Consider the following 58,179-nt stretch of genomic DNA (forward strand, 5'->3'; position numbering starts at 1 on the left):
GTATGTCTAATTATCCAGCTATATAGCTAGTTGGTTAACTGCAAGATTTTATAACAAATTTTTATCATCTCCTCAGATGAAAGTGTTAACTAATAAGAGGATTTAAGCTAGTGACCCAGGGAGGGCTTTGGGGGAAGAAACCCCCCGATCCTTTTGTCTTAGCATAATTATATTGTTAATTTCTCTTCGACATGTTGGAAATTATCCTTTTTACAGCTTGACATCCAGACTTAGTTTTCAGTAGATTTTCATAATTTCTGGATTGATTCAGACAGAGCCTACAGTGTTAAATTTCATGAAAATCCAAAGCTTTACATTACCATATTGTGCCAATCTTTACTTTCAGCGTAGTATTCTCATGATCAGCACGTTGGGTGACCTGCAGTTCGAATCCTGGGGTTGGAGGGATTTTTTTCCTTACTTTGGCCCCTTTTCTGTTACACCTTATTCAGTCAGCAAGTCAAGTCACTAAGTCAAGTCACTAGGTCTAAGTCCTTGTAGGTTAGGTAATCCTAAGGCCTTAAGGCTGCAGCACATGTTGCTGTTAGACCTTCAGTGCTGGTCACTGTAAAGCACTAATAATAATAATAATAATAATGTTGTGAACAACTGGATACTGATATTATTATTTTTAAGTTCTTAGATGATAATTGTAAAATGCCACGTTCCAGATTCCAGATATTATTGAAACCTATTGAAGCTAAATGAGCAAGTTAATATAATCATTTCCAATGTGTCAGAGAGGAACTAAACTTATAGTGGTAATGTAAATCTTGGCTTGTGGGTTGAAATTTAGCACTTTACTTCCTTTCCGACATGTTATACATATTCCAGATATAATAGAAGCCTATTAGAATGTAATCTAGGAATCAACCAGTGGAAAGGACCCAGCATCATATCTGGTATTGACTTTTCCACATAGAACCATCATGCAAGATTCTGCAAGATTATTCCAGATAAGGCCCTTTTTTTTATTTCAAGAAATTTCTTGCAGGAAAAAGGCCCAATTCCTGCAGGATCCTGCAGAATTCTTGCAGGATTGTGCAGGAAAAGGTCCTTTTCTATTGCAAGATCTTGCATTTTTCTTGCAAAATGGTTTCTTCTGGGTGCATGGACCAATACTTCTAGGGGTCACACAGCAGCTTAAGATCTATGACTACCAGCCAGCTGGTCTCCATACATTATCCTTTGTAAAACTTGGCCTGTGCTGGCAAGATCAGTTCTATCTCCTTCAATTACTACATCAAGTCACAAGTGACATCATGTGAGTATGATGGAGCAAGTGATAATATCGCACGGGCACATAGGGACACACACGAAGCAGTGGAAGGAACACGAGAAAAGATGCTGGTCAGTGCACTTCAACCATTGTGATCCAAAGATAGTCTTCACAATCAAGATCTGGGTGACCAACATGGCATCCTCTGTTGAAGTGGTGAATGCTCAGGCTAATGTGTGTGCGGTGAGATTTCACCCTAAGTCACGATACTATCCTGCTTATGGATGTGCAGATCATAAGGTACATTATTATGATCTTCGTCATCTTCAGTCTCCTCTGTGTGTGCTGGAGGGGAACAAGAAAGCTGTCTCTTATTGTAAGTTTGTGGACCATCCAGAACTAGTGTCTTTGTCTACGGATGGTGAGATGAAACTATGATATGTGAATACCAGTCGATGTTTAAAGACGTATCACGATCACAAGAATGATAAGAATTTTGTAGGATTAACAGTAAATGGAAACTATATTGTGTGTGGTTCAGAGAACAATTCATTTTACTGTTACTACAAGGATGTCTCAAAACATATACTGCAATGTTTAATGTTCCTCAGAGTATATTACCTTGGACAGTAGAACCACCAGATAATCCTGAGAAACAGTTTGTTAGTGCATGCAGTTTGTTGGAAACCACATTCTAATGTCTTGCTAGCAGCAAATAGTCAAGGTTACATAAAGATGCTGGAGGTAGTGTAGGAGGACAGTCAATGGATTTATATATCGATACAATATTCATTTTGTATATTAGTTTGCACTTGTACTTGTACTGACTAACTGAACACCTAACAAACTATCCAGAAGTTCTGGGATTTCCATGAAATTTAACACTTTAGGTCCTCTCCTACATGTTGGAATCAGTCCAGAAATTATGAAAACCTACTGAATACTAAATCTAGATGTCAAGCATGCAGTGAAAAGGCAACATGTCAGTGAGAAAGTAAATATTACTATGGTAATGTAAATCTTTGAAATTTAACACTTGACCAATCAGTCCAGAAAGTCTGTCAAGTAGTAAAAAGGATAACTTCCAACATGTCGGATACATTAATATGGTAAGGCCATTCGAATTGGTAATTATGTTTCTGGTCCTTTGAAATCAGTTGTTAGGTGCGGGCGGGCGGGCAGAATTCAGCAACAAAGCAACAATGAAGTGACTGCTCAATTAGAGTTTTTTTTTTGTGATTTACTGACTGTTCTATTAGAGTATATCAATCCGTACTATGCACTCTGCCCATTTCTTGCAGGTTTTCACTGATAAAATAAATAGTTAACTTGTTGCAGCCCAATATTTGTTTGTGAAATCCAGGTTTTTCAAAAAGTTGATGAGGGCATTTTACCCATAGCTATATTTCTGAAATTTCACATTCTCCAAAAAAGGATGCGGGCGGTGGACCAGAAAAATAATTACCAATTAGAGTGGCCTAATGGATTTCCATCACTTTAGGTCCTTTCCTACATGTTGTAATCAGTCTAGAATCTAGCTACTGAAGCTAAATCTAGATGTCACGCAGTATAAAAAGCCGGACATGTCCGAACTCTCTCGACTTTTCCCACTGTGCTATTTATAGAGCACGAGACTAATGCATAAGTACTTGTTCACATGATAAAACTGCTTTCGGTATTATGCAATTTTGCGGTTAAGCAGGTCCGTATATAAAGGACTGATTCAACCAAAACATTAGAAGTGGACCAGCCAGCGTGTTGGGAGATTAGTTTGTGTTTTTGTGTGAGGCACCCACACCATAGGAAGTATCCTGCCGGGCGTTTGTTTGCCGCGGTTGCGTGGTGCCCGGGTGCCTTGCAACCCCAACACCGGCTAGGTCCGCTTGCTCAGTGCAGGATGATAAGTGTAAGTTTTGTTTGCTGGCGTGTGTGAGGTGTTTAAAAATATATTTCAGGGTAATGACGGAGTGTAAAGAAGATGAAAGAATAGGAGGTAAATATTGTATGTGAAGTTATATTGACCCTTTGCAGGTGAGCTGCTGCCATAGCAGCATCCGCCATTTTGAAGTACAACCCCTTCGGTAGCGTAGGAGAGAGCGTAGGTCAACCTTTGCCGTAGAGTGCAGAAGAAAGCAGCTCTACTTCCTGATACTATTTTACTGTTATAGAAACCGACGTAGTCTCGCGTAGCCAGACCCACTTTTTGCGCGGCGCTTATCGATTGATAATCATAAGCGCCTAGCTGCGAGAGGGTCTGGTATAGTTCGAATAGTGAAGTTGTTCTGACACCCTGAGCTTTTTCAGGGTGATAATGAAACAGCTGGTTAACTTTCATCATGCCACGTCATATTGCGGGTTGTTAGCAAATTCCTTTCTCTATTGACAGTAAGCCATTAGTCTGCAATATGATGTGGCGTGATGAAAGTTAACCAGGTGTTTCATTATCACCCTGAAAAAAACTCAGGGTGTCAGAACAACTTTACTATTTGAACTATACCAGACCCTCTCGCAGCTAGGCGCTTTTAATTATCAATCGATAAATGCCGCGCAAAGAGTTGGTCTGGCTACGCGAGATTAGAAACCGACGCTATCAGGGTTGCGAGAACGGTTTGTACTCCAAGATGGTGGATTTTGCTATGGCAGCAGCTCACCTCTAAAGAGTCTATACCGTACGCAATGAAATAAGAAAAAAAATTGACGAATCACACTTCAACTAGTATGTATGTATTCTAGTATCTATATGTCGAGAGGCTAATACAGCACGAGGCAAAGCCTAGTGATGTATTTGCCTCAAGACACCCCTCCTCCCGAGTACTTTATTTTTCATACACACAAGTGTAGGCAGTACTTTAAGTGTTATATTGTACTTCCTGGTTGTCTGGCCCAGAGCGATTTTCTCTAGTACTCAAACTGCTGCGATTTTTGGTGATCAGGATATCAATCAGTGTTTACATAATCTATTTTTAGTCATAGAATGAACTAATAGGATTAGTTTGGCTAGTTTTAGCGATTTACAATGTCACACACGTGATCAATCATGCTGTCTTAGTGGAGTCGTGTTTAAAAAGCTTCATGATCAGGTGTTGTGTGGTATATGTAATAGTTGTAACATGAGAATGAGGGCTTTGCCTGATATGCTACCCGAGGGCAGAGTGCATACATATCAGGCAAAGTCCGAATGCCCCTTGTTACAGCTAATATGTAACACCAGGAGCTTGGCGCGAAGGAGCGTGATACTAGTGGTTCCAACATTTGACTAATTACTTAAACCTCAGTCCATGTAGGGCATTCATCCTATATTCACTGCTACTCAGTGGTTTATTGCATCATGACTTTTAAGCTGTTAATTTTCAAAGGAAGCCATGATGAGTCTAAGTACTTGTGTGCTATTTGTAAACTAAAAGAGACTGAACAACTCTTAACAATGAACTAAGTAGCCATATGTTTTGTAAGCTCTCTGTGCTGTACTAAGGACCAGAAACAGAGCTGTGTTGAAACAATTCTTTTAATTACCCTACCAGTATTACTGACACTCTATGGCTGCATATTAACTGCTAGCACCTGTTAACATAACCAAGCACAGCCCAGGAAATTACTGCTCTCTTTATAAGGACATGTTTCATTAACAAAAGATAGAACACAGCTATATCCTGAGTGTTACGCTCCTTCGCGCCTTCGGCGCTTATAAGCTCCTGGTAACACTTATCAGGCTAATAGCCTGTACAGGGCGATCAATCACCCAATCCAATAGGAGTGCAGCCACTGGATATATTATATATGCGTACCTAAAATTTTCGATTATGGGTTAATGGCTAGTACATTCTGGTTACGTTTAGTGGCAATGAATTGGCGTTCCTAGAGATATCATAGAGAATTTTGGTTACACGAGTTTAATGTTTTAATCAGTACTATTGAATCGTTTATGGAAAAGTACGGAGTTCACTAAAGACCTAGATAGGTAAGCTTGCTTGTAGAGTAGATACTCCAAGCAGAGTGCGAGCTTCATGATGGAGTGTGTCCGTATTCGAAAATGTGGAAACAATTGGTGAATAAGCTATAGCACTAATTCTCACTTTAGCCCAACATTTTTCAACTCATAGGATGGCAAGGATAACAAAACGCTCTCCGTCTGAGTGGTTTTCATGGTAAAATCCAACCTTAATCACTTGCTCCAACGATATCTTGAAGGATATTGTCTACCAGCAAGTTGATCGCTAGTTAACTATTGCTATATTTCCTGCACTGCCTGCAGCATTACTACACACCAGGGTAAGGAGTAAGTAAAAAAAAAGTCAGCCCAGTAGTCCAGTCCAGTATTCCATCCAGTAATCCAGTCCACTGTATAATAACGCCCTAAGACAGACACCATTGGGGAAATGAAAAGTGTCCTTTATATTGAGGTATCCTTATTTAATGGGTTTTAAAATAATCAGTTTTAATGCATACAGGAGACCAAATGGTGGAGCAAGATAGGTTATGTATGGTACCGTGTGAACCAGATATGATAAGTTTAATAGCAACAAAAGTGATGTTATTGAGCATGGGTTACCTATGGTGTGTAGCCTCTACCATCCAGAAAATCAGGCACCACAAAAGTTTTATGCATGCTCCCATAAAGTCTTGTCTGGATTACTCCATATTTGATTAGTTGTCAAGATGGTTGGCTATGCAGATTATGTAGTTTATCCTGTAGTGTAGTTTATTCGTTTAACCAAAGGTTAAAAGTATTGATTAACTTAGAGAAGTATATCATACCTCTCAACTGTCACACCTCCAGTGTGATTCTCACGATTTGAGGTGCAATCTCATGCTCACATGCCCAAGGTATTGAATCTGACGCCTACAAGCAATGTAGCATAAGTTTCACAAGAAACGTTCAGTATTAGAATCAAAAATGTCTGTAAAACTTTGGATAGTTATGTAGTTGTAAATAGTTTGTGTCACGTGATCATTCTTACGTGATTCCTGGTATTCAAACGAGGAAATGGTGCTGGATCAGATGTGTATGGGATAATAATATATGGATCAGAGCACTGGATTAAGACATGGCTGGGGACAGCAGAGTGAGATGTAAAATAAAAGAGTAAAAGAAGATTTCAACTGCTTGGTACCTACAAGTGTTATTTAGTTGTGCTGTGCCATGTGTCACAAAATGATCTCGTGGTGCCATGGATACATCGCAAGGCGATAATAGAGAACAAGCCACTAAGTGTGGCGAACAATAAAAAAGATAGTGACATTCCAGTGCCTTCAAAGGATAAAAGTGCACTACCAGAATACCAGAATTCAATGGATACGTCAGTGTGCTCAACTAATTCTAGTGTTTGGCATAGCAGATGGTGGTAGAATGTATTACAATTAATAGCAACTAAGCTTGCATAGACAGGTGGATAGATAGAAAGCATAGGTGTACATTATACATTTTCAGCCTAAGGGCACATTTTATGTATGTTGTGCTTGTTCTCTCCATCAGGTTGCACAGGATGGATGGCAGTTTGTTGATTACTCCTGGCAAAGGCTACAGGTTGAGAACTCTGCTCTATGGTAATTGTGGTTTATCGGCAAGTCGCTAACTCGTGAACAGTAACCATAATTTCAAGTAAGGAATTACAGCTAGCTAATAAGATTAGTTTTACACTATATAGGCTGCACTGACGTACGGGTAGTTGCGAGTGTAGCTGCATATTCACAGACTGAGTGGCAGCCGCCATATGTCCAATACCAGAGCGTAGCTTTCGGAGACCAAGCATGCAAGTTGGCATTGGCTTAGTGGAGCTGTTGGGCACCTGCCGTAGAGTTTGTGGGAACTAAAAGGCTCGCTCTTAGAATGGGAAACATTCTGGCACGAAGCCAAATCACTTGCCAGCAGCACTGATTTTCTATTGAAAAAAAATTCACCCATTATTTCAAGTTCCTTTACACAGTGCACCGAGTGCAGTATCTTGGGTGGTATACAGTCCTTTAGAAGTGAGCTTTGTGATAGCAGTGGCTACCCTCTATTAACTACAAGCACCCTGTCTAAAAGGGGAAAAAAACTGATTCAAGGGGTAGGTAACAACCTGAACATTGTGTAGGTTAACCCCTGAAATTGCTGTTTTGGAAAAATGAATAGTCTATGGCCCAAAGTTTTGTATATGTTGAAATACAAAAGTTGACTGAAAGATGCAACAGAAATACATGAATTTTTATAGATTGACATGTTTTGAAATTGAGGAGTTTTATGGAGATAGCTATAGCTGTACAATCCTGAAGGTCGAGATATGGGCAGTCATTTTTCTATGTGATACTTAATAGAAGAGTTACCTACTTCATTGGGATTAATTGAATAAACTATATAGTGGTTACTATAGAATAAAAGTGGTTACTAATTGTACTTTTATCTACTATTGCATTGGAGAGAAGGTATTGAAAACTGTCATTTAGAATGTGCTTGTGCTTTAGTTGGATGCAACTCCTGGTGCTGGTAAATCAATCTTAGCACACCAGGAAGAGATCTCCCTGTGGTATTGCAGGAGTTGATGTGAAAGTAGGCTACATAGTGGTACAGCTCTCATACAGACAGGTTGATCTGTTGTCAATCCCTAGTGGTGCAAGGAGGTGCTCTCTTCGTCAAATACAGAGTGCATCTGCAGCGCAGAAGGTTATTCTCTTGGTACAAGCACCTTGTGGTATGGTAGGTGTGTTTCCTACCTGGCACAATGGTAAATGTGTAGTGATGTGCGATACACATCGATATGTCAGAACATTGCAATACTCTGGCTGTTTTGTGACATCTATATCATGCTTGTGTATCGATATTTTATTACACAATCACAGAAATGTGAAGGTCTGGTTTTGTGCAAGTTAACAGTGTAGCTTGGTTGTTTACCAGTTCCTAGACTGTTTAAGCTAGTTATATAACAGTGCAGAGGGCTAATAGCTGGTATTAAAGCATGAAAAATTATTGGCCGCCCACGAATTTAAATATGAACTGGCTGCTTACCACTTTCCTGAACTCTTTTAAAGCTTGTCATGTAACAGTGCAGTGGGGAGTAGTTGGTACTTAGTAGGGATGCCACGATATCGATAGTAGTGACATACTACATGTCGTGACATAAAGCTCCATGATATGATATGACATAGGCTTCTTTATGTCATGACACAAATGTCTCCTTATTATGCACGCTTTTCCATTCATTTTGATCAAATTTGATGCAATAAATATGAGCAAAATTGAGAAATAAGTATGAGCAATGTTGGTTGTTGATATCGTAGTTAATATTGCTGATGAATAAGTTGATGACTTAGCAATGAAAATTTATTAGCAGCCCATGCATTTAATCGCATTTTTAGAAAAAATGTACCATATCACATATCGTATCATTGAGTACACAGCTGTTAGATACAGATACGCTCTGTCAGGCATACCGCACATCACTGTAAATGTGCCCCATAAAATAATAAAGCTAGTTCAGTAATTAAAGAGTGAAGTATTGTAGGGGTGTATCCTACATGGTGCAGTTCTCATACAGACAGGTTTATCTGTAATCCCTAGTGGTGCAGGGAGGTGCTTTCTTCATAAAATGCAAAGTGTGTCTGCAGCGCAGCACAGAAGGTTATTTTCTTGGCACAGGTGCCTTATGGTATGGTAGGTGTATTTCCTAACTGGCACAATGGCAAATGTGCCCCAAGTGATTGGATTTATTGTAGGGTGTATTCTACTGTACATAGTGGTGCAGCTCTCATACAGACAAGTTTATCTTTTGTTAATCCCTAGTGGTGCAGGGAGATGTTTTCTTCGTCAAATACAAAGTGTGTCTGCAGCGCAGACAGTTATACGTGTGTGCGTGCGTGGTTGGGTGGGTGCGTGCGTGCGTGCGTGGTTGGGTGGGTGCGTGCGTGGTTGGGTGGGTGGGTGCGTGCGTGCGTGAGTGAGTGAGCGTGCGTGAGTGGAGTGAGCTTGCATGTATGCAGTGCTCTGGATAATGGTCGACAATGGACAATTTCCAGACAAATTAGCCAATGTCTGACCATAATTGTATTTGGCAGGACATAATGTCCTATCAAAGGAGCCCAAAAAGCCCAGGGTGTGCATATTTGGTTTACTGTTTGCTTTACTACTAATAGCTGTCTCTTGGTTGCTAGGAGATTAAACATTCAAGCCACCCAAGAAACTGACCACTAATGTACCAATGCCAACCTCTCTGCTGTGCAGAAACCTCACATAATCACTTGTAATAGTGTCTCAGACATAAAAGAATGTCTATACTCAGCACAACAAAGGGAATGCCTACAGCCAGAGTGCCTTACATCAGGGAATGCTTACTAGAGGTAGTGTTATAGGTCACTTGTGTCCTTACAAAGTATACATTTGTCTGGACAAGTTTGTATTTGTCAGGACATTTTGTCCTGGCGCTTAAGAATTCTTATCGGGAGCACTGGTATGTGACCAAGTCTGACAAAATGGAGCTTATAGCCGGAACTTGCTTAATAAGTGTATCTCCATTTCTGTGCAAACTATAACAATTCTGTAAGTATCAGTAAAATCTCCATAAATTTCTACATAAGTGATGAAAATTTTAAATAGTTATCATGTCCACAGAAAAAGTTACAAAATTTCAAACTTTGAAAAATTATGGTCAAAATTTGACTGGCTACAAGCGCTATTTTTTTCAGACTGGATCACATATATATGTATTTTATTTTTTTGGCACAGGCACCTTATGGTATGGTAGCTATTTTTCCTACCAGGCACAAAAAACTGTGAAACTTAACTGGTTAACTGATCATTCAAAAACCTGTAATTTTTATAAATTCAGTTATCAGCTATTATATATTTTTATCATAATCCAATAAATGATCTCTAATATTTTCACTCAAAAAGGTTTGGTTTGGGTACTCTTTTTCATTCTTCAACATAGATATCTCACTTGTTGTAGGATTCATCTTAATGTATAATGACTTATTGCCTCTTTTTTTGTCTCGTTTCACAGCTCTTGAAGTAAAAGGCTCATAAGAGAGAGAGAGAGAGAGCTATAGCCAAAATAGGAGTTAAGTAGTAGTGTGAAAATGTAGGGGGAGCTGTCTACATGTGGGGTAGACAGGTTTATCTGTCGTCAATCCATAGTGGTGTAGGGAGCTGCTTTCTTCACAAAATATGAAGTGTATCTGCAGGGGATAATCATCCTCCTGCGCAGGCATGGTATGGTATGGCAGTAGTGTTTCCTACATGGCACAAAGGTAAATGTGCCTCATTATTGGAGTCACAGGCTTGATGGCATTTGAACAGTGGAAGGTCAGAGTTATGCATTTCAACGGATATGGTCAAAGTTTGAGCATACCATAACTCTGCTAAACCTGAGCAGTGTGTTACGAGTTAGTTCTGTTACAAATAAATAGGGGGCTATTGTACAAAACCACCAATCTGAGACAAGGTCATCCCTCTTTGGTTTCATGTTCCTCTTTGGTCTGTTCCAACTTTATTATTTTACCTATTCATGTGATTTGAAGACATTGGGGAGAAGTTAAAGTGCACCAGCTGCTATTTTCAGAAGATCTGGGTAACAGCAGTACTTGCATATGCATTTGTATGGCTTCCCGTACTTTGTAGAATAGGCAATAGCTACAGAGACATTGTTTTCTACATTAAATGTTGTAGTTTGATTGATTGTTGTAACTGGCAAGGAACCTTTGTTACTTGTGTCTGTGATTAGCGAGGTGTTATAATGTAGTGCTTGCCATGTCTGGGAATTGTACAGTGTCCGGTTTACGGAATAGAGAGGTGTCCACCTATTGAGGGGACATTAATGCACACGAGTATTGGAAGTTGCATTTGGGACTTTATTAATTGTCCGTTATAAAGAGGCTGTCCGCCATTCAGGAGTGTCTGTTAAGAAGGGTTCCACTGTATGTCTACCAGTGAGTATCAAGTGAAAAGGAAACAGTATGTATATTTCAGAAAGATAAAACTCTGAAATCTGTTATTTTACAAGTAGAAGGAAAAATTAGGAATTTTTAAGTTTGATTAAGGATCAAAGAAAAAAAGCAGGGAAACAAGGGAGATCACCTACACCTGCAGATTTACTAGCAGACATTTAATCTCTACTTTAGTCATAGGTATAGACTGAATTAGGGGTTAAAGGTCCACTTGTTTATTTGCAGGTATAGGTGACCTTCCTTGTTTCCTATGATCCCTAATCGGACTTAAACTTCCTAATTTTTCCTTATACTTGTTATTTTACTTATTTTATAACATAATTATGACTGGAGAACCTACGCGTACCACATCATGAGTCCTTCCGCATGCCCATGACCCATTAGTATATAACAATAAACTTACAGGATATAGGGAAAGATTGCAGGTTTGTCACTTTTCATTTGGTAAGAAGTGACCGTCTCAGTAAAACCCGACTTGTTTACACAACTTCTGACAACATTATCTGCAGTGTCCAAGAAATGGATCACCAAAGTTTCAGCCTTCTGTTGTGAGTTTTGGAATTGTAGCACTAGACAGCAAGAAGAGCAAGATAATCGATTTGTACAGCATATATACTGAAAATAAGCTACATTCACACCCATATCATCTAAACACATTAGTCCACAACATTGCAATTTGGCTTAAGATGTTCACCATGGATTAGCAAATCAGCCAAGATATAGTGTCAACCCTGTAGTCACTTACACATATGGTTATGAAGGCGTTTTAGAAATGACAACGAACTCACATTTACCGCAACATAAACAATTGCACATTACACTCATACCATTTGGGCTACAGAAAATTTCAATTTTCTCAATACGGATTGATTATTTTGGTTTTGTTTTGGTAAACAAGGGTATAGTGTTAGTAGTTCAGTTGATGTACAAATCACATTTAAAGGGACAATGTGTTGTTTATGAAGCCGTTCAAGCATCCATAACAATTACGCCATCCGGTAAGCAAACCTATTAAGTAATTACGTGCAGAGTATCACGTGCACATATCATGAGAATGGACGCTCTCGACCAGATTGCTCACGAAATGAACACCATTACTATAACTAAACTAACTGTGCAGATGATGCTGAAGCAGAGGTACGCAATTATCAATACTTACATTGTTGTTTTATATACGGGCGTACTTACAGACAACTCTGCATGTGTATTCTATGTGTGTGGCAGTGAGATGCAACTGCAAGAGCACCTGTCAAAGACACCCTTGTCCCTGTAAAGTGGCAAACTTACACTGTGGCAGAAGTTGTAATTGTGGAAGGATTCGAAAGCCATGTAGAAACAGGGTATCCGGTAACTTGGTATTGTATTAATTACGCAATGGACTATGCAGCCATCAATGGATACCCCAAATGTGGCAGAATCGTCTAAAAATTCAGATTTGGCAGAAATGTAGTTGCTGTGAGTTCTAGACAAGCAGTGTATTAAGTGTGGAGTATCATACCGTTTTCATAAACGTTTATTAGACATTTGCATCCTTACTAACTAAGGAGAAGTGTTGTCAGCTGATTGTTGTGGCATACAGTAGCCAGGGTGGTATCTAACTGATGAAAGGTGTAGTGAGAGGTGATCCCAATTCACCACAATCACTGCCACCACCACCAAGCAATAATCTGCCCCGGTGCAAATGTGGAGAACGCCAACCCATCTTCCTGTAGAAAATGTATGCTGTAGGCACAGGCCATGCATCAGTAGGAATAAAAGTTTCGAATTTATTGTATCTGCCCTGGTGCAAATATGGAGAATGCCAACCTGTGCCTCTTCCTGTAGAAAATGTATGCTGTAGGCAAAGGCCATGCATCAGTAGGAGTGAAAGTTTGAATTTATTGTGCTTAACAACAATGTCTTGTCCATAGCCATTGTTAGCCGAGCAGATACATTCGCAGATGATCCTGATTATAGTCCAGCGAGCTATCGAAAGGCTGCATATAGTCAGTGGGTGATGTGGTAGTATGGGTATTGAGGAAGGTATAACAGGAAAGTTATTTTTGTGGGTCATCAGCAGGAGGTACCCAGCTACAGATGGATTTACTTAGGCTTCAAGGAGTATTGACCTTTGACATTTACTTGACATACTAGTTGTAGTACATTATGATTAAAATTAATATTAATGGATTCTTGAACGTTTACTCTGGACTAGTTTACCAATGGGAGTGTGAGCAATTGTAGCTTGTCGCCTTGCTGGATGATCCTCTGGCAGAAATCTCTCATGGCGTAAAGATACAGTTGACTGAATTCACATTACACAAACACATTCCATTAGTTGTTGTACGTACTCATACTTCTCTATGGGAGGGGTAACATCCCACTTCTTGATTTGTTTTCTATATTTGCAGTGGTAGATTTTAGTGCCATCTGGTTTCATCATATGTCTTTGCTCAAAGTGTACATTATGATCTAGTACTGCTAGCCTCGTAATCTTGGTTTCTATTAAACAAGTAAACGAAAGTACAGTATGTGACTTTAAAAGTTAACGTTTCGTTTATAAAGAACAATGGTAAAACGATAAGAATTACAGTGCGTAATTACGCACCGTTGCCGATATTGCATCATTCGTAATAACGATATTGCATCATTCATAATAACGATTGGATAGTTTGCGTGCCACTTAATAGCCTTAGATACCACGCAACGAAAGTGAAGATGAATAGCGAAAGGCCTGTTGGTATGGGATGCGCTATGGCACTCATTAATGAAGCCACAGGTGAGCTTAAACAATTAGCGGTTTACAAAGAAACCCTATAAGCTTAAACAGTTTGTTAAGTTAACCACATCATACTTGCCCATATGATTCAATTTGTACCAAACCACAAAACCGCTAGTTGTTTTTTAGCCGTTTTAATCAGCCAGCATGGCACTGTAATGAATTAACAGAGAACTACAGCCACTATTTAATATTCTGGCCTGAAGAGGGGAGTGTCACAACTGTTGAGTCAGCTGATATTAGCTCTGGCAAAGCTGTGGGTGCGGAATGCAAGGTTGGGACATATGAAGGAATGTGTGTTGCAGGAGGTAAGTACACTTATCATTTATACACAACTATTGTTCAAACAGCATTAAAATTTAATAGGGACTAAAGCTGAAATGGAGGTTCTTTAGGATGAGTTTGTGTGTGGTAACTGGACTCCACCAATGCTACAAATCACTCCTGCAAAGAAAAAGAGAAAAGCTAAAGCACAGAATAAAACACAAGCAATAAAAGCTAAACAGAAGAAAGCACAACAACAAGCAACAAAATCTAAAACACAGAAGAAAAAAGGCAGACAAAACAGTCAAAAAAAGAGAAACAGAGTGGTATGTATGACATTAATATAACACGGTCACATACTGTATTTTATTAGGCCACATCTTATTTGTAACGGAAGGAGAACCACCGGCCCTGGTTGTCACCTCTCAGTCACCATCCTCAGCTGTCACGAACCAATTACTATCCCCAGCTATCACCACTCAGACACCATCAGCTGCTGTTAATTCTCTGCCATCAGTACTGACTGCCATGAGCCAGTTGCCAGTTGTGACCCCAAATACCAGCCAGCCACAAGCCGTCACCTCTCAGTCATCCATCCTGGTCAGCACTCAGTCATCATCCCCAACTGTCACCACCCAGTCATCAATACTAACCACCATGAGCCATCCTAGCAGCCAATTGCAAGCTACCCCTAGCCAGTCGTTACTCTTGGATGTTAATACATTCCCTTTTGTACCACCCTGTAGTACACCAGACCCTAGAAGTCATCAGATTACATCCACTGAAGCTGAAAGGGTGCTGGATGAATTACAAAACTTTGATGATTTGTATGGATGGGATCAATATGATGACCAGCAAGGGGATGATGGTTGGGATCGATACGATGACCTGCAAGAATATGAGGAAATGATGTCACTAGATGCCAGTATGTACCCACTGAAATATATAGGAATATAATTGTCATCGCACATTGTAATTATAGGTAATGAGAACCACCTAAGCAATAACATATCTACCAGCAATGAAACACCTTTGACAATGGTGTCACTAGATTCCGGTATGTATCCACATAAAAATATAGGAGTGTACTTCCATTGTACATTATGATTATAGGTAATGAGGACCACCATAACAATAACATATCTATCAGTGATGAAATATCTTTGACAGAGATTATGAAGAAATTTCTTAGCACACAAAATTTGATTCTTACCCGTCTGGATAAACTAGAAAGCCAATTAGAAAGCCAACAAGATACGGGCAGTATGTTACCAATATTATTTACAATTGTAATAATGTGTTGTCAAACACAGGAACACCACTCACGTATAACATACCAACATCTAGTGCTCATCAACATCAGTCACAGTCAGGTCAAAATCAGTCATCCTCAGACCTAGGTCAACATCAGGCAATCTCATACCAGTTACCCTCTCGACATCAGTCATCCCCTGGTCAACATCATTCACCTCCTGGTCAATATCAGTCATCCTCTCACCATCATCAGGTCTACAGAGATGTATACCAATTAGGCCACTATCAAAATCAGTAATCCTACGTTCATCTGAAATAGACCATATCCCACTAGTTCACCCAGATAGAATCATAAACAAATACAGAACATATTGTACTGAAAGTAGAGTGTCCACTCTTGCACAGAGGTTAGCAGCAAAATCATATTTAGGTGATCGGATTTTGGCAAGGTGTACAGTCATGGGTTGTCGAAGTCATCCTGTACTTCCCATTGTCGAGCTGAATAGGCTGAAGGAGAAGATTTTCCAGCCATTCCCTCAGCACTGGGCAGACCCCACAACATTTGAAGACACGTAGACATCATGCTGCACTGCCATTGGACAGCGCTGCAAGCGGCTGAAAAAGACAGGCATACACAGTTAGAATGATAGCAATTACATGAGATATTGTGTATGTATGTATATACTGTACTTGCTGGACTAGCAACTATTTAATTACTGCAATTGTCTATTATATCCATAAGGTAAATGGAGGTAACCTGTGCTGTAAATACTTTGCATACCACATTGCAAGTAATTCGGCATTACCAATACGATGATGCCACAAAATATTTGGTAGTGTGAAAAAATGTTTCTACTGGGAAATTTCAACTAAGAAAACTAAGCGATCAAATAAGCGATAAGCTTTAATGTGTTGTAAAAAAAAAAAAAAAAAAAAAATAGCAACTAAAAGCTTCCACTTCAGTGTAGGTAGAGTTCTAGCTTATTAAAGGAAATCCATGAAGCAAGCTACGAAGTTACCTCCTTTGCCTTACACTTTTTTATGTGTAAAATCATTGTAAGCATGCTCATATAACACATGCACATATAACACATACCTTTTGTTTATAGCGTATTTCTAATGGTGTTGCTCTAGTCACCAACTGCCTGGTCACCATCCTGACTGCGGTGAGACTATCGCCGATTTCTTCTATCACCTTGCGTATGGAATATTCCCAGCTTGTTTCAGTTTGCTTCATTCTCTGCTACTATCTTGGGACAACGTGATAATAAAAAACTTTCATTCTATTTAATAGATTTCACTTGACTTCTCGAATATTCTTTAAAAAAATTTCGTCCCATTAAAAAGATAGTTATTGTGTGAGTTGTTCCCTCAGTTGCTCTGGATTAATGTCATCTCGTTACACAAGGCACAGCGACAACTGTTTTATAAGATCGAGAATTACTAAAGAAGTCGGTGATGAAGCAAATCAGTAAGCGTTTGTGCTTAATAGATACTTGTACTATGATAGTCTCCGTGTGATGAACGGACAGGCTTGCTGCCCAGTAGCACATCACTTTGCACAACTACAGTGAACGATTATGATTATTAAACCACCCCGCCCATTTACCCTGAAATAAAAAACCCTGGTCTCTCTATAGTACAGTAATTGTAAAATATATTTACAAATACATTATATACGAAAATATGTTTTTGAAAGGCAATAAATAAATAAACTATAGTTTTCAAATTAAATAAATGTACAATGCTGTATCATCAGTACAATACAATTAATATCCAGAAGCTGCTCCTTGCATTTCTACAACCTTGGGTAATACTTTCCTTAAATACTTATTACATTTAGTCACAGTCAACTTTCCCCAGAATTCTTTGATGCCATCTATTAATTGTTGTTTCGTTGTAGGTTTGGTGACACGTCTGATGTATTATTTCAACTCGTGCCACAGATTCTCTATTGGATTACAACCAGGGGACTCTGCAGGGGTGCGCCACCAAGTGATCTTTTTGTTGGAAAGAAAATCTTTGGCTGCATTGGATATATGTTTTGGATCGTTGTCAGCCATGAGACGATGACTATCAGGATAGACAGATTCAACAAATGGTATCAGCGTTTTCTCCAGGATCTCAATGTACAATGTTGCATCCATGGTCCCCTCAAAGATGCATACTCCAGTTTTTCCACGTCTACTGATGCCTGCCCAGACATGGACCTTCACTGGGTGTTTAGCTCTACAAATAAAAATATTGTTATCACAAATGAATCCTGATATAAAAATTTAATTATTTCTGTACGTACCTTGGTTTTAGCTTGGGTGGTTCTCCTCGTTTGCGGCAGCAAAAGCGTTTGTGTGTTTCAAGTTGGACGGAGCACTCATCCGACCAAATCACGTTGTTGAAGTTGTCATTCTAATATTGCTGTGCCCAATCTAGACGCTTCGCCTTGTTTGGCTCTTGGATTAATTGGCAATATGCGCTGCCACGGAAGGTCCAACCCAGCTCTGCTCGGCAACAAAGAATCGTCTTGGTGGAGATTTGATAGCCCTTAGAGTTTAGCAAAGCATGTAGTTGTAGAGCTGTTGTTTCGTCGTCTTCTCTCATTCTTTCTTCGACAATAGCCTTCATCTCTTCTGTCATTTTTGTTGGTCTTCCAGATCCAGGGGTGCGTGCGATCGATCCAGTCCGTTCAAACTTATCTATGAACTTAGCTATCCCAACACGCGTAGTATCAATCTTTTCTTCTTTCAACAATTTACGAATAGCAGGAGGTCGATGACCTTGTCGATAGTAATACAAAATTCTCCCTTTCACGTACCACGAATACACCATTTCAAATTGAACTGTTTTTGTAGTTGCAGTAATTCACTATTGCTTTTATATGAAATCGACAAATTGTAATAACAGAAGTTTGTAAATAGCTAGCTACAGCAATAGCTATGTATACTTTTTTTTAAAAACGTAAAAATGATCGGCATGCGTAATTACTTTCGTTTTTACTATTACGATAGCAATTGTAAAACGATAACTTTGCAATCGTTTTTACAAAACAAAATGTAAACTTTTTAAAGTCACATACTGTATTTGGAATTTTCAACTAGAGTAGGGACCGTAGCACATCGATAAAAGGTACTGAAACAAGTTGGAGTAGTCCATGATATTAAATCACAGTAAAACAATCAGAAGTGTTATATCCCTACTGTGCTCCAGATACCATAACGGAAATGCACAGTAGGGATATAACACTTCTTATTGTTTTACTGTGATTTAATATCATGGACTACTCCGGCTTGTTTCAGTACTTTTTATCAATGTGCTATGGTCCCTACTCTAGTTGAAAATTTCAAATTTTTTCATGTACTTGTTTGTTAACTTTTTTTGTAAATAATTTTATTATGACTGGTGAACCCACGCATGCCGCATCTGAAATGGCACCGCGCACCCCAGCTATATCAATTATCGTCTGAAAAGTGAAGTATCCATTACGCTTGGTTGTCAGCTATGTTCAACCCGTTACACAGCAATACGAATCAAGAACTTTTCCGGAAGCACCTCTACAATCTACGCATACCAAAAGAAATGGCACCGCACCCAATTTTATTAATTATCGTCTGAAAAGTGAAGTATCCATTACACTTTGCTGTCGGTTATGTTCAACCTGTTACACAGCAATACGAATCGAGAACTGTTTGAAAAGCACCTTTGCAATCAAAATAGCCACTATGAAAAATACAGATGATTTCCATTTCGAAGGGAAGTCATCACGTGCTCGCACCAAATCGACACCTTTCCCTGTCAGCAACGATGAATGGGACACAAAGGAGTACACTGGTAAGTCCATGAAGAACGCATTGTACGTACTGTGGTATGCCAAAAGGCACCTGTCTGGCTGAAGGGACGTCGAACAGTGAAAAAACCAAGCCCGTAGCCTTAGCCGTTATCGAGTTATGCTTGTCTGAAGGCATCAGTCAGTCAGTTACTTACTTAGTCAGTCAGTAGAAAATTCCATTAGATAAAATTTTTTTTAAATTCCGTAGCAACTTGTTGAAAGCATTTCGGGTCGATCTGAAAATTTGTTTGGGCTTAGTTTTACCTCACCAATAGTGCCTCATCGTTGTCAGGGAAAATTGAGGCTGGTTTTTGGGTGGTTTATTTCGTGGGCCACGCCTACTCCTTTGTCGTCCGTACTATACAGTTACCAGGCATGGGGCGAAGTACTTTAGTACTTGTACTTAAGGACACTCAAGTACACCTTCTTGAACACTTGTACTTATACTTAAATACTTTTTGTACAAATGTAATGTACTTGTACTTATACTTTAGTCCTAAGCAATGTACTTAAAGTACTTATAAGTACTATGAAGTACAATGAAGTCCTTTTACATATGTACAAGTTGTAGCTATATATATATATTGGCTCAAAGATAATATATTCCTGGATTGACATGGTCAGCTTTTGGTTAAAGTCACAATTGCTGCATTTGCTCTAAAAACAGGATTTAAAAGGTTTCCCATCTTCTGATTCATTTCTCTGTTGATCTTAGAAACAGTTGTACTGCTTTTGGCCTGAAAGATTTAGTTGATCATCATAAGAAGCAGGCAGCTATAGCAGCTAAGAAGAAAGATTATGTCCTGAACAGAAAGTCAAAACAACGAAGTACACTCACTAAGCAGGTGGATGAATACATTAAAGCTGATGCAGTAACAATGGCCCAAAGTCCAGCAAATAAGATAGCCAAAGGAAATATTCTCTGCTTTCAAGGTTGGCAAAAAAACATCCTAGGAGTACCATCTTCCTCTGTGCCTGTTGAGAGATCCTTTAACATTGCAGGAAAGGTATTTACTCCTGAAAGATTTCTCCTTACAGATGGCAGATTTTCACAATTTTATTAGGTGCAACCAAACTACATAAATGCAATTGTGAACACTGTAAGCATAATCTGCACTTGTACTTAAATACTTTCAAAAGTACTTGTACTTTACTTAAGTATTTCTCTTAAAACGATGTCATGTACTTGTACTTGTACTTGTACTTCAACAAATGTCAAAGTACTTGTACTTTACTTAAGTACTTTCACATGTACTTTGCCCCATGCCTGACAGTTACTATCGTACTGTATGATAGCTCACCGAATTTATTTAAATACTGGTACATACTGGTAGGAAATTCGCTTGGGACAATAGGCCAGTATGAAGTTTTGAAAGGACTCCAATAGTTCACATAAAGATTATTACTTACAATTCACAGTAAATTATTGCAGATACTGGTAGTGATTTGAGCCAGTTCTGATCCATAACCAGCTTTTTTAGTACTCTAAAAGCTGGCTGCTCTCTAGAGAAGTACTCTAGTACTAAGCCATTCATATCGGTAGTTGACAACATGTCATGTTCACTAACTCCATTGAGCCATTCATGGTCATTTAACACATTATGTAAGACACCTACCCATTTCACTTGAAGCATGATTGAAATTAAAGATATAGTTTAAATTCTGTTACAGAATAACTATGCCTTCAAAGAGTTCAGTTTGCTTTCACAAGTTTGAGAGCAAAACCAAATTGATTTACAATGTTATTGGACCACTTTCCTAATTTCCCCATACCTCTCAACTTCCCTGCCTGAAAGAAAAGTTACTGTATTAGTTAAACAAACCTTGTGATGCATGCTGTATCTCCCTGAGTCCTTTCTTTAATTTTTTGGCTTTATGCCATACATCCAAGAAATGATGGATATCAGGATAATCATTAATGTTTGATTACATCGGCATAGGTAATTTCCATACAAATTGATAATATAATCACAGTACACACCTGCATTCAGACGCTGTGATCTTAAGAGTAAGCAAATTTTTAACTTTAAGGATTGGGCCAAATGATTGATTTTTTTTATTGTTTGAATGACATTGAGTTACTACTGTTCACAACAATCCATTGTGAAACTTCAATTAGTATATGCCATCAAAGAGAGATGCACGTAGGAATGAAATAATGAATGTACCACTCTGCGTGGGCAGTTCAAAGGCACCGCCAGTGCCATAATTTGTATATTGCATTGCTGCAGACTGCAGCGAGTGCATTATAACTTATAACGCACTGGTTGCGGTTTTGTAGACCGTAACGAGTGCATTATAAGTTATAATGCACTGGTCGCAGTGCAATAGACAGATTGCACTGGCTACGGTTTTGTGCAGCAATGCACAAGTGCCGGCAGCGGAGACCACTACGACACCTCACCTAATAGGTGGAAAGACACCTCACAGATCACTCAAATTCTTTTATAGCCTGACACGTAAAGGTCGATTGTCGGCCATAACGTCACCAATACGTATAATGTTTACCAAGCAGCCAATAGTGATCGAAAAAGCCAATGCGGTGGCAACAACTCTAGTCTACATGTATATAAACGTACTTATACACCTTACTAGTTTGGTGCCAGCTGAGCTCAAGTTAAACTGTAGTCTACTTCGACAATGACTCAATAAAACTATGCTATTCTAAATAATACTCACCTTTACGTTCGATTGTGGTAACCAGTTTTTGTCATGCCGCCAGATTCGAGTTTAGCCAGTGTGAATAGTAAGAATTAGATTTGTAGTTTGGTTTTGTTTACTTAAACCATCTATTAGCTGCTTTTTTTTGTTTGAGAAAATCACTATGGTGATTAGTCTGGCGCTTAGTCTACATGGCGACTGAGTGATCACGCTGGTATGCTGACCACTACATGATGATAGTCGAACAGCGAATGCAGGTTAGTGATATAAACCATAGCATACTAGCTTTCACTATCTCAGGTGGCTGCAGTACTGTAGAGGGAACACCATCAGAATGTTTGGCTTGGTTACCCACAATCGATGTTAGAAACCTGACCTTTATAAGTGTTACAGCTGACTTGTGAGACTCTCCCCACCTATTAGGTGAGCGGTACATAACAGTTATACAACGTGCACTCATGCTCTGCCTGTATAAACGCACTTGCCTTCGGGCCTAATGGCCCTCAGGCTCGTGCATTTATATCAGGCAGAGCACTCGTGCCCTTTGTATAACTATATAATAAACTAGGTACTGACAATGATATTTTCATATAAAATATAAAGTAAAATAGTGACATTACATACAGTAGATAGACGAAGCTGTTTACTGTAAACAAAACTTACCAACAGTAGATATCACCTGGGTAGATGCATCTGTTACTACACTAATTTTAACACCTTTGCTAATCAAAGTATCTATAGACTTCTTAAAGCTCTCTTTTTCCATATTAGGAGATTTTAAAGCAACATCGTGCTTGTCCACTGTATGCATGTATAAATATTTATTAGTCTAGGAATCCATTAGAACATTAGTACAATATTTTGCATCTTTACTCGGCGAATCTCACCATCCATCTCCACATAGCACACCACTCTTATATTTGTACAGAGATAGCAACTGACTTGCAAGGTACGTTATATGTAACATACCTTACAGTTATAGTGGGGAAAAAAATGATTTACCTACTTTCTCTCATAGAATTTGTCAACAGCAGGACAGGTGTGTAAACATTGGTAGGCATAAAGGTACCAGAAAGAAATGCCATTTGAAAGAACTGGTACAGTTGCTGGATCTTGGAAATGTGGTTTCCTGACAGGACTAATCCAGATGCAAGGTCTAAGTTGTCCTGGTAGATATTCCTACTGTCATTGGAAAATTTCTCTGAAGACAACGATTTGCGAGAGTGGCCATTTGCATATTGAGCAGATATTCTCAAACAACATCTATTAAACTAAGTTAATATGGAGAGATGTGTGAAATTTATGTATAGATGTATACCTGTAGCCATCATCATTGATTCTGTTTGAGAGGTCAGGTGTATTATTTGAATACTGAAAAATGATACCATTTGATACCGTAAAATTATGTCATTGTGATCCTCATGATCATGCAACTGGCTTTCACACTGCACATCTTCAACCAAACTATTAAATAAAAAAATCATAGTTACCTAGGACCTAGTTAATTTTATAGTGGATGATACTTCCTCAATACAGCACTTCCATTTACATTTCTTATAGGAGTTGAATGGTGAAAAGGAAAGGAGAGAACTCTTGCTATCTATTTGAAACTTTTTATAATTAACCTCTTTTACCAACAATTACCTGTGCTTAAACGACTTCATAAACAACACATTGTCCCTTTAAGTGCAGTAGTATTTTTAGAAAAAGTTAATTTATAAATGAAGTAGGGATCTATGCTATAAAAAGTAGTGAAACAAGAGATGAATGATGGGTGTTACAGCATAGCTTGGTGGGAAGTCCATACTTTGGAATTGCACTAAATAGTTGTTGTAGCTAATGTGCCAAAGTAGGGACTTTCCCACCGAGCCATGCTGTAATACCATCATTCATCTCTTGTTTCACTACTTTTTATAGCATAGATCCTTACTTCATTTATAAATTAACTTTTTTTAAAAAATTAAATACTGGTTTTATTTTTTTGTTGTAGCTTAAGAGGTGTGCATGGTCTCTATACTCTATCGCTATTTGTCCACTTAGATCTTTATTTGATGGGTGTAGTCACGAACCTATCACAAACAGGATCCCAATCGCGAAGATATCTAGCTAGTATACCTCTTATAGTAGTGTCAGGACTGTGAAATCCAGCTCTGAAATAATTCTGTGGTGTCTAAAAGTGCTGCTGAAAAAAGTGTTGATATGGAAATTAATGCCTCGATATGGTTTCATTGGATGAAGAAGAGAAGCAGCCTGATTGAAGATAAAACAAAAGACAAGGTGCAGAAGGCCTACACTCATCGGAACCCCAAAAGGCACATCCCACTGGTGAGTTTGTTATCGTGGCGTAAAATGGTGGTCGTGCGCTGCTTCATTTGGCCTCTAACCTTGCGACTGTGGTCAGTCAGGCAGGAAGTCAAGCTAAAATTCGAGTTTTGGTGATTTTTAAAAATTCTATATCCGTCCACCTATAAGTGTTTTGTTATATCTATGTATATAAAGCTGTCTGTCTGTCTGTACGTCCGTCTGCTTTGTTATGCCGCTAACTCAGCAACCAAAGCACGCATCGACAAGGGACTTTAAACGAAATTAAGTGCTCATCATCTGGCAACTCCAAGTTTGTTGTTACATGTCGCCACGTGCTTCCGTTCGTTCTCTATAAAACATTGAAGGCGTTGGTGTAGAGGAAAACTTGAACTAAATTCCTGTTAAAACCATGAACAAACAGCCAAAGCGTAAGGGCATAGAACCGGTTACCCAAAGGTCCAAGGTTCGATTCCTGCCATGACAACTTTTTTTTCTTCTCAGTGCCACGTTTTCGTGACACACTTTTTCATATGTCAGCTACTGACAGTTACTCTCAACGATCTGTGCACGTATCAACATGATTCACACACTAAATGAAACGCTCACATGTCACAAAGTTTATTGCAAGTTTCTACGTGCATTCCTTCATCCACTACAGTACGTTGAAGGCCTTTATGTAGAGAAAACTTCAGCTACATTCCATTGCTAACCACATGATAAACAACTCAGCTGGTAAAGCACCTCCCTGAAGTTGTTGCGGTTACTGCTGTGCAGCGTGTGGGTTTGAATCCTGCCAGTGACAAAACAGTTTTGTTTTTTGTTTTATATACCTTTTTGGTGCATAGTTTTTCTAACTCACTTTTTTTTCTCATACAAGTTCATAGCATCCAGGTATTGCTACACTGCATATGGACTGTCGGAAAAGTATATAGTAGCACATTTGATAGGTATAGGGCAGGCATGGGCAGGCCAATTGGGTGCATGTTCGAGTGCCTTCTCTTTGTAACTCCAATCTTAGTGATGTAATGAAGTGTGTACCTGTGTACTAAGTTAATTTTACTGCTTGCAGTATAGCTACAAGTGCTTTAAATACTGTTGGCCACATTATTACAGTGCCTGCATGATAGGATAGCACCACATAATTTGCACTCGTCTTGGTAAGTATTACATGCAGTCCTGCTGTTTGCACGTTCACTTTAGGTTTGCATGATAGTGGAATAAGGTTCATGTAAAAGGTATCATCATGCATGCTACTTTAGCCCTTTTACCGCTTCAACCAGATTTTTCTGGCACGATGTCATAAGTATCGATAATGATGCAGTGAAGACCAATTGGCACTGGTATCTTGCTGACGCACTACTGCATAGAATTACATGCCCACAGGACCTAGGTTGCTGGGATAAAAGGACCTTCGCACAATCCAGACCATGGATTGTGTGTAAATGACATAATGGCTGGAAGAAACTTATTTGCGAAAGATGTCGTAGAAGCACTCTTTGAGAGAAGATTTGGCTTCCTAGACAGTGATAGCAGTGACGAAGATGGCGATACAATGCACGGCTACCTTGGAAGCACTTTCATCCTACCTCAACCTGCGGAAGCCAAAGTGGATTCCGTTGATGAAGACAATTCTACCGATAGTGAAGAGGAATCTGAAGATGAAGAATCAAGCAAGTCATCTAATGACGAGCTAATGTGAGTAGGTAGTGGGGATGAAGTTGAGAAGTCTCCAGAAGAAAGCAGAGTACAAGGCCAGGACGAAGTTAAGAGGCCTTCAGAACAAGGTATTCTTTCCCCATTCATGAAGAACCCAGCCACAGTGATGAACCTGTTACCCCAATGGATATTACGGTAAGCATAGTCGCAGTTGAGCACACACAACTTATTGCAGTACAGGCAACACAAACAGGTAAGTACTACAGTATTGTGCATTTTGTACAAACACAAAAAGTTATTTATGAATAATTTATTTACAGATAATATTATTTACAAATAGATTCATTTCTATACTTTTGTATTTAGGATAGTAGCATTCCAGCTGTCACACTGGCACCAATATTTGATCTACCATCTGATCTACCATCTACGTCTTCTCACAGAGGTCATTCTTCATGAGGAAGAAGAGGTAGTTCACAAGGTAATAGAGAATGCCCTTCAAGAGGGGCAGCAGGGAACGACCTTCAAGAGGTAGCAGAGGATGACCTTCAAGAGGCAGCAGGGGACGACCTTCACGACACAGCAGAGGACGCCCTTCATGAGACTGTGGAGGTAGAGGACATTCTTCAGCCGGTAGTAGAAGGGGTCAAACAGATGGCCAGCCTGATGAGATAGAAAATGGTCTTCCACCAGTGGGAGGTAACTGGGAAGATGAAGAACCAACCAGTTGGCAGTTTACATATACTTCAAATGTTGGTTCTCACATAACCTTAGACGATAGCACCACTGCTCTAGGTCTGTTTGATAGTTTCTTCACTCAACCAGTTTGGGATCTGCTTGTCAAAGAGACCAATCGACATGCAGAACAGAATCCACATTTCAAGCCACATTCTCGACCCTGGTATGATGTCACAGTTTGTGAAATACGTGAATTTGTTGGATCCCCATCCTAATGGGAATTATCCGATTGCCACGACTGGAAATGTGTTGGCAAAAGAGCATACCTTAAATAATGACCAATGGGTTGTCAAAGATCATGAGCAGGGTATGGTTTGTACAGATAGTTCGTTTCCTCCATCTGGCAGACAACGATGGACAGATTCCTCCAGGAGTAGAAGGACATGACAAGTTATACAAAATTAGAGGCTTTATGAACTTAACTCACTGATCAGTTCTTCAATAACTACACTCCACATAAGTATGTCACCATTGATGAAGCCATGATTCCTTACAAAGGTAGGTTAGGATTCAAGTAATACATGAAAGACAAACCTATCAAGTGGGGGATCAAGGTATTACACTCGGTGATGCCACCAATGGCTATGTATACAGAATTCAGGTGTACACTGGCAAACAACTGAACTCCACTACTCCTAACATAGGTCTTTGTTATAGAGTTTGCCTTGAACTAATGTCAGAATTACGACCAGGATTCAAATAGTTTACTGACAATTACTATACCAGCCCTCGACTGTACATGGCAATGTACAACAAAGGACACAACTGCTGAGGAACTGTCAGGAAGGGTCGTAAGGAGTTTCCAGAGGACCTGATAATAGCAAAGAATATGAAGGTCAGTAGAGGATATATAGAGTACCGGTCTAATGGTCCACTTCTTGTGGTCACCTGGTTTGACAGACGTAGTGTATACTTTCTCAGTACAATGCACGGGGCAGAGTACGATGAACCAATCACCATCAAGAGAAAGAATCTTGATGGTAGCCAACTTGATGTGGAATGCCCTCCTCTTTTCCCAGATTACCAACAGTACATTAGGGGAGTGGACAGGGGCGATCAGCTAATTGGTTACTACAACATAGGGAGAAGGTCAGTGAAGTGGTGGAAGAGGTGTTTTGCTCACCTCATTGAGTGTACACTGCTCAATGCTTATGTCCTCAATGGTCAGGCTTTTCCTCATCTTCATGCTGCAAAGGGACACAAGAGGGTGGACTTCCTTGCTTTTCGGTGTATGGTGGCTACTGGATTGCTTTCATCTTTAGCTCCTGTAATAAAAGAGCTGGTCATTCTCGAAGTAGTGAATACTCTTACCTACAACGGCTGAAAAAAGATCTTGGTAACTTGCCAATCAAAAAAAAACAAAAAACTCTGCCGAGTGTGTAGTTTGTACCTCCAAACAACATCATTATCATCTTGCTCAAACTCAGGTGAGACATGAAACTCATTTTGTTTGCTCCACCTGTGATGTACAGCTATGTATAGATGAACAGAGACAGTGTTACACTAGATATCACACAGAAAGAGAATATTGGAAGTAGGAATAACTTATAATGTATTGTACTTAGTTTTGTATCCTATGCTATGACTATTGTTCATACACATTGCCATGCATACCTTCCATTTCAAGCAACACCATAATCAAGACACACGGTAGTGTCGTGCGGCCCAAGAAGCCAGCGCACCACACCGTGAGTATATTTACAGGAAGAAAGTAAATGCGATTTTCACACCTTTGTAGCTCCGTGATTCCTTATCCAATTGAAACCAAAGTTGCTGCAGAAGTGCCGGCTAGGTAGTGGAGTCCACATTCCAAATTTGAAGAAAATCGCTCCAGCCATTTCCGAGATACGAACGGCCAAAGTTTAGGTTTTTTTTTCTTCGTTTTTTTCTTCTTTTCGCACACTTTGCAAAATCTGCCATAAAACACGAATGCGTGCTCCAATCGGGCTGAAATTTGGCACACTTAAAGGGCTCATTAAGGCGAATATCAGTACCAAGTTTGGTAGGAATCCGATGAACATTCACAAAGTTATGACCGATTATTTGCGTAAAATAAGGTCGAAGGTCTGTCACATCCACAGGGTAAACCGCTTGAAGGAATGAGCTGAAAATTGCTATGTAGATGGAGTAACTATCATAGGAGTGCCTTTTTGTGGTTTGAAAGGAATCCAGTTAAAGCCAATTGAGATATGACACGTCACAATTACGCGATCGATTTTTATGAATAAAAAACTATTAGTTTTCACGCCTACCAGGCAAACCGCTTAGAGCAGTGAGCTGAAAATCAGTGTGTAGCTGGAATAATTATCATAGAAAGTCCTTGCAGTAGTACAGAAGAATCGGATTACAAACCACTGAGTTCTGATTCCAAAGCCAACTATGTGTAGCACATGCGAGATCGAGATACTCTAATAGAACAGTCACCCTAATAGAGCATTCAGCTACGTTTATAACTTACTCCATTATAGAATTATATTACATTGCAAGTTATTCTGTTTGGAGTTCAGCTACAAACAGTTAATTTTATAGACAATTCAGCTACAAGCAAGTCACCCTGTAGAGAGTTCAGCTACAAATATGTTGCTGTAGAGATTCAGAACATTATAAGTCACACTGAAGAGAATTCAGCTGTAAACAAGTCACCTTGTAGAGACAACAAGTCACTCTGTGTAAAGGGTTCAGCTACAAAAAAGCTACCCAGTAGAGAGTTCATCTAGATCAGCTACAAACAAGTTACTTTATGCAATGTTCAGCTACAAGTAAGTCACTCTGTAGAGAGTTCAGCTACAAACAAGTCACTCTGTAGTACAAACAAGTCACCTTGTAGCTGGAGAGTTCAGCAACCAATCAAAAAACCACCCTGTGAAGAGTTCAGCTATACAAACATGTTATAACTCTATAGAGAAAGTTATAACTGTATAGAGAGATCAGCTAGAAACAATTAGTCATCCAGTAGAGAGATCAGCTACAAGACAACACCTTATAGAGAGTTTAGTTACAAAGAAACCACCATGTAGAGATTTCAGCTGCAAACATATCACCCTGTAGAGAGAGCAGCTATGAACAGATCACCCTGTAGAGAGTTCAGCTAGAAAAAGTCATCCTGTAGAGAGATCAGCTAGAAGGATCACCTTGTAGAGAGTTCAATTACAAACAGATAACTCTATAGAGAGTTCAGCTAGAAGCAAGTCACCGTGTAGAGAGATCAGCTAGAAACAAGTCACCCCGTAGAGAGAGCAGCTACAAAGAAACCATCCTGTAGAGAGTTCAATTACAAACAGATAACCCTATAGAGAGTTCAGCTAGAAACAAGTCACCATGTAGAGAGATCAGCTAGAAACAAGTCATCCAGAGATCAGCTAGAAACAAGTCACCCTGTAGAGAGATTAGCTAGAAACAAGTCACCATGTAGAGAGATCAGCTAGAAACAAGTCATCCAGAGATCAGCTAGAAACAAGTCACCCTGTAGAGAGATCAGCTAGAAACAAGTCACCATGTAGAGAGATCAGCTAGAAACAAGTCATCCAGAGATCAGCTAGAAACAATTCGCCCTGTAGAGAGATCAGCTACAAAGAAACCATCCTGTAGAGAGTTCAGCTACAATCAAGTTACACTATAGAGAGATCAGCTAGAAACAAATCATCTTGTAGAGAGTTCAGTTACAAACAAATCACCGTGTAGAGAATTTAGCCACCCTGTAGAGAGTTCAGCTTGAACAAGTCATCTTGCAGAGAGTTCAGCTACAAAGAAATCACCATGTAGAGAGTTCAGCTGCAAACAAATCATCCTGTAGAGAGTTCAGTTAGAAACAATGAGAGTTTCAGCTACAGTTCAGTTATAATGTAAGAAGTCACCTTATTAACTACAGTATGTGATAATCATCATTCAATGTTAAATATACAAATATTTCATCAGACAAAAGCTATACACACAATTACTTCCTTTCTTCCACAATTCCTTACAAGTTAAAAGGAAGCAGTATCAAAGTCATATGGCCAGTTTTGTGACTTATAATACAAAAAGAAGTGATATCTAAACCAAATCAGCCAAGCTGTAAAAAAAGAGTGTAACCCCCAAGGTGAAAAAAGATGTGAAATCCAAGGTGGCGGCCAAGAAATGGCTGTGATGGTAGGTTAATGGCAAAAAATTTAATTACGACAATTCAGGTGAATTTGGTGCCTCCACCAAATTCACCTGAATTGTCGTAATTAAAATTTTTGCCATTAACCTACCATCACAGCCATTTCTTGGCCGCCACCTTGGATTTCACATCTTTTTTCACCTTGGGGGCCGCACTCTTTTTTTACAGCTTGGCTGTTTTGGTTTAGATTTATATATAACAGATAATATTACATTTATTTTTTGTGTGTTGTACATACAGTGTCTGAGAAATAATATATTTGTTTACACATTTCCTTACCTACATTATGAAGCTTGTCACAGTCATTGATCACAAGCTTACACTGAAGCAAAACTATAAATTGTCTTGATTCAATTGAAGAAATACCAGGCTTGTAGGGCAGGCTTCAGGAGCCTCCAAAACCTTCTCCTTGCTGACTACAGAAGGTAAAACAGTGCTGCTAGCAATGACGGTCACACTGTGACGCCTAGACACACTAACCAGAGCTGCAGCACAGCCATTTTATCTCCCACAAAGAAATATTTACTTATGTGCATGCGCAGTGAGATCAGGAAACTTATTTGTGATGGTCTCCCAAAGCTTGTAGCTCTCGTCGATACATCGATCGCTACCATCGATTGGTGTGTTTTACTATCCAACATGAACTAAAGAACAATCTTTACTGCCTTAGAAGTACTCTAGTTTAGTTTCAAGTTGGGCCCGTCTGGTTGAAAGTGTGTTTCTTCAATAATCATCACTCGCTAATCGCAATAGTTGTACTAAAACTAATGTTGAATTGTTGCAGTATAGGTTATAAGGAATAATATTATGTATGGTTGCTATGTACAATACCCCATGGTTGATTTTATAAAATACATTTTCAAATGACTATCAAATATACAGTGTGTTTATGGTTTATGGAAAATTCAGTGGTGAAAGGGCTTTAGCTAAATTAGCTAATTAGGAAATGATCTTTAATAGTCCTGCATGTAGGGCAGGCACCAATGCCTTTGCTTGGCAATCCAATATCAACTGTTAAGTACTCTTTGTTGACCATGTTATTACAAACCTGCATGATCAGGCAGTGCCACATAAATTTGGTTTAGCTTACATGCAATTCTGCTGTTCAGTTCACTGGCATGCTCACATCATTTTAACGATATATTAGGCTTGCATGATGGCAGAATAAGGCTCATACAAGAGTTACCACCATGCGTGTTACTTAGGACACTAATGCATTGATTCTTGGTATTGTGGTTAATGTGAAAATGTGAAATGATCTTGCACGTAGGGCAGGTACCAATGCTAGTACTCTAATAATCGATCGAAGTCACGATGACTATGCCCCTTTTTGGACAAGTGCACATCTTTGCAGGCTGACTCGAGATACTCTAATACAGCAGTCACTTAATAGAACAGTCACATGTTTATGGCTAGCTGTATGCCTTAACAAAAAACTAAACAAACTAGTATATTTAAAATTATAAATTTAGGGATCCAAGCGATAAAAGTAGTGAAACAAGAGATGAACGATAGTAGCTATTACAGCATAGCTCGGTGTGAAATCCCTACTTTGGTATTAAACACAAAATAATTGCTATACCATGCCAAAATAAGGATTTCCCATCGAGCTATACTGTAATAGCTACCATTGTTCATCTCTTGTTATGCTACTTTTCATCGCTTGAATCCCTACTTCATTTTTAAATTTATAATTTTTAATATACTAGTGTTACAGTTGTTGTATGTGATAGCAAAACCCAGCGATTTTGTATAAAGTGCTGTTGACTTTTGTGTGTTTTAAGGAGGTTTACAGGTTTTTGCAATTAAATTCATCACCTCTTGACTTTATCCCATTTGCAGTAGAGTTCGTCGTTTTTACACAAGACCAAAATTGGCAGCTGCAGTGAACACGAAAACAAGATGTAGCAGCTACTTCATGATCTTAATGAAGTACAAGCAAACAACTCTTTATAAGGCACAACAGCATTAGGGTGTGGTCACTTGCAAACAAGCTAATTAACTCAATGGCTTCACTTATAACCAGCTCCAGTTACCCTGTAGTGTCACAAGTGTTATTCTCCATGGCAAAAATGATCCACCTTGTGATGAGCGACTGGTTTATTGCAGTCAATGTAATTACAATGAACTGTTGTGCGAATGTGACTAATTCAGTTGCAAAACCGACTGATTCAATTGCAAACTGGTTGAAATCTACTGCAAGAGTGACAAACTCTACTGACAAAGTCAATTAAAAATGTGATGAATTCAATTGCAAAAACCGGTAACAATTAATTTTGTGGTTGTAATTGGTCCACATAAAAAAAATGGCGACCAGGCTTCATACCCAATGTATGAAAACATGTAGGGCTGCCACATACAGAAAATTTTGTGTCTTGTGTGTCATGGATATCTGAGTTGTGTAATATGTTGAGCATATCGCAAAAGGCGGACATGATTAAAATGCAGAAGGAAAACATTACAAACTTGTAAACAGACTGGACTTAAAACATCAGAAACTATACTAAATGCTACGATGACAGTAAGTGAACCCTCTGCTTCGATGTCATACTACATTGTAGTTGATTAGCTGAGGCTGCTACAAGTTATGTTTTACATTAACCTTGTTTACAGTACTAACTTCATTCTCAACTTTGTTGTTTTATTTAAACATAGAGCTGAACATCAGCTCAAGCATGTTTTATATTCACATTTAGATGCTCAATATTGTTGTGGTCCTTAGTATTGTGTTTGGAATGCTATACAGGTAAATACATATAGCATTTAAGGGGTTGTGTTTGGGATGCTATGGGCCTGCATTTTAGTCACATCCTCTATTTTGTGACTATGATTTGTGCATTACAACAAAAGCCTCATCTTCAATAAGAGTACAATGTGTACAGTAAAGCACATGTAATGTTTCTTTACCTATAATTGCAGACAGTTTTTGTTTTCCAATATTCAGTTGTTGTTGCAGTTAAAATTGCATGTAGAACAGTCAAAGTGTTGACAATGAAGTTAATTATTGACTCTCTACATCTTAGGGAATACTGTCACAATCATTTGGCGAGGAAAGCCCTGTTCTGTGTGACATTGCACCCCCATCGAGATAGTAGATGCAAGGCAAACTGACATAACAACTCTACTTCATCCAGAATCTGATGATGACAGAGCCATCAGCCAGAATGGCAAGTTCTAGAGGACAACTGTACGCATCTAGGATGCATACCTATTGCTTATAAAGGTGATTATGGGGGCTATCTTTGCCCCTGTCATGGATCACACTATGATATTGATGGCCAAATCAGGAAAGGCCCTGCCCCACTCAACCTGCAGGTGCCACCATACAAGTTCTTAAATAATGAAACTATTATTATTGGGCGAATGACACCACTGTTGTGTTTAATTGTCTTTAACTGTATCTGTATGTATTGAATGTAACAGTTAGTAGGTTGATTTTCAAAACTTCAATACTTTGTGGTCTCAGCATTATTTTGAGGAATTTTTCACAGAATACATGTCTCTAACAGTGAAGGGGCCATTGCAGGTCAAGTGGTTCAGACAAACTCCCCTCTGTGAAAATTATAAATGATTGGAACAGTTTATCCCATGATGCTTATTTTAAAAACTAAATTAGAATTCTTTTATATATCCACCATCTTGATTTTGTATAGGTTTAACTTTGAGATTCCAAGAATGGTAGATAAAAATCTCCACAATAGTAAAATAATTATTTTCTCCAGAATTTGATACCTCTACTGCATATTTATAGGCAACAAGTGATTGACTGTTGCCGCAGTCTGCAGGCCTCCAAACAGATACCTTCTAAATGCATTTAGTGATGGTTTATAGGTATCTACAGTTTGGATTGGTGGAGATCTAAACTTGCCATATAGACTGGTCTACTGGTAACTGGCTGAGTTCTTGGAGGAGGGAGTACGAATTTACCTCAATTGTCATTATTAAAATTTCTTGCCATTTACCTACCATCACAGCCATTTCTCTTGGCAGCCAACTTGCTCACATCTCTTTCACCACAACTTTTTGGGGGCCACACCTGTTTTTTACAGCTTGGCTGTTTTGGATTAGACATATATTAATGATAAGCTTCCTGGGTACCTTACAGACAAGTGTTATAGTTAATGATACCCTCATTGCTTATAATTGTATAACCCTGCTCCATGCCAGAGAGAAATATTTAATTACATAATGCACATTTAGGGTCCACACACAATGAAGACCAGATTATTAGCATGAAACCAATGGATAGTCTGTTGTTCTTAATCTAAAACAGACACAAACTCTAAATGTAGCCTACTCACGTGCAGTTAGTTTCATATTCATTATGCATCTATCAACATCATGACAGTAGAGGAGACTGACAAATTTTAGTGCTAAATTCCCTAGTACTGGTTGAAAGTATGTTAAAACCCCAGAAGTTTCTATAGGGGATTTAATTTACCTACAAAAATAAGTTTGGTTCAACAAGCTGTTACTATCAACACCCCAGGGGTGGGGAAAGACATAGATGTCAAATCATGAGGACCCCCAGCCCAGGCCTTAACAGTTATAGGTGCACATATTACTGTACATACCAGCCTGTGCTAACTGGGTAGTGTCACTCTTGCAGACCTATTGCCCCAAGGTGGTGCTTTTAAATTAGACATCTTAAGAACCATCTGGGTACTTATATTCGTTCAGCAACACTCCAGAGAATTGGAGGAGACTGTGGGAGGGTTGCATCAAGTTTCTCAAAGTTCCCACCATTCTGTTCATGTGATGTATCCACACATTCTTACAGTACAGGAAGGAGGAGATTGCAGAGTCGGACACTATGTTAGACACAACAGTACACTGTCAATAAATGCCAAAATTTGTTTATGTACAAAAGCACAAGGATAACTCTCTCTGATAATATATATATATATTTGAAGGGGTCAGTGGAAAAAAAAAGGACATGCATGTGCCATTTTAAATTTTCATTTCTTAAAATTGTAATGGCCATGTGAATAATGTGGTCATTCAGTAACAAACAGAATCTAGAAGTCCATGACAGTCTCAATGTATATTACAACAGTTCAATTATGTCCCAAAATTCTGCTTAATGCCCACTACATGGTCACCTAAATTTTCAAGTGGCACTTTCCCCTTTTGCCACTGACCGCTTCATTTGGAGATTATGAATATAATAAGTTCTATACTGTTCTGTTTGAATGATGGATATTGTTGACACTCCTAGTATATATGTCCGAAATGAGAAAACACAACACTAAATCTTTCATTAAAATGTACATTTAGGAGCTAGCTAAGCCACAACAGTACACAATAATTGTGTATACACTACTAAATATAACATTTTATCTTATACAAGCTATCCATTATACATAGCAATTTGACTATTAACTTAAGACCACTAAACTTGGCAGGTCAACAATAGTTGAGCACCTCTGTAAAGCAAAACATACAGTAGTATATCAAAGTAATCAAACTAACATAACTGCTGTTCATCATAGCTTCTTGTTTGTAATTATTCCTTTAAGTGTACATGCAGACCCACCAGTTGGAAACATTCTGACTCATCACATTTTACACTACACCATGCCTGAGAATTGCACAATGAGATACTGAGAATTATACAGGTCTGGCTATGTACAACTAGAAAATTGTGAAAACTCCATTCTTGAAATCAAATTTCCTCAAGCTGCTGTGCTAGGCGGATTACTGCATGTGTACACAATTGACACTTCTACAAATGGTCATGAAACAAATGGACCAGATTTAGGCATGAGGCAATTATGCTCCAAAAATTGAGCATTATGCTTTTGAGCAGTGCTCAAAAAAATGACCTATTATGCTTTTGAGAATTGCCCATTATTCCCAAAATTATGCCACCATAATTGGTTAATAATGCCAGTTTATTGCTGTATAAGGCCATTTTCATTGATGTTTAAGCTTCAAATAGTCTTGAATTCTTTAGCTGCCAATAGCTGGTTGCTGTATTAAAGTATTTCATTTTAATGTGACTGCTTTATTAGAGTAGATAATATTCAGTGACTGTTCTATTAGAGTTTCTGACTACTCAATTAGAGTATTTCAATGTTTTTTTAACGGAATTGTGCAATCTGCAGATTTTCCTACTGTTAAAGCTTTATAATCACCTCAAAATGCTAGCATAATTCCTGATTCCCACACATACCTATTATGCCCTAAATTATGTCGGCATAATCGCCGCATCCCTAACCAGATTTCAGCTCACCACGTTGTACTGACAATGTTCTGTCAAGTGGTTGACAAGGTGAACACAGCCATTATACACATGTTCCCTTAGCATCACAATGTTGAAGGGAAGGGTTTCAACAGTTATGTTAAAATGCTAAACAATGACAAGTGTTCCACAGTGTAAAATCCTCCAAAATTACAAAGAATACCCCTGCTCAAAATGCTGCACGTGTTACAAACCAGAAGAAGTATGACACATGTTAAGTGCTATCAAAGAGAATTACATATTTTGACTTCTAACTGGTGCTTATATGATTGAGGAGACATTGAATACAATTTCCAGCGCTATTCTCTTCCATATTTTGCCATTTTCCCTCCATTTTTGTGCAGTGAACTCTTCATTACATAATTGATGTACTGTATGGAAGAACAGCTCATGAGTTTAAACAAAAAATCAATCAAATGATATCTCCAATCACCCTGTATATTATTAAGATCAAACCACTGGGGTTCAGTGGGGTTATTCAAGGGCGGATTTAGAGGGGGTGCTGAAGCACCCCCCCTCCAAAATTTTACCATGTGCAAGCTAGAGCTTCTAGAAGTTGCAGTATAGATGCAATTGCATCTTATACATATGCATGGGCAATGAAAAGATAGAAAGAGAAGGGAGAATGGCTAATCTTTACTTAGAATTACTAAGAGGGGTTCAAATTATACTTTTGGTGTGAGACTTAATCTAAAAGCTGCTAAAAATCGAAATACTCTAATAGAACATCCATCATAATGTTTTTTTTAAGTTGCCAGTGTGTTTTCTTGACCTGTGCACTGCTATCTTACTATTGCTCCAAACATTCTGCCATGCATATACTAATCACTTTCTGAGAACAACTTCTGTTAAATAGTTTAATATTATAGTGGGTATTTTCAGTTGTTGCTACATCGATGCTTGAGTTAACATGCTTAAGTAAAACAGTTAATTTCATTATACAGTTAACAATCTGAGAACTGTTTGTTTTTGCTTTATCAGTCCTAAAGTTCCATGCTGCATTTATCTGAATCTAGCTTTGAAGCCAATAAAATTTAATGTCATACAGGGTTTATGCTCCCAAACCCCTTGAAGCTCAACTTTATAAGCTCAAATGATACCACAGCATTACGCTGTCACATTATGAGGGGTTAGTTGTGGCCAAAAACTAGTTGTATATATTATGTAAGTGATTTTCACCTCTGGTTGTAAAACATTAATTATGGTGATGGGACCATATAGTTGAAAAACCCAGTTTGAAATAGTAACATAACAGTCTGTAGCTATATATATATATATCTAATCAAAAACAGCCAAGCTGTAAAAAAAGGTACGGCCCCCAAAAAGGCCATGGTGAAAAAAGATGTGAAATCCAAGGTGGCGGCCAAGAAATGGCTGTGATGGTAGGTTAATGGTTAAATTTTAATAACGACAATTCAGGTGAATTTGGTGCCAAGACCAAGTGGCACAAAATTCACCTGAATTGTCGTTATTAAAATTTAACCCATTAACCTACCATCACAGCCATTTCTTGGCCGCCACCTTGGATTTCACATCTTTTTTCACCATGGCCTTTTTGGGGGCCGCACCCAAGTGGCACAAAATTCACCTGAATTGTCGTTATTAAAATTTAACCATTAACCTACCATCACAGCCATTTCTTGGCCGCCACCTTGGATTTCACATCTTTTTTCACCATGGCCTTTTTGGGGGCCGCACCTTTTTTTACAGCTTGGCTGTTTTTGATTAGATATCACTTCTTTTTGTATTTGTATACTGCAAAGCCGGCCTATGGCTGGCTTTGGGGCTTTTTTAACCCATGTGTTTTTTTCTTTACCACAGGAAGAAACAAAGAACTTAAAGAAGATTTTTAATACTTCAATTATTTTTGATTTTATTAGTAATTATACAAATTATATACATATATTTATTACATGCCCATTATTCCCCACAGGATATTTTTTTGCAGCTGATCTCTCTACTGGGTGACTTAAAATATAACTGAACTATATACAAGATGGTTTCTTTGTAGCTGAACTCTCTACAAGGTGACCTCTTCTAGCTGATTTCTCTACAGGCTGATTTGTTTCTAGCTGAACTCTCTACAGCTAGGTTATTTGTTTGCAGCTATAAACTCTACATCCATGGTGGTTTCTTTGTAGCTGAACTCTCTACAAGGTGACTTCTTTTAGCTGATCCCTCTACAGGGTGATTTGTTTGCAGCTGAACTCTTTATGTGGTGATTTCTTTGTAGCTGAATTCTCTCCAAGGTGACCTCTTCTAGCTGATCTCTCTACAGGGTGATTTGTTTCTAGCTGAACTCTCTACAGGTGATTTGTTTGCAGATACACTCTCTACATGGTGGTTTCTTTGTAGCTGAACTCTCTACATGATGGTTTCTTTGTAGCTGAACTCTGTACAAGGTAACTTCTTCTAGCTGATCCCTCTACAGGGCGATTTGTTTGTAGTTGAATTCTCTACATGGTAATTTGTTTGAGGCTGAACTCTCTACATGGCGGTTTCTTTGTTGCTGAACTCTCTACAAGGTGATTTTTTCTAGCTGAACTCTATACAGAGTGATTTGTTTGCAGCTGAACTCCTTACATTGTGTCTAGTTTCTAGCTGATCTCTCTACAGGATGATTTGTTTGTAGCTGATCTCTCTACAAGTTGATTTGTGTGTAGCTGATCTCTCTGCAGGTTAATTTGTTTGTAGCCGATCTCTCTACAGGGTAATCTGTTTGTAGCTGAACTATCTATAAGGTGATTTGTTTGTACCTGATCTCTCTGCAGGTTGATTTGTTTTAGCTGAACTCTCTACAGGGTGATTAGCTTGTAGCTGAACTCCTTACATTGTGTCTAGTTTCTAGCTGATCTCCACAGGGTGATTTGTTTGTAGCTGATCTCCACAGGGTGATTTGTTTGTAGCTGATCTCTCTACAAGTTGATTTGTGTGTAGCTGATCTCTCTGCAGGTTGATTTGTTTGTAACTGATCTCTCTACAGGGCAATTTGTTTGTAACTGAACTCTCTATAAGGTGATTTGATCTCTCTGCAGGTTGATTTGTTTGTGGCTGAACTCTCTAAAGGGTGATTTGCTTGTAGCTGAACTCCTTACATTGTGTCTAGTTTCTAGCTGATCTCTCTACAGGGTGATTTGTTTGTAGCTGATCTCTCTGCAGGTTGATTTGTTTGTAGCTGAAGTCTCTACAGGGTGATTTGTTTGTAGCTTATCTCTCTACAGGGTGATTTTTTGCATGACCTCTCTTCAGGGTGATTTGTTTCTAGCTGATCGCTCTACAAGTTGATTTGCTTGTAGCTGAACTCCTTACATTGTGTCTAATTTCTAGATGATCTCTCTACAGGGTGATTTGTTTGTAGTTGATCTCTCTGCACGTTGATTTGTTTGTAGCTGAACTCTCTACAGGGTGATTTGTTTCTAGCTGATCTCTCTACAAGTTGATTTATGTGTAGCTGATCTCTCTGCAAGTTGATTTGTTTGTAGTTGATCTCTCTACAAGGTAATTTGTTTGTAGCTGAACTGTCTATAAGGTGATTTGTTTGTAGCTGATCTCTCTGCAGGTTGATTTGTTTTAGCTGAACTCTCTACAGGGTGATTTGTTTCTAGCTTATCTCTCTACAGGTTGATTTGTGTGTAACTGATCTCTCTGCAGGTTGATTTGTTTTAGCTGAACTCTCTACAGGGTGATTTGTTTCTAGCTTATCTCTCTACAGGTTGATTTGTTTGTAACTGATCTCTCTGCAGGTTGATTTGTTTCTCTCTACAAGTTGATTTGTTTGTTGCTGATCACTCTAAAGATTGATTTGTTTGTAGCTGAACTCTCTGCAAAGTGTTTTGTTTGTAGCTGATCTCTCTACAGGGTAATTTGTTTGTAGCTGAACTCTCTGCACAGTGACTTGTGTGTAGCTGAATTCTCTAGAGAGTGATTTAATTGTAGGTGAACTCTCTACAGGGTGCATGACTTGTTTATAGCTGAACTCTCTTCAGTGTGACTTGTAATGTTCTGAATCTCTACAGTGATATAATTGTAGCTTAACTCTCCACAGGGTGACTTGCTTCTTGCTGAACTGTCTATAAGATTAACTGTTTGCAGCTGAAGTCCCTACAGAATAACTTGTAATGTAATAGAATTCTATAATGAAGTAAATAAATTAGCTGAATGCTCTATTAGGGTGACTGTTCTATTAGAGTATCTCGATCTCGCATTTGCTACACTGAGTTGGCTTTCGAATCATAACTCAGTGGTTTGTAATCCAATTCTTGTATACTACTGCAAGGACTTTCTATGAAGATTATTCCAGCTATTCACCGATTTTCAGCTCATTGCTCTTAGCGGTTTGCCTAGTAGGCGTAAAAACTAATACTTTTTTATTACTAAAAATCGATCGCGTAATTGTGACACAGGTTGGGTTTTGTGTCATATCTCCGTGGTCTTAATCTCGATTCCTTTCAAACCACCAAAAGGCACTCCTACGATGGTTACTCCATCTACTTAGCAATTTTCAACTCATTCCATGAAGCGGTTTACCCTGTAGGCGTGACAACAAATCGATCTTGTTTTACGCGAATAATCGGTCATAATTCCTGAACCATTCATTGGATTTGCACCAAATTTGATGCTAGGATTCGTCTTTGAACTCCCTTTCTGTGTGCCAAATTTCAAGTCGATCGGAGTACGCGTTTGCGTTTTATAGCAATTTTGCAAGTGTGCGAAAAGACGAAGAAGAAAAAAAAACGAAGAAAAAAAACCAAACTTTGGCCGCTCATATCTCGGAAATGGCTTGAGTGATTTCCTTCAAATTTGGAATGTAGACTCCCCTAGCTGGCGGGCAACTCTGCAGCAAATTTGGTTTCAATCGGATAAGGTATCACCGAGATACAAAAGTGTGAAAATGACGTTTTCTTTCTTCCTGTCAATATACTCACGGTGTGGCGCGCCGGCTTCTTGGGCCGCACGACACACTACCGTGTGTCTTGATATACATAGATAATATATACCTTACCCGGGATTGGAAACCGGAGTAAATTCAATCCAAAATGCGCGAGCGGGGGTTACTATTCAGTGGACTGGACTACTGGACTGGAACACTGGACTGGACTACTGGACTGACATATTTTTGATTTTTGCACATTCTATGGTTGGATTTATGGAGTCTTGCCAGTAAGTACCCTTAGGGCACCTGCAGCCCACTTCTAAACGCTGAAGACGAACAATGGAATATGCGAAAACTGTCTCTTATCTTGATAATTTCACTACTGTTCATTATGCCACTATACAACACTTATTTCTTACCCTGGTGTGTAGTAATGCTGCAGGCAGTGCAGGGAATTGATTGTGACAGCAATAGTTAATCAGCAATCAACTAGCCAGTAGACGGTATCCTTCGAGTTATATCCTTAGAGCAAGCAAGCTAGTCTCGCTGCCAGACTTCTGTCTCAGTGCAGGGGCTTATCAATTAAAGATTATAAGTGCCCATACTGAAAAATCTCTAATTGGTAAGCCCCTGCACTGAACTAGAGGTAAGTCTAGAGGTCTGGCCGTGCTGGCGAGATTAGCTTGCTCCTCAAGCTTGCTCTAAGGATATCTCGAAAGATATTGTCTACTGGCTAGTTGATTGCTGGTTAACTATTGGCAACCATAGAATGTGCAAAAACCAAAAACATGTCAGTCCAGTAGTCCAGTCCAGTAGTCCAGTCCAGTGTTCCAGTCCAGTAGTCCAGTCCACTGAATGGTAAATTGAGTTGGTCCAAGCACTGCAGGTATGCGATTAATAAGGCCACCAAGTCCTTAAACTGTTTATGGCGCTCAATGTTTGGATGCAGCTGTGTGGCCAAGTGTGCGGCGTACAAAGCAGTTGTATGCCCGACTCTGGAGTATGCTGCTGTTGTGTGGTCTCCACATACCAAGGGAGATATTAAATTGCTTGAATCTTTGCAAAATAGGGCAGCACGTTGGATTTGTGGCAGTCGCTGGAGTCCACGGACCAATTCATGGACTGTATCTTCAAGTGATTGCTGCTCTCAGCTTAATCTCCCTACCCTTGAATCAAGACGTCAGTACCTTTCTATTTCTTTCCTCCATAATATTTATCGCCAACGTACATTCATCAAGTTTGATTGTCATTAATTCAATTTCATCTACTAGAAGTCATCACTTGTCAATAAACCCACCACAGTCAACCATCAACTCTCGTCATTATTCATTCTTTGTTAACACTGTCTTTCTGTGGAATTCTGTACCATTAACCATCCTCAATGATCCAAATCCAAAATCCTTCCGGCATTCATTATACCATTATGTGTGTGTTAATTGATGTTTTTGTATTGTTGTGCAGTTTTGTAATTATTTGTTTGTTGTATATTTTTGTAGTTGTAGTGTTCTTTTTTGTGGCTGACACCTTGTACAGGCTTTGCCTTTTGTGTATGCCTTCCATTGTGGTAAATTTGATAATAATAATAATAATAATCGAAGTGTATATTTAGCCGGTACCGGTTTGCAAACACTAACGGCTATTGTGCCGGCACTAGTAGGTTGCCCCGAGCATTCAACTTTAGGGCACGCGTCTAGTAGGTTGCCCCGAGCATTCAACTTTAGGGGATGCGAAAAGTAGTTCCTTAGCGTTAGGGTAGGCTAGGGTTCAGCTTTGGTTTCTTCTTCACTCTTGTTCACTTCAGTCGGATGTTTATAACGTAGAAACTAAATAATATGTCTAGCTGCAGCACCAGTGGTATAATCGTTACAAACATTGCTTATGAGTTCGGATGCCCGGGTTCGAATCCTCGCTTAGACAACTTTTTCGCTTTCTTAGGTTTTCTGTACAAGTTTTTTTTTAATGCACGTAACCCTCCACTGCCGGCAAAATAGCCGGCAAAACAGTGTAACCGGTACCGGCTCTATATAACCTGCCAATAATAATAGTAACCCCCTGCGCGAGCCGTCAGCATTGCAATAATCAACACCTTACCTTTGATCGGTATGGATTCATCTGGCACAAGAGAAAGGGCAGATAAGCCCTCTAGGAGCAGAGATGAAAAGGATTTCTTGTTATGGTAAAAGTTATACTGTTGTTTTACTGGTGTATGATCGTCTAAATTTCGAGAGCGAATCTCGTAGAACGCGTTTTGTGCAAAAATGACTACTGAGGATTTTCTGTCCGTTCGAACATTGCGTACTGCGTGTTTGACTTACTTCACATGGATAATAATTCAGTACGTAATACGGCTGTACGCGATACGCAGTACGCAATGTTCGAACGGACAGAAAATCCTCAGTATTAGATCGCACCCTCGTGGTTCGGGGTTCTGAGAGCACGATATAAGCGTTCTTTTTCCATGTAAATGGTACTGATTGAAAACTAAGACGTTAGCATATCCATTCATGTAAGCCAAAACCTTTAGTTCCGCCGTTCTGTGGTGAAATGACAGCATGAACTGCGAAGTAAGAATTTTTGCAGTACTACAGTTCGGGGTTCACAGGCCTTTTTATAGACGTTTTTAGCTAACTTTCTGACGTATTTCCAGTAATTCATACATATACAAATCAAGATTATTAGATACAAATCAAGATTATACTATTAGACACACCATCCCACTGAGAGGTGTGTCAATATACTGAAGGATGGTGTCTCTGCTGCTGTCGCCTATACCTATGTCTTTCTTCACTGACACTGCACCTGATATTGCATGAGTCTTTAGAAAGGTTGCATGCAGTGTAGAGTGAAGCGGTGTACTGTCATCCCTTAAGATATTATATAATGTGTGTGCATATACTTTGTTTCCTACAGGGTGGATTGTGGATTGATACGATCCAAAAACTAATTTTCTATATTTATTTTTGAAGTTAAGATGAAGGAACACTTTTGTGGATGTACGTTATATGCAAAACAGAAATTCCGAAACATTCGGCTAGCATTAGAAGACAAACTGTACTGGAGTTGCTCCTGCAGAAACATTCCCTTTGTGTAAATATAGTTACTAGACTTCAATTTTTATTTGCACCAGTATTTATATCAATGTATTGCTGTAATCACAAAGTAATATAGCATTGTGAACAACTACATATGGATGTTTCGCATTTTCTTACATTATACATGCTATCGTAAAGTCTCTTATGTAAGCTTTTTAGTGCTGTTTTGGTTGATTTCAACCCATAAGCTTACAATGAAAATCCAAGTCCATGAATTGATATGCATGGTTAGACTATTTCTTTGAGCAGTGTTTCATGTACGTTGTCTGTCACATTCTAATTTTCTTACATTGATGTCTACAGACATAGCCAGCAGCATAACAAAGAGCATTGCCCTCACAATGTGGTATAACTGGCTTGGCAATTTTAAATCAAAATTGAAACTGGAGCTGTTTTCAGCAGCAAAACACCAGCCGTCTAGCAAACAGGCTCTGTCACTTCCTTTTGCTATTGTCTCTGTGGACTTAATAATAAAGTATCATCCTCAAAAGTGTCTTCTGCCTTGACACCTGTAATGAAAAGAACCAGAGACAGTATTTCATTCTGGCAGTCATCTATCACCACTGATATCACACAAAACACTTAATAATGGTTTACAAACGAGTATTAAGCTACCTAATACTGTAGTACTTATCCCTATCATTTATTTAACTATGACAACGGACCGTCACTGTCATTCCCACGCGTTGTTTTCTTCATTTCTAGCGCGAGTTCTTTTCGTTCCATCTTAAATAACACGGAGTAATGTAATGGAGTTATGTTACACTAAGTTAGCTCTTTGCAATGCTGAGTGAATCTGTTGATTGGTGTTAATTGCCTCTGTTTCCAATCCCGGGTAAGGTATATATTATCTATGTGATATACTACAAAGTTGAAGTTATTTTTGTGTGCACTTTAAATCTCTACAGTGATCTTAAGATTCAATCCTGTGTATGTCTTTGACAATCCACTATTATGTATTGCCTTATAATCCAATAGCATTAAAGGTGTAGTTCTGTTTTCTAAAATTGTTTACAACTGAACTTATCCACCCACAATCTCTCAGTACAATAGAGTAATTGGTTAAAAATAGCTTCCAGATTCAATCTTGTGATATATTCCAAAAATTTCTAGAGGAAGTATCACCCCAGACCCTTAGCTGGAAAATCCTACGTATGTGTACTCTACACACTGTATGGTGAGTGTATACTTGCCCTCTCAAGCCCTCTCTTCATTGTTACTGTTTGGGCGTTATAGTTTGAGCCATGAGACCGTAAAGCACACTAGCTATACCTTAAGCCAAGCAATCAGTTTAGCAATCTTGTATAAATTCATGAATATTGTAATCAATTAGCTAGCAAAAAACCAAACTCTAAAATTGCTAAATTTAACGTACCACTAAATTAAGGTATTTCAAACACAAAATTTATGGGAAGTATTGATCATGTATAGCGGCATCCTTCTTCTTCCTGTTCTTTATGTAAAGAATATATTTTTAGTTACTGGCTGTGCCCTTATATGCCAGCTAGTATTACAACTGTTCTGGAATAATGGTGTCATTTCATCTTTTATTACACTTAGGTGACTCATGAAAATATTGTGAATCACTTAAACAAAGTGGCATCATTTTTCAGTCAAAAATATTGCCAAATTTTAATAGTGAATAGGCTAAATTTGGAAAAATATTTTTGTTGGGGCATGCCCCCAGACCTCCCTAGATAGAACATGCTCTGCATGCTGAGTGTGTTTCGCACACTATAGCTAGTTGTATTAACCAGTTGTCGCTTTTCTTAGCCTACCAACCATCATGTTAGCACCCCCCCTTCTGAAATCCTAGATCCGCCCCTGCTATTATTACTGTGCAAAACCTCACATAGAGTATAAAAGTACAGATAAACAAGTAGATGTGTCAACAAAAATTATCCTAACAGTTAGTCCCTAACAGTTAGTCTAGTGCTCACTGCATGATTAAATTATACATAATAAAAGCATGATTAAATAACTGACTGCATGACTGCATGATTAAATTATGCATAAATTATGCATATGCTAAAGTTGTTTTTTAATCACTGTACAAATCCTATGAGCTGATGTGATTGTGCTGTACCTCCTTTGTAATAACCATAGCAGAGTTCAAAATAACAGCCTGTAATCTTACCAAGCAAAAGCCACAATGGCCAACCAAATTTTAAAATGGTCCTATCAAAATATTAAAGATTTTAAAAGCTATTGTTATTACATGTATGTAAGCTGCTTACTATTATGCACAAATCGCTGACTATGTTGCATGTTAGTCTGTTATTTGACTGATCATGTAAGAGACATAATAATCAAGACACACGGTAGTGTGTCGTGTGGCCCAAGAAGCCGGCGCGCGCCAATTTTTTTTTTTTTTGCCCACTTCTGAATTGGAAATTTTTCTCGTTTGGTGAACTTACCGTTTTTGTTTGTTTTACGTAAAGTCACATTACTCAGGGGGTTGATGAATCTCGGGGACAAAACCCTCGAATCAACCCAGCTGGGTTCCTCGGGGTTCTTCTTCTCAAGTGATGTAGCGAAGCCTCAAGGAGCGAATTATACAGGCAGCTAGTCTTACTAGGTGAAGATTTCCTTTGCCATCTCACAACACACGAGATGACTGAAACAGATTCGCCATGGGCTAAACTTGCTGGGAGTGGAGGAAATGAAGGCTATAACATATCAAAACTCGTGTAAAATTAACAATGTATTTACGCAAGCCACGACGTAATTGTTTTTATTACGCGTAATGTACAGTTAGTATTGAGTTACAGTTTTTAAAAATGTATATTTTTAGCAACCTTACGTGTTCTGTAGCTTGTGACAAATTTGTTCGGGCGGTTTTGCATACCTGAGAGTTTCGGCTCGATGAATATCTAAAAATGAGGCCAATTTTTGGGCGGCTATATCTTGCAAATTCGCTCCAAACAGCAACGGGTCTGAGATATTCCCATACAAAAACAATACTAGCGGGCGCGCTTTTGTTGACACCGCGCTTTTATACAGTTTCTCTATCCAGTAGCCTTAGGATACGTCTTTTGTTCGGCCGGAAACAAGTGCAAGAGTCCTCGAGCTACGTTTTGGTGTACAGCAAGTTGCCGTACGGCTTCCATTAGTGCTTGCAAATTAGCGAAGAATGAAGTCGACTAATTGACTCTAACCGCAGGTAATAAATTGTTGCCATATAAGTGCAACCACTTAGCGCTGTTTATTGTGTGGTCACATTCCAGCAGCATCCCTGTACCACCGCAATGACACAAACTTATGTAGCCATTAACAAGTAAGTAAATATTCACTATTCACCCAATTTAAAAGTATGCTATACAGCTTTTTTCTTTGGGATATATCACGTCCTGGCAAAAATGGTGTCCCAACCATTACACCTGCCCCCAATGATGAAATACTTTCTTCCACTAGAAAGGCTACATCTACATTTGAGCTAGCAATCGACTTTGTTATCACCAAGACTTTTAAACATTATAACATCCCATTACACATAACGGACAACACCAGGACTACTTTCAAATCAAAGCTTTGGCGAATGGGAAGATCATTTTCTAAGATTGGAGGAACAGCACGGAAAGCACAACTTGACTGTTGGAAAAGTGGGAAAGATGCAACCTGGAACATGGCAATTAATGAAACAGAAGTGAAGACCCAGCTTTTGTGAAAGAGGAGGATTACAGAAGATAAGTTAACGAATGAGACCAACAAAAGACAGAAGTTGGAAAGCCAGGTAGATAACTTAGAGAAAACTGTAGAAAAACAACGAATACAAATACTTAATTTGAAGTTAGGCAACGATTCAATACCACAGCGTTCACAGAAACCTTGGTCAGAGCTCACTAGACAACAGCAATACCACAGAAAGAGAAAACTCGCAAAGAATCTTGAAAATATCACCAGCCTTTGTGAAAGTAGTAGCTATAAGCCCTGTAATATGGAAGTACAGAACATTGATACAGGTGTATGTGAAGTGATAAACTTTAGAACTGGACAATTCAAACATATTGATACAAAAGAAGACAACAGTGTACATTCCACCCTTTATGTTAAAGACAGATATGCTATATCAGATCACAGCTACCATGAGTTAAGCATGCTATCAGATCTACCATCTTCTAGTAAAATTAAAAAGCTCAAGTCAGAACTGAATTCACAATATGACATCAAAAAAGCACCAGGAAATACCATCGGAGTCCAACAGAGTTTAAAAGCTAGAATGACCCTGTGCTTGAAAAACATAGTAGACAACACAAAACCAGAAGATGTACCATCATGTTTCCGTATCAAACTGACTGGAGATGGGACACAGATAGGTCGGGGATACAGTGTGGTCAACATCGCATTTACCATCTTAGAAGAAGGAACCAAGGCTTGCTCAGCACAGGGTAATCACAGTATTGCCATCTTCAAAGTGTCTGAGTCCGATTATGATGCTCTCTGTGAAGCGATGCAGGACATCATCACTGAAGCAAAAGAGCTGACAAATATTACTATAAATGGCAACACATACAACATAGAATACTACTTAGGAGGAGATATGAAATTTTTGGCTTTAGTTTGTGGTATTGACTCAGCAACTGCTAAGTATTCTTGCATTTGGTGCAAGTGTCCTTCAGACCAGAGAAACGACATGCAATTGGTGTGGTCTATTACAGACAGTGAGCATGGTGCAAGGACTGTCGAAGAAATATCAAGGATGTCAACATTGGGTAAGTTCAGCAAGAAGCGGTTTAACTGCCAATGTTCGATTTTATTCCCATCAACCATGTCGTAATTGATACACTGCATTTATTTCTACGAATTTCCGATGTACTAATAGACTTATTGATTCGAGACATTCGAAATCTAGATGGAAAAAACAAAGACCAACCACATGCTACCCAGTACCAGCAGTTTTTAAATGATAGTTGTAAAATTCACTTTAGATTCTACACAGAGAAAGAATCGAACAAAACCAAGTGGCGAGACCTAACAGGACCCGAAAAGAAACGACTGTTTGATAACATTGATATACCAACATTGTTTCCATCCCTTGAGAATAAAGATGAGCTACAAAAGCTATGGAATGATTTCAATGTTTTAGTTAATCTTTTATCGGTTTCAAATAAACCCAATCCAACAGAGTTTGACAAGCAGGCAAAGCAATGGGTCAATGATTTTACATCTATCTATCAGGATAAAGATGTCACTCCTTACATTCACTGTATTTCCATGCATGTTTCTCAGTTCCTAACGCTATATGGGAACATTGGTATATTCACTCAGCAAGGCCTTGAAAAATTGAACGACTTCACAACAATATTTTATCAACATGCATCCAACCATAAGGAGCAAGAATCACTATTGCAGGTGTTGGAAAAAAGAAACAGAATAGAGGAATTAGAAGCTGACGGTCATCAAAGAGAACTGAGAGAGCAAAAATGTACGAAATGCAAAGAAAAAGGCCACAATAAGAGAACATGCCATAATTTAACCAATCAAATTCCTTAAACATATGTACCACATGTGTATATAGCTGTATAAAGGTTACCACATTTATATTACAACTTTTATTAACTGAGTCACAATAATGTTTTGCAGATGAATGATAAATTAAATAAACTGTTCAGAGTTTTGAATGTTCTTAGATGCAATTAAAATATCACCAAAGTGATCAAACACATGCTGACAAGTGCATGATTTCACATGATAGGCTCAAGTAATACTACTAAGCCCTTGGACAAGTAGTCCACAAACCTGAAGCGGCCTGGTGGACAGCTGCCTGGAAAGATTTATCTGTCCTTGCAGCATTGAAAGCAAGGTAAAAATAGAGAAATCAATATCCCAGCTAGCCTTTCATGCCATACTCCGTTAACCTTGGACTCATCGTAGAGATCAATCATCCCTCGAGGCCGACCTTGTCTTTGCCAACATGTTTATTTAAGCAGGCATCAAATAACTGCAGCTGTAGACACGTATTGATCACAAATTGGTCGAACACTACTGGCTTTAGGCACTGAGTAATAGTAGTCAAGATAGTACGATGAGACAGTAGCAGCTGTAATAATACTCTATTTAATTCAAGCATCATTCATTCCAAATAATGGTCACCTAAAACGGCATGGCGTTGTGTGAACCTATGCGTTCGATAAATGGACCTCTACCAGACGAGTGCAATTACAGGAGACCTTGGCATGGGCTGTGTGTATCTCGAATTTACGAAAATTAAGTGAGTGTGTGTGGTGTAGTTAAATCTACGAATGCTTTATAGGGGTGGTCACTACCCAATAGACCTGTAGAGCCATCTGCGACCGGGATCAAGGTTTTTGATCGACGAAAATATATCTTGATCGCTTAAAAACAGCCTTGATTGCTTGGTAATTTAGCACTTTTTCGTAAATTCTTGTTTTGTTTATGCACCTATCAATGTCAAGTCTCACCTACCCCAGGTCGGGCAGAGGTGGGGATTTGCAAATGCTAGATGACAAATTCCCCACCCCTGGGGACAGCTTCCGAGTTACAAATCCCCTACTAACTCGTATTATTTATTCTGGGAATCACTAATAATAAGGCCAAGTATGGCTATTCGTGTTGCAAATGTCCCTACCCTAGGGACGAGTTTGGGTGATGGAATCCCCTACAAATCCCCACCCGCTGCCCGACCTGGGGTAGGTGGGGTGTGTCATTGATAGGTGCATTACGAGCTAGCTTAATCACTGCTTTCTAGGAAGTCTTAATCGCTTAATTCAGTGCTAATTTACCTTTTGATCACTGGATTTGATTTTGATCCCGGTTGCAGATGTTTCTATAAGACTATTGGTAGTGACTACCCCTTTCATGTGGCCAGATGATACTTAGTATACTTTTTCTTTGTGGCATCATTGGTCGGCATATACTAGGGTCTGGTGAATTATCATATAATGAGGTTGCATTTGTGGGTGAACATTTAGCTCTGGTGTCTGGAGGTGTACTTGTTGTTTTGGAGCCGATCGGTGTGTGTCGTGATGATGGTAAGAGGCCAGATGGCATGTCATTGATTCCTTGGTCATGGGGTTTACCCTTGCTCTGGGACTTTACCATTCAGACACCCTGGCCCCATCTAATTTATCTACTTCTGCAAGTGATGCCAGCTGGCTGGTAAACTCTGCAGAGTTAGCTAAGATCAGACAGTATTCTTCTCTGATTTCACTTCTCCCCCTCTATGTGTTGAGACCCTGATCATTTGTACGTTCATTAGTGAGGCAGATAGTTTTGGGTAATGGAACAGTCTGGTGATAATAGGGCCACCTGATTTTTAATTCAGCAGGCTGCTGCTATTGATGTTCAAGTGCTACAAAGCACCAGCATTCAATTTTTTGTGATAAAGTTCTGCCATGCTTGTCCATGAGATCACATTCACAAATGGAAATTCACAACTTTCTCTAAAACAATTCACCAGACCATATCTTGCTGACCGATGTCCGTGTTTGCAATATAACAAGAATTTATTCTATCCCTACCCTGTTATATGAGGTAGAAAATCCCTATCCCAATGCCCAACCCAGAATAGGTCTGGTGATGAATAACATAGTGTCTTATGTACATTACATACAGTAGTGTGTTTTATCATGTATAGATGTAGAATACGTAGTTCAGTTATTAAATATGTCTCTGTTTCTGCCAAATGTAGATGAATTACCATATCGTCGTTGGAAGCAGAATGTCAACAGATACCCAGTGTCTAGCTTTGATGGTGTGATGGGTCTACCTGGTGATTCTGGTGGATGATAATCAACAACACTTCGTCGTTTGCGCAGATGAAACTCAATGCTGCTTAAAACAACATAGGCATAGTCACCATGTTTGTTAATTCCCCTATAGTGCCATCGTGTTCCAAGGAGAAAATTTAAATCAGAATATTGCCGTATCCCGTACCGTACAGTTCCCAGCACAGTGTTTGTTGCAATTCCTGCTTGTTGTAAACCACCTGTGAACAGAAAGTAATCAAATCCCATTGTGATCTTAACCAACGGTGAATCTTTTCTTCCACATGTGAGTGACTGTTTTATTTTAATACCAAGCTCATTGTAGAGGCTGTACGGTTGTACTGCCGGTGGTACTGGAATATTACTGGTATTAACAGTGGTGCTACTGGAGTTGTTGGGGATGGATAACGGTACTATGTCACTGGATTCACGCCATTCGTCACTGTCATCATTGTACCCAACATAGTGTATCTTCACTCTGGACCCTTTCCTTTCTACTACTTCAATAGGATAAAGTTTGTCTCTTCTCTCTCTTTTGACTCTTGGCAGAACGATGTCATTCATTTGTTTGTAGTCACGCTTATTTGTACCTGATCGCAAGTTGTAAGGATTCGCCATCGTCAATACTACTCGATACTACTGCTAGCACCTGCTTGGTCGTTAACAACGGTATCCTGGAAACAATTAACTATTACGCAAATTAGTCTAGATACAATTATTGTACATGTTATATTTATGGTAAAAGAAGCAACAATATAATATCATAATGTCTACTTGAAGTATCTCCGCCTTTAAATGAAGGATGACACGGCATACCCTGGCCAATTTCCAGCTGGCTAACAGACGATGAGACGATTAGCACTCATTAGATGCATACAACGTGGTTCAGTTTAGATCTACTCAGGTCGTGCGACGTTCTCAAAATAGGCAGTGCAGTTAATCCGCGACACTTCATCTGCTCGATTTGTGAACGGCTCCACACATTGTTCACAGAAAGTTGATCTATTTAATAAGTCTGCAATGGTTTATTAGATGGCTAAAATTACAGTACCTTGGTATCCCGAACGAAATTTTCCTTGCCGCTTCCCAGACCGTCCAGCCTAGAAAAATCACGGAGAATAATTGCGTTATACTAAAATAAACGGTTTTGCACTTATACGGCTTTACTTTACACTTTCCTATTACATGTTTTGATATGAGAACAAGAAATAGTGAACACTGAGCGGTATATCTATATGGTATGATAGTGTAAACTGCAATTGTTGGTTAGTTGGATTTCCTGAGACTACATGAGTAACTATCTTCATTTGATATGCCAGTATGTCAGTCATTCAGTGTCCAGTTCAGCTCAGCTTGGTGACCCCACAAATACCCGGCACAGCTAAGTTTGCATCATTTACTCAGGTGAATTGGCAGGGAAGCACTCATTTTTGTGGGCCCACTTCTGAGTTAGAAAATTTTCACATTATTTTTGTGAATTTACTGTTTTTGTTTGTTTTACGGAAGTCACATTCTTCAGGCATAGATTATGTATTCCCCACCTAGGGAATATATAATCTATATGGCTTGCCATTTTCTAATCCTTTAGTGTGCACATGCAGTACTAGTTTCAGTAGTAGGTGTTCTAGAAGGCAGTTCCGTTGGGAGCTATAACATATACCATCATTCTATTGTAATCCAATACTATAGTGCTGCTGTGGTGAAGCTTTATGTTTACTAAAGGAGATTGGTCATGCATCATAACCCCGGGCATGTCTATGCTTGTATTACTGTATGTTAGAAATGGTGCTGCTAATCACATATTTGAATAATTGTTATGTGGTTGGCATATTTGATGACACAATGTGTGTTGATATTGCTCATTGTTTCAAATTGTCACAGGGATGCACTGGTATAGAGCAGATGACTCAGGAGACACTGGCAAAGACCTGCTTCAAGGCAGGAATCTGATGACACAGTTGAAAGAGGAGCTAAGGAACGAGACAGGTATCACCAAATATCCGAGCTTAACCTTGCAGTGTAAGAGGGTGGGGCTAGACTGATGATAGTCATGTGAGACAGAGATAGTGTTTAGTGGTTTTCTACAATGTTGCAAGGCAACTTGCTAATCTCAAAAACATTGTTGCTCCCGGAACATTTCTTGATACTTGTAGCGGTGTGAAGTTGTCTTTGTTGTTGTTGTTGTACAGGGGAATGTGTCACTGAAGGAACAACTAGAAGTAGCAAGTTAGAAGCCAGTGAGTATATAATCTGTTATTGTAACTTATTGCTACACTGTACGTGAGGAGGGAGAGGTGCACAAACAACGGACAGCAGTAAAAGTGGTCATCACACAAGGGGACACAGATAAAAAGGTGTGTACTCCGTTGTCATGTGACATCGCATGAGCTTATATGACATCATAACAGGAACTAGAAGACAAGATCAATCTGCTACAATAACTGGAAGAAAGCTCAAAAGAAAATGGTAATTAGCATTGACGTCTTTAAACTTCGAGCTATTCTGATTGGTTGTTAGGAAGAGAGAGCTAGTCAGGTACAACAGATTATGACTTGAATTAGACAGCAAAGAGAGGTGCGTGATCTTATCATTTCTGTGTGATACAGTGGAACTTCTCTTCCTTTGTGCTGGTGTAAACTATAAAGTATAATTATTCTCACACATATCTTGTATATAGAGGGGTTCTGCTGTAGTGTTTTGGGTGTTGTGTGGCTGTAATATAATGAGTGAACCCGCTATGACAATTACGGTCATATGAGTCACTAGGCCAAGAGTTGTAAGACCACTTCAATATAGTGACCTTGTCAAGTATATAGGTCCCAAACACAACTGAGATGTACTTCATGACCTCATTTATAAGACCACCTCAATATACAGTAGTGACCGTGTCAAGTATATAGGTCCCAATTGGTGTCTAACTTGGTCCGTTGTTGGGACATGAAAACTCATGTACTGTATTAATGACCACTCCTATGATATGTTTATTGTGGCAGCAGTTGGTTTGTTAGTAGTGCTATTTGGGAAGGCTATGATAAAAGAATTTTTTTGTGGGTGTTTTCAACTATACTATAAGCCAACAAAGCCATTGTCTAGCAAATCGTTTTGTGCAGCATATCGATACTGTTGCAACTGTTGTGACAAATCGCATGGTACAAAATAAAGGTGATATGTGGGAACCGTTACTTGTGTATTATCTTGTGAGGTCATGTGATCTTGTCACAGGTGTTGACTGTGGTATTTCATAATGAGATGAATTGTATGGCACTATCACCATGATGACAACTTCAGAGACACTGGTATGATAAGTTGTGTGATTTTTTTTCACATAATCTATTGTGCCACTCCGTTGTTAGGCAAGGTTAACATTACTGTGGACACCTCAACTAGTCCAGCACAAAGTGTAGCTACCCTGATTTATGTGACATGTTGCCATAGTGATAGCTGTTACAACACAAGGTTTGCATGACAAAGCATACTACTGTATCACATTTCTGCCATCGTAACAGGCCTACCAAATAAGCATAATTGAAGCGTTACTACAGAGCCCAGTGGGAGTGGTAGCACGGACTATAAAGGTAGGTGTGGTGATGTGTTGTTACCATCTTGGTATGTGTTGTGAGGGCCATGTACTTCTCCAGCCTCAGAATGGCTGTGTTGTCAAGCGGATAAGGGAAGCATTTATTGACTATAACAAAGTGTGCACCCACATGATCAAAGCTGCTGTAGGACAGGTGAGTACCGACCACATTCACACAACTATTATTGTTGCCATGGTTACAGAAAGGAGCATCATCACACAAACTACAATTGTGATGTTACCATCTTAAAGAGTTCCTACTTCATCAGTGAAGAAAACTAATGACGCCATGGCAACCGGTGGCATGTACAAGTGAGCACGTGCTACAGTATGTAACCAGTCATGTCCATTTAACTGTCTGTCTTTCCGTCCATCACAGGACAAACCTATACTGAGTCTACTGACATTCAAGAAACACCTCAGATCATTATTTAACACAATATTTAAATTTGAGTCAGTGTACAATACATAATAATTAATATATTGTAAGAAATGTCATCCTTGTAAGTATAACAAAACATGCAACACAAACACATGGTTTACTTGTGCATGTCATCATTGGGATTAAATAATCCGTCTTGTACAAGATACGTAAAGGTTCACTATCTGTCCGTCATCATCCTTATAAACATATCAGTCACCTTAAGTTCATTAATCCACCAGTCTGTAACAGAATTTCATAGCTGGGAACTTCAATTCTCTGTTGGAAACAAGTGATAGTAAATAGAAAATTTTGGCTTAGATAGCAAGGAGGGTGCACCATTAAGCTGATTAACAAACCAATCTGATATGGTAGTATCAAGAGTCCATAATGGACTCTTGGTACCGTATAGCGGGTTATTTTCGAAACAGAAATTTTCGCACAAGAAGCAAAATTTGAATTTCGAAGAGTACATATTTCGAAGTCCGGATGGATTTCAAATAAACGGAAATTCGTGTCACAAATTATGCAGATGCGTGAATGTTTGCCGAAAACTGACTTACTGATGGAATAATCCCCATTTCTGTGCACCGGAAAGAAGACTGAGGGAGTCTCGGGTGGAATGAATTCACTGGCACGATTACGCTCGATCATAGCTAGCTATCCTACTAGAGCAGACGCTTGACGACCCATTCTGGATCACCTGTTTTCTGGTTATTGGTACAGAAATGATACAGTTGACCCATTATCATCAGCAATACTGAGCTAAAACTCGAGGAATACACGAACGAATCGCCGAAAGTTGGACGGTTGCTTTCACTTGTGGGAATTTATTTTCGAAAAGCAATAGGACGTGGGAATTTATTTTCGAAGAGAAGGGCCTCTTTGAAATATCCGAAAATAAAAACCTTTCGAAAATTACCAGCTATACGGTAGTATATATAGGCCCTTTCTCTAACAATTTGTTCTTCGGATTATAAAGTGACAGTGTGGTAGTTTAATCAATTGTTGACATCACATAAACGGGAATGCCACTTTGAGTAAACTGCAAATTTTGAATGGGGAAATTTGCACGGAGAACTGCCAATCTGTGAAATTAAATTTTGTGGATCCTCCCCCCTCCCTTGTAAAACCCTGCTCTATAGCAATGGCATGCACACATTAGCACTGACAATTAGGTGTCATGAGAACAGGTACAGCTATGTCATACTAGATATACAAATGTAAAAGTCACATACATGTTGTATGTTATCACACTTAATGAAAATTGTCAAATGACTGCCACACAGTTACACATTACAAGAACATACCCCACAGTCAGACGATGCACTTTTTGCAAATAAGCAAAAATACACAACAGCAATCTATTTGTACTGGAACCAGTACTTTCTAATGATGCCTATAGAGGTATTGATGATGGTGTACTAATACAAATACTCTTACTATCCACTTGAGGATCTTATCTGGTGAGTGTTCTCATAGATAATATATGTATACAACTAAGACTTGTGA

General features: G+C 39.0%; 2 protein-coding genes and 3 long non-coding RNA genes across 15 annotated transcripts; 3 read left to right on the forward strand and 2 right to left on the reverse strand.

Moving 5' to 3' along the window:
* The first annotated feature begins 2,941 nt into the window (after positions 1-2,941).
* On the forward strand, positions 2,942-34,204 carry LOC136244539 (uncharacterized). The gene is made up of 3 exons (XR_010695394.1): positions 2,942-3,125; positions 3,175-3,212; positions 33,757-34,204. It is a non-coding gene; the product is annotated as an uncharacterized lncRNA (long non-coding RNA).
* On the forward strand, positions 11,445-18,473 carry LOC136244533 (uncharacterized). Its single transcript, XM_066036113.1, has 7 exons — positions 11,445-13,892; positions 14,063-14,200; positions 14,259-14,482; positions 14,530-15,081; positions 15,139-15,213; positions 15,270-15,419; positions 15,470-18,473. Exons 4-7 carry the CDS (start codon positions 14,685-14,687, stop codon positions 15,706-15,708), a joined length of 861 nt encoding a protein of 286 aa, XP_065892185.1. The 5' UTR covers positions 11,445-13,892; positions 14,063-14,200; positions 14,259-14,482; positions 14,530-14,684; the 3' UTR covers positions 15,709-18,473.
* Positions 34,205-50,993: 16,789 nt separating the features above from the next.
* On the forward strand, positions 50,994-56,821 carry LOC136244540 (uncharacterized). Of its 11 annotated transcripts, none has more exons than XR_010695404.1 (14): positions 50,994-51,153; positions 52,594-53,934; positions 53,989-54,073; positions 54,551-54,688; positions 54,859-54,906; positions 54,958-55,023; positions 55,078-55,135; positions 55,187-55,243; positions 55,892-55,965; positions 56,023-56,125; positions 56,176-56,244; positions 56,308-56,400; positions 56,450-56,558; positions 56,626-56,821. It is a non-coding gene; the product is annotated as an uncharacterized lncRNA (long non-coding RNA). The 11 variants fall into 11 exon arrangements; XR_010695405.1 differs by having other exon boundaries at positions 54,551-54,655; XR_010695400.1 differs by having other exon boundaries at positions 54,955-55,023; positions 56,626-56,820.
* LOC136244534 (uncharacterized) lies at positions 52,440-53,863 on the reverse strand. Its single transcript, XM_066036114.1, has 2 exons — positions 53,721-53,863; positions 52,440-53,671 (listed from the first exon to the last, which is right to left on the reverse strand). The coding sequence occupies exon 2, from the start codon at positions 53,285-53,287 to the stop codon at positions 52,556-52,558; it is 732 nt and encodes a 243-aa protein (XP_065892186.1). The 5' UTR covers positions 53,288-53,671; positions 53,721-53,863; the 3' UTR covers positions 52,440-52,555.
* LOC136244543 (uncharacterized) lies at positions 56,666-58,179 on the reverse strand. The gene is made up of 3 exons (XR_010695408.1): positions 58,111-58,179; positions 57,978-58,066; positions 56,666-56,946 (listed from the first exon to the last, which is right to left on the reverse strand). It is a non-coding gene; the product is annotated as an uncharacterized lncRNA (long non-coding RNA).

Source organism: Dysidea avara, chromosome 14 (assembly GCF_963678975.1).
Source record: "Dysidea avara chromosome 14, odDysAvar1.4, whole genome shotgun sequence".
Classification (NCBI taxonomy): Eukaryota; Metazoa; Porifera; class Demospongiae; order Dictyoceratida; family Dysideidae; genus Dysidea; species Dysidea avara.

Excerpts from the sequence above, each read along its gene's own strand:
- LOC136244533 (XM_066036113.1), top strand. The coding sequence starts at position 14,685 with ATGAGCCAGTTGCCAGTTGTGACCCCAAATACCAGCCAGCCACAAGCC. Across the intron at positions 15,082-15,138 it reads AATGATGTCACTAGATGCCA|GTAATGAGAACCACCTAAGC; the intron begins GTATGTACCCAC and ends TTGTAATTATAG. Across the intron at positions 15,420-15,469 it reads AAGCCAACAAGATACGGGCA|GAACACCACTCACGTATAAC; the intron begins GTATGTTACCAA and ends TGTCAAACACAG.
- LOC136244534 (XM_066036114.1), bottom strand. The coding sequence starts at position 53,287 with ATGGCGAATCCTTACAACTTGCGATCAGGTACAAATAAGCGTGACTAC.